The sequence below is a fragment of the Vicia villosa genome, linkage group LG4, assembly GCF_029867415.1.
Source record: "Vicia villosa cultivar HV-30 ecotype Madison, WI linkage group LG4, Vvil1.0, whole genome shotgun sequence".
Lineage (NCBI taxonomy): Eukaryota > Viridiplantae > Streptophyta > Magnoliopsida > Fabales > Fabaceae > Vicia > Vicia villosa.
In genome coordinates this window covers 19,130,420-19,202,508 of record NC_081183.1, presented here as the reverse complement: position 1 = coordinate 19,202,508, position 72,089 = coordinate 19,130,420, and the positions used below count along the sequence as shown (strand labels likewise).

Genomic DNA, 72,089 nt, shown 5'->3' with positions numbered 1-72,089 from the left:
GTTCCTTTGATTGGTACTAGAGGTTGCATCAATTACAATCCCGTGGTATCCTTGCGTCAGTTGAGGTATACTCTAAAGGACAAGCCGGCGAATCATTTGATATCAGAGACGGTCTATTTTGAGAAGGGGTCGGATCCAGAAAAGCCGAAGAGGATAATTGTGGCTTGGAAGAAGATCCGTAAGCATTATGGAGCTCATTTAGGGAAGAAAGAATCACTTGCTCTGACACCGTATGTTAAATGGATTGAAAAGCGGGTCGGAAGTTTTTTGCTGCCATATGACAGAGTTGCACCGCTTCAAAAACAACCTCCTTTGATTTTATCTGAATTTGTGCCAACAGAACTTTACAAGAATGCTTTGGCTACCAATTACAGGTTGCACGAAAGGGAGCAAGAGACTAACTTGAAGTTCTTTGAAGAGAGAGAGGCAAAGATGAGGTTAATGCACCAGCTCAAGCAAGTCGAAGGTGCAAGTTCAAGTCAGGCAAGTGTCCAGAGGTGTCCCTATGAGTTGTTAAAGGAAGAGCGTCTACAATTACAGAGATCAGAGAGTAGTCTCAAGAGGCAGAAGAGGGATTTCGATAAACAGCTAGCGGAAGAGAAAGCTAAGACCGCTCGACTTGAAGAAAAACTAAGAAGATTCCGAACCCAACGGAGAGGAGATGGAGGAACTCATTCTATTATCAGATGATCCTAGTGTTGCTGTGAATTGGATTTGTTTGACTCATAGTCAATTTGCTGTTTATTCTTGATATTTGTCGCCCATGTCCAGGATTGTTGGATGGGGTCGCATTTTGATGTTCTGGATTTCTTTTGTATGCCTAATGAGCATTTTGTGACACGGTTATGTGTTTTGTTGTACGAACTCTGATTCTCAGTTATGTTTGAATGAAATATGCTTAGTTTGATGAATTATTCTTGTGTGTGGATTGCTGTTCAAATACATTCTGTATTAGGGTTGCTATGTCCTATCTGAAAGTGGGATGAACTCTTGGATACCTGAAAATTGACAAACATTTCATGCATATCATTCATATATCATACATGTCATATATTTGCAGGTTTTGCAGGGATATCTTATGTCTTGCTGTTTTGTTACTAGAAGGAGTTCTAAGACGGCTAATCACCCGTATCCGACTAGGAGCAATCAGAGAAGACAGATGGAACAAATTCAGGAACAAATGGCTGAGATGAGAGCTCAATTGACAGAGCAGATGAATGCGCAGATGGCGCAGTTTATGGAAGCATTGACTAATGTGACCAAGGGGCAGGATGACTTGCGAGTTCTCGTCAAGAATTCCAGAAGGGTTGAGAATGGAGGACATTTGAGGCTGTTTGACGATGTGTCTGGCAGGATTGATGATCACCATGATCCAAATGAGTTTGACCATGTGGGAGGGCACTATAATCATTTCAATCAGCATCACGGGTTTCCACCTCCACCTCCGTCTCGTCTGTTGGGAAGGAGAGATAATCAGAACCGTGATAATTTGGATTTCAATGTTGAAAACTTTGATCAGGTATCGAGGCATAGTGCTGATGGTGCACACGAGGAAGCCGAGAGGTATCGTCTGATTGAAGAACGTCTCAGAGCTGTTGAAGACAAAGGGGTGTTAGGCATGGATATCAATGACTTGGGGTTGGTTCCTGGTGTGAGGATTCCCCCGAAATTCAAAGTGCCATCTTTTGACAAATACAATGGGGCGACTTGCCCTATGACTCATGTCAAGGCATATTATCGTAAGATGTCGGTATACTCTGAGGATGAGGGCTTTCTGATGCACTTCTTCCAGGATAGTCTTGCTGGGCTTCCTTGGAGTGGTATGTTCAGCTCGAGCGCACTCATATTCATTCTTGGAGAGATCTTGTGGAGGCTTTCATTAAGCACTATCAGTACAATGTTGACATGGCGCCCAATAGGACTCAGTTGCAAAGTTTGGTTCAAGGGTCTAAAGAATCGTTCAAGAAGTACGATCAGAAATGGCGTGAGTTAGCTGCGAGGGTTCAACCGTCGATGACTGAGCGTGAGATGATTGACATGTTCACCAATACTTTGTCTGGACACTATTACTTGGCCTGTAGTGCTTCAACCAACTTTTCTGAAATGGTGAGATATGGCGAACGTGTTGAGATGGGTTTGTCGCGGGCGAAAAATCGTTTTGTTTCCTCTTTTTTGTGGATGAGACACCTGATGCCTTCTTTGGGCTCGAGTGCTCAAAAAAATGATTTTTCTTTTGTACCGACCAAACTTTTTATTATTTCCAAAGGAGGAAAAGGAAAAAAGCTGCAATAACCTAAAAGTGGGGGGAGAGATCTTTGGGTAAGAGGGTTGGTTATACGAAGGGAAGGTATTAGCACCCAACGTATCTATAGTACTCTATAGGTTTCTTTGTTATGTTTTATTCCATTCTTGTTGTGGTGAAGGTTTTTGTGAGAAAGAGGTGAGACCTAAGGTGTTTGTTTGATTATGCTCGCAAAGATCATCGCGATCCTCTGCATACATATCCCCTAGAGGGAATCAGAGCATCTGTAGCTCGGGGTCTACGGGTGCTAAGGTTTGAATGGTTTTTTTTGTTTTGTTTTGCTCGCCAAGGATCGACCTTGTGCCTACGTATTCTCAAAGGGATGTTGAGAAAGTCAGAGCAATCGTAGTTCCCACTTATGCTAGTGGAAGCAAAGGAAAATAGACAAATGTCGTCTAAATGCTAGATGTATCTAATCTATATCATCACATACATCTGTTTGATTTTGTTTAAAAATCTTTTCATTATAAGCCCGGGGCCATGCCACTTAGGGTGCTTAGAATGATAAAGATGTTTTTGTTTAACCAGCCTTGTGGCAAAAACTTTCAATGAAGTCAGCCTTGTGACAAAAAGTTTTAATTAATCAGCCAGCCTCGTGGCAAAAGTTTCAATGAAGTCAGCCTTGTGACAAAAACTTTGATTAATCATCCAGTACGGTGGTAAAACAGTTTGATTGATTAGCCAGCCTTGTGGCAAAAAGAAATTTGATTGATTAGCCAGCCTTGTGGCAAAAAAGTTTGATTGATTGATTGTTTGTGATGATATATAAGAGATACTCCTAGTATAGAGATGAAAAATGTCTAATCTCCTAGGGTATTTGATTTGGATATTGGGGATGCTTATAAGAAGCCAGTGGGTCCTTGTACGAAGCCCAAGAGGAGGCTATCCGAGGGTCCTTGCATTGTAAGCCCAAGAGGAGGCTATGGGAGGGACAATCCGGGGTCCTTGCATTGTAAGCCCAAGAGGAGGCTATGGGAGGGACAATCCGGGGTCCTTGCATTGTAAGCCCAAGAGGAGGCTATGGGAGGGTCACTCGTTTGTACAAAGCCCAAGGGGAGGCATGGTATAGTTGGTTTGAGCTCTTAGAGCGATTTCACCGAGAAACCATACTCTATGTCCTAACCTAAACTAGTGAGATTCTTTGCACGAAGCCCAATAGGAGGCTATGGGGAACCTAGTGTTGTACTAAGTTGAACAAGCATATAACATAATCACAAATGTGAACAAGTACAAACAAATATGCACAAGTACATGAACAATTATATGAACAATTATACATATATGACAGAGTGTGTGTATATAATGGAGTTTATGAAGGAAATATACCTGTAAGCATGATCCATTTGTATACACAGGGCTCGGGACTCACACTCGGGGAGAGGTCCATTTGAATTTATTCAAAGCTATGTAAACAGGTATTCACAAAAGGGCTTGGGACTTATACCTACATGGAGGCCCATGGTATATTTTTGGGAAGATTTAAAGAAACTTTCATTTTTGGTTTGTTATTAAAGTTAAAACAAATAGATTGAGCTATGTACAAAAGGCGTACAATGAAATACCTAATTTCATGTACTAGAGTGGGTATGTACAAAGGGGCTTGGGACTTATACCTACGTGGAGGCCCGTGTTTTATTTACAAAACATGGTTGATCGTTTTATTTACAGACGCGTTGTTTGAAAAAACGGTTTGAAGATTTGTTTTGAAAGAGTTTTCTGTACAAAGAAAAACTGTATAAAGAAAAGGAAAGGGACTTATACTCTCTAATATTCGAGAGGCCCATGTTTTATTTTCATAAAACATGGTGGATGGTTTAAAAAAGAGTTGAAAGATTTGTTTGTTAAAAAAACTGTTTGGAAGTTTATTTGGAAAAAAGTTTTCTGTTAAAACAAAAACTGTACAAAGAAAGACGAAAGGGACTTATACTCTCTAATATTCGAGAGGCCCCACATCGTTTTGAAAATCAATTGATCAATTAAAAAGATTTAATCAATAGTTTCCTTTGAAAATCAAAAAGAAATGGTTTACCGTTTTTGAAAAGGAATCGGGATCGCTCGTTTTTTAAAACGATTTGAATTTTGAAAGAAATCAATTTAATCGAGATAAACAAGAAGATTGTCTTCAATTAACACTTAGATGATTAGGGTTTGCTTCAAAAAATATTTACAAGTGATTAAATTTGAAAATCAAATGAAAAATAATATTTAAAAGTATTAAAATTACTTAAAAACAAGTCATTTTAAAACCAATTAAAAATGTATCAAATAAATATTTTTTTGTGATTTTTTTTAACATTGTCAAAATATGTGTATTAAATAAAGAGTGTAAAAAAAATGAAGTGAAAATAATGAATTTTGATTGGTTAAATGAATGGTTAAATTTTGTTAAAAAATGAAAGAAAATAGGTTGCAAAAAATTGGTTTTGTCTCCAATAGGGCTTGAACTCACGCCCTCTCTCTCACCAGCCAAAACACTTGCCAACTGAGCCACGCTTGTGGCTTGTAATACATACGCTTCCAGTTCAATATATTTTAAAACAACAATTTGAATTTTCTGAACCAAAAAAACGCGCCAAGAACACAACCCTAACTGATTTTCAAAATTCTTCAAAACTGTGTTGTTTTGATCGATCAAAGGGTCTATCTCACTCGGTTTTGGATGAGGAACATGATGATGACCTTTAATTTCATTTATTTTTGCTCTAAGATGATTAATTCTCTGATGAACACGAAGAACCCTAATTCTGAGATTGATCATGAAATCGTGTATGTGCAAGATAAATAGCAATTGATTGAGGGTTAATGATCCTCATGTGTGCAGAAATGGGATGGTATGTTCATATTTCATTCATGATGCATGATTCATAGAGTTTGAAGTTCAAGTAGCTTACCTTCAAAAACGGCAAAAGTGAGAATCGAATTCTGTAAATGAGAAGTTCCAGTTGTTGTTTCTTGGTCTGGACAGCATCAATGGACCTTATGGAACATGTTTGAATGCTTGGAACAATTTGAATTCATTTGAGCAAGTTCATGGAACCCGATCTGCAGAGCTATGGTGTGAGGATCAAATTTGATGATTTTGATGTTTCAGATCATGGATGATGATTGGGATAGTTCATATATGGTACATGGATGGTGTTTGGATGATTAACTTGGTCAGAAATGAGCTTAAATGAAAATTGGTATGATAAGTCTCATGTTATGCATATTTGGAAAGTGAGGTAGTGATTTTGAGTTTTAGGTGTTTTTGGGGTGTATGGATGGTTCAAACAAGTTTCAAATGATGTTTGTGGTTTGTGGGAAGCATCACTTTGGTCAGAAATTCAAGGGTTTGGAGGTTGAGCATTTTACCTCTTTGAAACTTAAGAAACTTGCATTCTAAGAAAGAAAGAGAAAGCCTATAATTTGTGAGACTTTGGTGTGAATTTGAATGAAGTAATGACCTCTATTTATAGGCCAAACATTCTGAACTCAGAGCTTTGCAACTTGATCAAAGTTTGATGATTTGGCTTAAGAGATAAAAAGGAATCTTTTACATTTAATGCAAAATGGTTAAAGTGACCAAACCATGGTTAAACTTCAAGCTTCTTATCCTCTTCCATTCTGATCTTCTAATCAGAAAATATCTTCAATTATTGTCTTGATGCATCATTACTTGCATTATTTGGCAATTTGGTTCATAACTTTGCAAAAATGGCTTGAAATTTCAAGTGAAATGGTCACTAATGTCAAAATTCAAAACCATAGCTACACTCCATATTTTTTCATGCTCTTGGACATTTTGGAAAGCTCATGTTACACACTTCAAAACCCTAGTTGAAAGTTTCTTCAAGATCCTTAAGGAAGTGGGTGAAAAAGATCCATGAACTTTGAGAAAAATGAAGTTTTAAGTGGATTTTTCAAAAAGTACCAACTTTGAAGCACCATATCTCTTAAATGGTTGATCTTATGGAAAAAATTTATATGTGTCAAAGTTGTTTATTGGATCAAAATCTACAACTTTCATGTTGGAAGTTTTTTTCAGTTTGTAGGTGAAATTTTGAGAAATTCCCTTTCAAAGTTTGGAAAAAACCATGAAAAACACTTAGAAATTTTTCTAAGTATGAAAAGTCAAACTTTGACTTTTTGATTCTTGATTGATTTTCTTGATTTTTCTTGATCAAATGACTTCATATATCATATATTGATGATTCAAAACTTCAAAAGTCATGGTTGACCAAAATTCCCCAAAAGTCAATGGTGATCTTGTTGAGTTGACTTTTTCAGACGAATCGCGTTTCTGGAGATTTCAAATGAAACAAGCTATCCTCACCATATGAATGGTATGAATGGATCATATTGAAGCATTAGAGGATATTGAGCCATGGTTTGAGTTGTGACACCATGTCCTGATTAAAAAGTCAGTTATTCAGTGAATTAGGTCAAAAACCCTAATTGTCGACCTGATGAAATTGATGACTGTGGATCTTGAATTGAGATGTAATCTCCATTGGATATTGTCATAGGGATTATTTGAGGATGATTGAAACCTTTGATTGACTTCCTGGGGTTTTTTAGGGTTTCCCAAATGTGATCCCTGATTTCAGTCCCTGATAGTTCAAAACCCTGATCTGAGGATTTGTCTGATCAATCTTTGTGTAGGAGATGTTATGAGCCAATGGATTAGGTCAAACTGATGCACTTGAGGTCTTGATATCATGTTCCAAGTCATTATGTCAAATCCTGAGCTAAAGTCAGGAGTGTGCTATCTTCAGTCAAAACCCTAATTCAGTCGATTCAGAGCCTTTGAGCTTGTTGAGATGGATCTCTGAGGACCAAATGTTGATTGTTGATGAAGATGATTCATTTGAAATGAAGGAAGAACAAAACCCTAATTGATTATTACTTGTACTGATGAGTGATTTCCTGATTAAATCCTGCTGAGTCACAAGTAGCAAACACAAGCTATGCAATTTGTTAGAGATGCAAATGATGCATATGCAAATGATATGAGGTGGTATCTTAGGTCAAAAATTGGGGTATGACAGGGTCTAAAGATGGGGAAAATCCAGCTGGGAGCTTCTTCTAATACTCCTAGTGGTAAGAAACAAGCTAGGGTTATTCCCGAAGGAAAGAAGGAAATGCGGATGTCATATATGGAAGAAGGGGTTCAGGGAGAAACACTTCACAGGTTAATGCTGTCATGATCCCAGTACCGCAACAACAACATCAGCAGGGACAACGTGCCAATAATGATTGCTATCCTCCCAGGACCAGGCCTCACAGAAAGATTGATCCGATTCCTATGACCTATGCTCAAGTGCTGCAACATTTGCTCAAGATTGAGAAGATTACTTTAAGAGATGCACCGAATGCTCCAGACACACAATCTCCGAATTACAATGCGAACACACGATGTGCTTTCCACTCAGGTGCCGCTGGCCATGATACAGAAAGGTGCATTGCATTGAAGAACAAAGTCCAGGACTTGTTGGATCAAAAGATAATTCAGTTCACTCCTACACCCAATATTGTCAATAATCCGATGCCTGCTCACGGAGGTTCGGGTGTGAATGCCATTGAGAGTGAAGAGGTAAATGTTGTATCTGACGTGGGCTATTTGACCTTCCATCTTGTGTCTGTGAAGCAACATCTGGTCAATAGTGGCATCTTCCCGGGCTGTGGTATTGATTGTGAGAATTGCATGAGTCAACCTGAAGGTTGTGCTGATTTGAAAAGTATGGTACAAAAGCTTATTGATGAAGGTCCTCTTCAGTTCTATCGAAGGTTGAGAGGTGCAAAGAGTAATGATGGTGAAGTGTCTGTGATCTCAATTCCTTATGAGCCGGTTATGTCCTCTTTGAGAGATGCTCAGGTTGTCGTTGAGACTGGAAGAGCGGAAGGTTGGGGGCAAGTAATTGATGTTCGTCCCAAATTTGACAAGAATGGCCTCGGTTTCAATCCGGGAAAACAGAATGCATCGCCCAAGCCTGATATCATTAGCCCGATCAAGTTTGTGAGTGGGGGTGTCATTCAAGACGGTCAGGTTAATGCCATTGTTGATGGTGAAGAGGTGGATAGTGACTGTGATTTTGATAGCTGGATTCGTCCAAGTATTCCTGGGGAGATGCCTCGCAACTGGACAATTGAAGATGTCATCCAAGTCACACAAGCTCAGGAGTAAATTCCTTGTTTTTACTTTTCTTATCATGCCATAATTCCTACGCTCTGCCCAAGGCGTAGTGAATCATTTGTAGGGCCATGCAGTTCGCATTTTCAAAGTTAATCATAAAATAAAAGGAAGTTTTTGCATTCAAATGTTTTACTCTTTGTCTTTCTTTTTAACTTTTTCCTTTAAATGGCAATGTTTTCGCACACACTTGCACATAGCTTAAAAATAATAAAACTAAAATAAAAACATCAATCATGCAGATGTTCCACTACCACGGATTCCATTGGTAACAGTTCCGCTATTGCTTATTATGATTTTGACAATCCGATCTACCAAGCCGAGGAGGAAGCTTATGAAGATTGTGATCTCCCCGATGAGTTGCTGCTCGAGAAAACTTGTTGTGCTTTGGTGTGGGCTGCTTGCCGGCTGAGGCAGTAGATGTTGGTTCACACCACCTTATTGATTTCCAAGATGGATCCTATCAAATATGTCTTTGAGAAGCCCGCTCTTTCCGGAAGAGTAGCTAGGTGGCAAATGATCTTGACTGAATATGACATCCAATATACTACCCAGAAAGCCATCAAAGGTAGTATGTTGGCAGATTATCTCGCACCTCAGCCTCTCGAAGATTATGAACCGATGAAGTTTGAATTCCCCGATGAGGATGTTCTGTACATCAGAGATTGTAACATTCCTGGACCAGAGGAAGGACCCAAACCAAGATCGCGATGGACGCTCGTGTTCGATGGTCCTTCTAATGCACTCGGGAATGGTGTTGGAGCTGTCATTACTTCTCCATCAGGTTTTCATATTCCGTTTACAGCCACAATCTGTTTTGATTGCACTAAAAACATGGCTGAGTATGAAGCTTGCATCTATGGTATCGAAGTTGCGATCGATTTGCGAATCAAGTACTTGAAAGTTTATGGGGATTCCAATCTTGTCATTAGCCAGATAAACGGAGATAGGGAAACTCGCCATCAGAATCTGATTCCATACAGGGAGCTGTTAGAACAAGATTTGTTCTGATCAATATTCTTAGTTTTGATGATAACAAGGATATGAATTTTGTGTGAGATAATGTGGTACTCTAATACATTGTAATTTCCCTTTCAGGAAATATATAAAGAGTATGCACAAATCAGCGCTCAGAAGCTTTGACTCAGAAGGTTCAGCATGCAACATCAGAACATGGTCTGGCAAGACATCAGAAGATGGTCAAGGCAGAATCAGAACATGGGTCTATGAAAGCATCAGAAGAACTTGAGTTCAGAAGCAGAAGCACTGAAGTTCTCATGGTATCACGCTCAGAAGCACTTCAAGGTCAGAAGACAAGAAGATGCTTTGCACCAAGCTGTTTGACTCTGATGATATTCAAACGTTGTATGCACAAACATCAGATCAGAAGCAAGTACAGGTGGCAGGCTACGCTGACTGACAAAAGGAACGTTAGAAGCTATTAAAGGCAACGTTAGTAGACACAACGTGAACAAGGCTCGAGGTAGTTGACAAAAGCGTGAAACATTAAATGCAATGCTGTACGGAATACGCAAAGCATTAAATGCTCCCAACGTTCATCTTCTCAAGTGCCTATAAGTATTAAGTTCTGATGAGAAACAAGGTTACCAATTCTGAACGAACTTATTCTGAAAAACTTGCTGAAACGCTGTTCAACTCAAAGCTCAGAAACTTCATCTTCATCAAAGCTCACTACATTGCTGTTGTAATATATTAGTGAGATTAAGCTTAAACTTTAAGAGAAATATCACTGTTGTAATTATAGCTTTTCAGAAGCAATTGTAATACTCTTATTTGTTTACATTAATTTGTAAGTAACTAGAGTGATAAAGTGTTGATCAGGATACTCTAGGAAGTCTTAGCTTGTGTCTAAGCAGTTGTAATTAGAGTGATCACGTGGTGGTCAGGATACTCTAAGAAAGTCTTAGCTTGTGTCTAAGCATTTGTTCCTAGAGTGATCAGGTTGTGATCAGGATACTCTAGAAGACTTAGTCGTGGGCTAAGTGGAAAACCATTGTAATCTGTTACGATTAGTGGATTAAATCCTCAGGTGAGGTAAATCACTCCGTGGGGATGGACTGGAGTAGTTTAGTTAACAACGAACCAGGATAAAAATAACTGTGCAATTTATTTTTATTGTCCAAGTTTTTAGACTACACTTATTCAAACCCCCCCTTTCTAAGTGTTTTTCTATCCTTCAATTGGCATCAGAGCGCCAGTTCTAAGGTGCAAGCACTTAACCGTGTTTAGAAAAGATTCAGGAAGAGAAAAGCGCTTCAGTAAAAGATGGCTGGTGAAATTACAACAAATCCACCTGCATCTACATCTGGCTCTGCTGAGCAATACAATGGTAACAATGGTTATACTAGACCACCAATATTTGATGGTGAAAACTTTGAATACTGGAAAGATAAACTGGAAAGTTACTTTCCTGGTCTAGATGGTGAACTATGGGATCTTCTGATGGATGGTTACAAACATCCAGTGAAAGCTAGTGGCGTAAAGCTTACGAGGCATGAAATGGATGATGATCAGAAGAAGCTTTTCAAGAATCATCATAAATGTAGGACTGTTTTGCTGAATGCTATCTCTCATGCTGAGTATGAGAAGATATCTAACAGGGAAACTGCCTATGATATATATGAGTCATTGAAAATGACCCATGAGGGAAATGCTCAAGTCATGGAGACTAAAGCTCTTGCTCTAATCCAGAAATATGAAGCCTTCAAGATGGAGGATGATGAAGATATTGAGAAGATATTCTCAAGATTTCAAACTCTAACTGCTGGACTGAGAGTTCTGGATAAAGGCTACACCAAGGCTGATCATGTAAAGAAGATTATCAGAAGCTTACCCAGAAGATGGGGTCCAATGGTGACTGTATTCAAGATTGCCAAGAATTTGAATGAAGTTTCTTTGGAAGAGCTTATCAGTGCCTTGAGAAGCCATGAAATAGAGCTGGACGTAAACGAGCCTCAAAAGAAAGATAAGTCTATTGCTTTAAAATCTAATGTTAAAAAATGCACTAACGCTTTTCAGGCTAGAGAAGAAGATCCTGAAGAATCAGAATCTGAAGAAGAAGAAGATGAACTGTCCATGATCTCCAGAAGGGTAAACCAATTCTGGAAGAGCAAGCAAAGGAAGTTCAGAGGCTTTAGAAGTTCAAAGAGATTTGAACGTGGAGAATCTTCTGGTGACAGAAGATCTGACAAGAAGAAGGCTGTCTGCTATGAATGCAATGAGCCTGGACATTACAAGAACGAGTGTCCAAAACTTCAGAAGGAGAATCCCAAGAAGAAGTTTCATAAGAAGAAAGGTCTTATGGCAACATGGGATGATTCTGAATCAGAATCAGAATCAGACTCTGAAGGAGAATAAGCCAACTTTGCGCTGATGGCTACATAAGATGATGGATCAGAATCTACATCAGAATCAGATTCTGAAGAGGTATTTTCTGAACTATCTAGAGAAGAGTTAGTTTCCAGTCTAACAGAACTTCTTGAACTCAAGGCTCATCTTAGTATCAAATACAAAAAGCTGAAGAAGCAGTTTGAATTTGAAACTAAGAAGCTGGAATTGGAAAATTCTGAACTGAAGGAAAAAGTTTTAAATCTATCCAAAAATAGTGGATCTCCTTCTGAAACAGAAAAATCCGTTCCTAGCATGAATCACGTGTTTGTACGGTTGGTACAAAGCGTGCAGTTGAAAAGACTCCGACCTAGGTAACTGTGTTAAATCATTTCATTTACCACGTTCTCTCTCTCCTAACGTCATTTCTCATTTAATACATAATGATTCTTTTTTAAACAGTTTATTTTATCTCTTTTCTTTTCAAATTGTTTAAACAACCCGCTTCATATTCATTTCTTTTCTCTCTCTCTCTTTTGCGCATCTCTTTCGTTGCATCTGTTTTCAAACCCTAATTTCTAATTTGATCTCAAAGCATAATCATCATGAACTCTTCTTCAAGTTCATCAAACCCTGCAGAAAGACTCACCTCTTCACAGATTCTGCTACGCAAATATCAGTATGCTCCATTGAAAACGTGCTTAATTCCCACAGAAGAACTGGAAGTTCTATGTGAATCTGCTGTTGACATCAACAATCTAAAAGCAAATGGCTTTATGTGTGATGTAAGAATCTTTGAGCAAGGTTGGTCTAAATACCTTAATAGATTGGTTGGACCAATTTATCCTGAACTTGTGAAGGATTTCTGGGTACATGCAACGGTTACTCCAACTGCCATTATTTCTTTCGTGCTAGGGCATGAGGTGGTTATCACTGAAAAGCTCATCAGGAAGCTGTACAATCTTAATGATGAAGAAGGTTGGTCTGGTCTTCAACACGCAACAGTTGACTGGACTCAAGTTGAAAAACAAATCTCTCTGGCTTTTGGAATTGATTCTCATAACACGGGCACCTTAAGGCCATTTTATAAAGCATGGGCTGAGATTATTCTGGGTTCCCTTCACCATAGAAAGAGGATGCTCTCCTCCTCCTACATCAGTCCGGCTCACAAGTATACTCTTTTCTGCATTGGCAAAAAGACAGAGATCAACATCTCTCATATTCTGTTTGAGAATCTAAAGACTTCTATCTTTGAGTCAAGAGAAGATGAAAGGGCGAAGTACCCTCATATTCCAAAACTCAATGCGTCTCATTTTCTTGGAGTAGTTCAAGGTCCCATCTTCAATGGTGTTGATTTGTTCAGACTGGAACTCATTAAGAATGTACCTTTTGCGTGCTTAAGTTTTCCTGACATTCTGTCAAGAAGAGTTGCTGTTGAAGGATTCGTCTCCTTGTTTCATAAAGAACTTCATCAGGCTGCCAAGCTTTACCTGGAAGATTGTGTTAGGAAGCAATCAGATGTTGATCCTGCTTGGATCCGTGGCAGAGTACTTCCGTCCAAAGCTGATATTCTGAAGAAGGATAAGAAGGAACAACAGGCAAGGCTAAAAAGAAAGGCCCAAGAAGATGAGGCTGAGAAAGCCAAGAAGTTGAGGGTCACCTATGATCCTGACAAAGTGGCATCTTCTGAACGCAGGGAGAAAAGGATCAGAGACTCCTGTCATACCCCAATTTTTGACCTAAGATACCACCTCATATCATCTGCATATGCATCATTTGCATCTCTAACAAACTGCATAGCTTGTGTTTGCTACTTGTGACTCAGCAGGATTTAATCAAGAGATCACTCATCAATGCAAGAAACAGTCAATTAGGGTTTTGTTCTCCCTTCATCTCAAATGAATCATCTTCATCTACAATCAATATTTGGTCCTCAGAGATTCATTTCAACAAGCTCAAAGGATCTGAATCGACTGAATTAGGGTTTTGACTGAAGACAACATACTCTTGACTTTTGCTCAGGATTTGATCTAATGACTTGGGACATGATATCAAGACCTCAAGTGCATCATTTTGACTTAATCCATTGGCTCATAACATCTTCTGCACAAAGATTGATCAGACAAATCCTCAGATCAGGGTTTTGAACTATCAGGGACTGAAATCAGGGATCACATTTGGGAAACCCTAAAAACCCCCAGGAAGTCAATCAAAGGTTTCAATCATCCTCAAATAATCCCTATGACAATATACAATGGAAATTGTATCTCAATTCAAGATCCACAGGCATCAATTTCATCAGGTCGACAATTAGGGTTTTTGACCTAATTCACTGAACAACTGACTTTTTAATCAGGACATGGTGCCACAACTCAAACCATGGCTCAATATCCTCTAATGCTTCAATATGATCCATTCATACCACTCATTTGGTAAGGATAGCCTGTTTCATTTGAAATCTCCAGAAACGCGATTCGTCTGAAAAAGTCAACTGTACAAGATCACCTTTGACTTTTGGGGAATTTTGGTCAACCATGACTTTTGAAGTTTTAAATCATCAATATATGATATATGAAGTCATTTGATCAAGAAAAATCAAGAAAATCAATCAAGAATCAAAAAGTCAAAAGTTTGACTTTTCATACTTAGAAAAATTTCTAAGTGTTTTTCATGGTTTTTTCCAAACTTTGAAAGGGAATTTCTCAAAATTTCACCTACAAACTGAAAAAAACTTCCAACATGAAAGTTGTAGATTTTGATCCAATAAACAAGTTTGACACATCTAAATTTTTTCCAAAAGATCAACCATTTAAGAGATATGGAGCTTCAAAGTTGGTACTTTTTGAAAACTTCACTTAAAATCTCACTTTCTTCAAAGTTCATGGAACTTTTTCACCCATTTCCTTAAGAGACTTGAGGAAGCTTTCAACTAGGCTTTTGAAGTATGTAACATGAGCTTTCCAAAATGTCAAAGAGCATGAAAAAATATGGAGTGTAGCTATGGTTTTGAATTATGCATTTAGTGATCATTTTCACTTGAATTTTCACCATTTTTCACTAAGTTTCAAGACTACATGACCTATAATCCAAGCAATGATGCAAAGAGGCAATAATTGAAGATATTTTCTCTGATTTGAGATCAGAATGGAAGAGGATAAGAAGCTTGAGTTTTAACCATGGTTTGGTCACTTTAACCATTTTGCATTAAATGTAAAAGATTCCTTTTTATCTCTTAAGCCAAATCATCAAACTTTGATCAAGTTGCAAAGCTCTGAGTTCAGACTCTTTGGCCTATAAATAGAGGTCCAAACTCCATTCAAAATCACACCAAAGTCACACAAATTATAGGCTTTCTCTTTCTTTCTTAGAATGCAAGTTTCTTAAGTTTCAAAGAGATAAAATGCTCAACCTCTAAACCTTTGAATTTCTGACCAAAGTGATGCTTCCCACAAACCACAAACATCATATGGGATGTGTTTGATCCACTCACACACTCCAAAAACATCTCAAACTCAAAATCACTACCTCACTTCTCAAATATGCATAATCTAAGCCTTATCATGCCAAAATCCATTCAAGATCATTTCTGTCCAAAATAACACTTCTAACACCTCACATATATCACATATGAACTATCCAAACACTCACATATGATCTGTAACCTCATAATCTTCAAATTCGATTCACACTCCAAGGTTATGCAGATCGGGTACCACAGCTTAGCACAGATGAATTCATATGGTTCCAAGCATCCAGACACCTTCCATAATCATCATTGAAGCTATTCAGATTGGTACAAAGCATCTGTAACATCTCCAGATCAAAATCCAATTCTCAGTTTGGCCGTTTTTGAGGTAAGTGCACTTGAACTTCAAACTCATACTTGCACGCATCATAAATGAAATATGAGCATACCATCTTGTTTCTGCACCTATGAGGATCATTAACCCTCAATCAATTGCATCATAACATGATCATACACGATTTCACATTGAATTTCAGTTCTAGGGTTCTTCGTGTTCATCAGAAAATTGATAGTCTTAGAGTGAAAATAAATGAAATTAAATGCTATCATCATGTTCCTCGTCCAAAACCGAGCAAGATAGACCCTTCACTTGATCAATTTGGTTCAGTTTCAAGAATTTTCAAAATCAAATGGGGATGGTGTTCTTGGCGCCATTTTCTGTTCATAAATTTCAAATATCAGTTTTCAAATATAATTAAACGAAGTTGTTATAATAACAAGCTGCGCGCGCAGCTGGGTTGGCAAGTGTTTTGGCTGGTAAACACAAGGGCGTGGGTTCAACACCTCTAGGGACCAAAACCATTTTTTTTACAACTATTTTTCTTTCATTTTTTAACAAACTTCATCTAATTAATTAACCATTCAATTTAACTTATTTTTTCTTCATTTTTTACACACTTATTATTTTATATATGTATTTTATGAATATCAAAAAAAATCACAAAAATATATTTGTTTAATACATTTTTAATTAAGTTTAAAATAACATATTTTTAAGTGTTTTTTAATACTTTTAAATATTGTTTTTCACTTGATCTTTAAACTTAAATCACTTGTAAATATTTTTTGAACAAACCCTAATCATCTAAGTGTTAATTGAGGATGATCTTTTGATTAAATTGACTTCTTTCAAAATTCAAATCGTTTTAAAACGAGCGATCGCGATTCTTTTCAAAAACAATAAACCATTTCTTTTTGAAACTTTTGATTAAATCTTTTAATTGATCAATTGGTTTTCAAAATGATGTGGGGCCTCTCGAATATTAGAGAGTATAAGACCCACTCTTCTTCTTTTTACAGTTTTTCTTTGTACAGAAAACTTTTTCAAAAACAATACTTTTCAAACTGTTTTTAAAACAATAAATCTCACATCTTTTTTCAAAACCATCCACCCTGTTTTATGAAAATAAAACAGGGGCCTCTCGATTATTAGAGAGTATAAGACCCACTCCTTTTTCTTTTTACACAGTCTTTTTATTCAAAATAAATAAACTTTCTTTCAGAACAAACTTTCAAACAGTTTTTCAAACCTCGCGTCTGTAAATAAAACAATCAACCATGTTTTGTAAATATACCATGGGCCTCCACGTAGGTATAAGTCCCAAGCCCTTTTGTACATACCCACTCAAGTACATGAAATTAGGTATTTCATTGTACGCCTTTTGAACATATCTCGATCAGTTTGTTTTTAACTTTAATAACAAACCAAAAATGAAGGTTTCTTTAAATCTTCCCAAAAATACCATGGGCCTCCACATAGGTATAAGTCCCGAGCCCCTTTGTAAATACCTGTTTACATAGCTTTGAATAAACTCAAGTGGACCTCTCCTTGAGTATAAGTCCCGAGCCCCCGTGTATACAAATGGATCATGCTTACAGGTATATTTCCTTCATAAACTCCATTATATACACACACTTTGTCATATATATAATTGTTCATGTTTGTTCATATTTGTTCATACTTGTTCATGTTTGTTCATATGTGTGATATGTGTGCTTGTTCAACTTAGTACAACACTAGGTTCCCCATAGCCTCCTATTGGGCTTCGTGCAAAGAATCTCCCTAGTTTAGGTTAGGACATAGAGTATGGTTTCCCGGTGAAATCGCTCTAAGAGCTCAGACCAACTATACCATGCCTCCCCTTGGGCTTTGTACAAACGAGTGACCCTCCCATAGCCTCCTCTTGGGCTTACAATGCAAGGACCCTCGATAGTCCCTCCCATAGCCTCCTCTTGGGCTTACAATGCAAGGACCCTCGGATAGCCTCCTCTTGGGCTTCGTACAAGGACCCACGGGCTTCTTATAAGCATCCCCAATATCCAAAACCAACTACCCTAGGAGATTAGACATTTTTCATCTCTATGCTAGGAGTATCTCTTCTATATCATCACAAACAATCAATCAATCAAAATCAAACTTTTTTGCCACAAGGCTGGCTAATCAATCAAACTGTTTTACCACCGTACTGGATGATTAATCAAAGTTTTTGTCACAAGGCTGACTTCATTGAAACTTTTGCCACAAGGCTGGCTGATTAATCAAAGTTTTTGTCACAAGGCTGACTTCATTGAAACTTTTGCCACAAGGCTGGTTAAACAAACAAAAACATCTTTATCATTCTAAGCACCCTAAGTGGCATGGCCCCGGGCTTATAGTGAAAAGATTTTCAAACAAAATTAAATAGATGTATGTGATGATATAGATTAGATACATCTAGCATTTAGACGACATTTGTCTATTTTCCTTTGCTTCCACTAGCATAAGTGGGAACTACGATTGCTCTGACTTTCTCAACATCCCTTTGAGAATACGTAGGCACAAGGTCGATCCTTGGCGAGCAAAAAAAAACAAAAAAAAACCATTCAAACCTTAGCACCCGTAGACCCCGAGCTACAGATGCTCTGATTCCCTCTAAGGGATATGTATGCAGAGGATCGCGATGATCTTTGCGAGCATAATCAAACAAACACCTTAGGTCCCACCTATTTCACAAGAACCTCTCAATAACATGGAATGAAAAACAAAGCAAAGAAACCTATAGAGTACTATAGATACGTTGGGTGCTAATACCTTCCCTTCGTATAACCAACCCTCTTACCCAAAGATCTCTCCCCCCACTTTTTAGGTTATTGCAGCTTTTTCCCTTTTCCTCCTTTGGAAATAATAAAAAGTTTGGTCGGTACAAAAGAAAAATCATTTTTTTTGAGCACTCGAGCCCAAAGAAGGCATCAGGTGTCTCATCCACAAAAAGAGGAACAAAACGGTTTTTCGCCCGCGACAGAAAAATGGCGACTTCACTGGGGACCATCTTTTTATTGTTTCCAAAGGAAGGGTTAATTCTATTTGCTTTATTTTTCATTTTTTATTATATGTGTGGTTTTGGTTCTGTTACTTGTGTGGTTCTGTTACAAGTGATACATTATGGACAAATCCTAACCCGGATTAAGTACACATAAGAAATTAGGTGGAGGGTATAGTCATGTGCAGGCGCACGTGAGAATCCTTCCGCTCAGTGGAGGTTCCTTGTTTGTAATATATGTTTAGCGAGTTAATTGCGAAGACATTGTTGCTTTCATTGAACTGTAGAAGCTGAGAGACCGTAGAACCCCAACCCATCCTGGCCTTATTAGGTTGTGGTGCAGAAACTATTCAGGTGAAGACTTGGATTAGTTGTCATGCGGAGAACCACACTCAGACGAGTTTTTCTTGAGAATATTGCTGGCTCATGAGTTTAATTGTGGAAAGCCGGTAATATCCGAAAGAAAAATGTAGACTCTGACGTATCAGTAGAACATGTTTTGCAGGTGATTAACTAGAACTATCCCATGTTTGGTTCTCTGACCTCATGCTTGTGACGCTGGACCTTTGAACCTGTGTGTACCATGTCTGTATTACCATGTATGTGTTACCATGTTTGAACTACCATGTTTGCTTTACCATGTTTGAATATGTGGCATCCATGCATCCATGCATTCATACATTCATTAAAAAAACCCATCTTTTTCCATAAAAACATGATTTTTTCCAAACAATTAGAGAATTTTCTTTGCAAACATTATAGGATTAGGTTATGGAGTGGGTAAAAAGGCATACCAAGAGGTACGGTTTCAAAGAGCCTAATGTGGAAAGACTGAAAGAGTTAGCGTCTTTTGTACAAGATCCCTCTGATTTTAGGAAAAGCCATGGAAAGCTTTTGCCTATTTTGAACACTCATGTTGATGAAGGACTTCTCAAAACTCTGGTTCAGTTTTATGATCCCGTCTACCGGTGTTTTACCTTTCCAGACTATCAGTTGGTACCAACCTTGGAAGAATATGCCAATCTTTTGGGTATTCCTGTGTCTGACAAAATACCCTTCAATGGTTTGGAAGCCATTCCTAAGTCACCAGTCATTGCAACAGGAACCCACTTGAAGAAATCTGAAATAGAGAGTAATTGGACTACCAAAGGAAACCTTCCAGGTTTGCCTTCACAATTTCTAATAAAGAGAGCCTTTGATTTCATCGAGACTGGTAGCATGATAGCTTTTGAAGCTGTACTAGCCTTGCTCATCTATGGGTTGGTTCTGTTTCCCAATATCGACGACTTTGTTGATATCAATGCCATAAAGGTCTTTTTGAATGGAAATCCCGTTCCGACTCTGCTTGGTGACATGTATTTCTCTGTCCATCATAGGAATCACCAAGGTGGTGGAATTATTGTATGTTGTGCACCTCTGTTGTTTAAATGGATTGTTTCACACTTACCTAAGTCTCCCGTTTTCACGGAAAACCAAGAAGGTTTACGTTGGTCTCAAAGACTTATGTCTCTTACTAATAATGACATTCAGTGGTATACCTTGGCTCGCTGCGGTACAGAAACCATTGAAAGTTGTGGAGAATTCGCCAACGTACCCCTCATTGGTACACAAGGAGGAATTAACTACAATCCGGTCCTAGCCCGACGACAACTCGGGTATGCAAATTCAACTAAACCCATTGGCCCTACAGTGGAAAGCTACTTCTATCAGGAAGGAAATGATCCTCAAGGGTTAAAGACAAAAATGGTGAAAGCCTGGTACGACATCCGATGGAAAGAAAAAGGTGAGATAAAGAACTGTATTGCTACGAACGCCTATACCTGTTGGGTGAAGAAAAGAGCAAGGGAGTTTCAAATGCCTTATGATTATGAAAAACCCATGTTCCCTGTGGTACCTCAACGACCCAACATTCCTGCTATGGAGGAATACCAAAACACTTTGACCAAGATGAGGATAGAAAAAGACGCTTGGGAAGAAAAGTTTCGAAGAACTGATGTGGAAAACAGAAAGTTGAAGAAACAAGTGAAAGAACACGAAGAAACTCTTTACCGTCAAGATGGATGGCTCATGAACAAAGATGAGAAGATCCGTCGGAAAGATGCCGCAATCAGAAGATACATCAAAGAAAGCAAGAAAAAGCTTGAAGGCTCAACAAGCAACGCTCCGATGCCTGACAATTGGAAGAATGTGGTTGACAAACTGAGAGCTGAAAAGGCCAAGTTGAAAGCTCACTATGGGAAAGAAATCATGAAGCTCAAGCTGCACAATGCATTTGGTTCTTCGTCCGATGAGGATGTTTAGGATTTGTTTAGATTTTCATTTATCATTTGCTTTTGTAAGGAGCTACGCTCCAATGTTGTAACATTTCCCATTATTTCAATAAAAGAATTGTTTGTGTTCAAATGTTTGCAAGGAAATAATCTTTAAAATGTTTGGAAAAATCATAAACTTCTTTTTGCATACATCATTCTGCATATCGAGTCTATTGTATAGAGTCTTATCTTTTGGATCTTTCTCCAATAGATCGTCAAGCTGTCGCGTCTCAAAGTTTCTCGACCGCGTTCGCAATCAGATCACAGATACAATACTCGTTCAAACAGAAGAAGAGTAATGGAACACTCTGAACAAGAGAATGTTGAGCTCCGTGGTACAGTTACCACCCTTCAGGAAAAATTGGAAAGTCTCACTACTCTGGTTGACTCCTTAATGGCCGCACAGAATCAGCCACCGCCACCTAACAGTCAAGCAACAGTAACATCTGAAGTCACTACTCCAGTTTCTACAGTTGCATTCAACATTCCATCTTTCTCCATGCCAGAAGGTTGGGGCCCGCCTTTCAGTTTTGGTACAGGTTTCCGCCATAATTTCTCTGGGGTTCAAACAGCTACAACTGAAGCACCTGCTGCACAAGGTTCGGCATTTATTCCACATTCAGGGGTAACTTTTTCCCAAATCACTATGGCACTTTCTCAACCCACTATGACAGTTCCGACCCCTACGGTTCACACTGTTCCTTATGATGGCAATGAGATTTATTATGATCAAGGTGATAGCACAAATCAGCGTAATCTTGTGGGAGATCTCCAAGAGCAGTTTAACAAGATGCAGTTGGAAGTCAAAGCTATTCGTGGCAAAGATTTGTTTGGAAAGAATGCCCAGGAGCTATGTTTGGTTCCCAGTGTACAAATACTAGCTAAGTTCAAGGTCCCAGACTTTGAGAAGTACAAAGGTAGTTCTTGTCCACAAAGTCATCTTGTGATGTATGCCAGGAAGATGTCTACCTATGCAGATAATCATCAGTTGCTCATCCATTACTTTCAAGACAGTTTGACTGGTGCCGCACTGAAGTGGTACACAGGTTTGGATAGCACCAATATTCGGACTTTCAATGACCTAGGTGAAGCTTTTGTCCGACAATACAAGTATAACTCGGATATGGCTCCAGACAGAGATCAGCTTCGATCCATGGCTCAGAAAGACCATGAAGCTTTCAAAGAGTATGCCCAACGATGGAGAGAAACTGCTGCTCAGATTAATCCACCGTTAAAAGAGAAAGAAATGACCAAGATCTTCTTGAATACTCTCAGTCCGTTTTATTATGAACGCATGATTGCTAGTGCTCCAAGTGATTTCACTGAAATGGTAAACATGGGGATGCGTCTAGAAGAAGGAGTCCGAACCGGACGTCTAACTAAAGAAGGTGGATCTTCAAGCGGAACCAAAAAGTTCGGAAGTGGTTTCCCAAAGAAGAAAGAACAAAGTGTTGACATGGTATCCCAAGGAAAGCCAAGAGGAAATGTCAGTCGTCAACAACAGGTTTCTGCTATTGCGCCAGTCGTTAATACAACACCGAATCCGGGATTTACCCCGCAGTTTCAACAACAACAGCCTCGACAACAGGCTCAACAACTTAACAACAATCAGAATCGTGTGCAAAGAGCTCCACAGTTTGATCCGATTCCAATGACTTACACAGAATTGTACCCTGCCTTGATTGAAAAAGGTCTCGTTCAAACTAGAGCACCACCACCAGTACCTGAGAGACTCCCATGGTGGTACAAAGCTGAGGTCTCATGCCCTTATCATCAAGGAGCACCTGGCCATGATCTAGAGCATTGCATAGCTTTGAAATATGAAGTTCAGAGGTTGGTTAGATCTAATCTTCTCTCCTTCAGAAATTTGAACCCTAATGTGCAAGCAAATCCGCTGCCCAATCATGGAGGGCATGTTGTAAACATGGTATATGGATGTCCTGGCCAATACCGAGTCTATAATATCAACTTCTCAAGAGCAGATTTGGTACAAATGCACGCCACTCTTTGTCGGGGGCAGAATTTTCGCCAACATCAATACGGTTCCTGTAGAATATGTTGTGTGGATCCTCACGGGTGTTCGATTATGAAAAGAGATCTCCAAGTTTTGCTAGATAATGGTACTATTGAGATCTACAGAAATAGGGATGAAAATGAAGTTAACATGATAGGATGTTATCCGCATGAGCTTTTAGTCTCAGATATCAACTCGGAAATGCCTACAGTTAACGTCATCGTTCCTCATTTCAACATGCCTGAGCGCATGGAAGTTACTTACAACAAGCCGAAGGTTCCTATTGCTCCTTTGATCATTTGTCTACCTGGACCTGTTCCTTATGACTCTGACAAGGCAGTTCCATACAACTACAATGCTACAATGATAAAGAATGGACAAGAAGTTCCTTTGCCTACTCTCTCATCTGTTGAAAACATCGCTGATGTGAGTCGAGTAACAAGAAGTGGATGTGTGTATACTCCGCTACCTCCGAAGCAGCCTGTTGCTCCTGTTACCGGGCAAAATCCTGTCAATACACCAGTAGAGAATCTTGTGGAAACTCCTGTCAGTAATACAAACACTGATGTTGGTCAATCCAGTGGAACCAATGTCAATCCCGATTTTGATGAAATTTTGAAGCTTATCAAAAGAAGTGAATACAAGATTGTGGATCAGCTTATGCAGACTCCTTCAAAAATCTCAATACTTTCATTGCTGTTGAATTCAGAAGCCCACAGGGAAGCCCTGATGAAAGTCTTAGATCAAGCTTTTGTAGATCATGATGTGACTGTTGACCACTTTGATGGGATAATAGCCAACATAACAGCCTGTAACAATTTAAGCTTCTGTGATGAAGAACTCCCCGAGGAGGGTAGAAATCACAATCTTGCTTTGCACATTTCTATGAACTGTCAGTCAGACTCTTTGTCCAATGTGTTAGTAGACACCGGATCTTCCTTGAATGTTATGCCAAAGACGACTCTTGCTCGTTTGTCTTACCAAGGAATGCCTATGAAGTTCAGTGGTGTAGTAGTCAAAGCATTTGATGGATCGCGAAAATCGGTTATTGGCGAAGTCAATCTTCCCATGGCAATTGGTCCACATACATTTCAAATCACTTTCCAGGTCATGGACATTCAAGCTGCTTATAGCTGTCTATTAGGACGACCATGGATCCACGAAGCAGGGGCAGTAACTTCTACGCTCCACCAAAAGTTAAAGTTTGTAACAAATGGAAAATTGGTAACGATAAGTGGAGAACAAGCCTTGATGGTGAGCCATTTATCCAATTTCTCTTTTATCAGTGCCGATGATGTGGAAGGAACTCAGTTCCAAGGTCTCTCTTTAGAAGACGAATCTTCCAAGAAGAAAGCATCGATCTCTTCTTACAAAGAGGCGGTAAAAGTGTTGAAAGATGGAACTACCACTGGCTGGGGGCAAGTTGTGATCCCTACTAAGAATGAAACCAGAGCAGGTCTCGGATGTTCACCAACATTCTCAAACTGCACCAAGAAGGATGAAACCCTTCGTCCGATCAAAGAAACGTTCCATAGTGGAGGGTTCCTTAACCCAATTCCTCAAGAGGTTAATGTCCTTATTGAAGAATGCATCGAAGAAGGTCTCTCCGATACTGAAGAAGAATGGAAATGTTATCTCAATGACTCGGGATACATATCTCAGGAAGAACCATATCCTCCGTCAGAGAAATCCAAAGGCAATGAAACTGAGCCTGTTCCTGCAGAAATATGGGACACCTTGGGACAACCAAGTGGAAAATTTGATTATATGGTGAAATACACTGCACCTGAAAGTTACAAGATTGCGATTGAGGATATCCAACCAACCGGATGGGGAGATTCCTTTGAATATAATAGTAAACCAGAAGAGGTTTATCAGCCCTGTCAATTTTCTCAGCAGCCTGAAGTTACTGAAGATTTCGGCTTCAACGCATCTGCCAAGGTTTATAATCCTGAAGATGGTTATTATCACATAAATGCCATTTTTGAAATTGAAGGGGAAGATGGTCCCGCAACTGACTCGGAAAGTGTCGCTGACAATGAGTCTCTTCATCCTGAAGATTGGGAAATACATCCTGAAAATTCTGAAGATTGTGACTCGTCTTATGCTCTTCAAGAAGTAGAAGAAGACCGTTTCAACTCTACAAAGAACAAGGTTGACAAACCAGGACCTTCAAATCCTGCTCGACCAGCAGACGATGTCAATGCTGAAGATAATTCTGGGGAGAATTTTCCTGAATACATAATACACAGAGGAGTTCGTTGCTACTGGAAAGCTGTCAACGTTCCGAATGTTGTTCGCCGCTCAAAGTAATCACCTCGCTGTTATTTTGACCTCCTGCCTTGCCCAAAGCAGAGAGATGTTTTATAGGGCTTTGTTTTTAAATGTTCCGCCCAAATAACTTTGTGTATAGGGCTTTGTTTTAAAAGTTTCCCTCTTTGTCCTGCCCAAGACAAATGAGTTTGTGTTTAGGGCTTTGTTTCAAAAATGAATCATAAATAAAGTGTCATTTTGAATTCCCTACATTATATGTTTTTATTTTTGCTTTTTTCTGGAAATGGTAATCCTAAAAAACCGAAATGAAAAAACTTTTCAAAAAAAATCTGCATACACTCTTGCATTCATAAATTTTCTGAAATAAATATAAATCACATGTGCAGATTTACTATTAAACCCATTGAATGCAATAACCCTATGCCCTCTCCCAACTTTGAGTTTCCTGTGTTCGAAGCCGAAGAAGAGGAAGAAGAGGAGATCCCGGACGAGATCTCTCGATTACTTAAGCACGAGGAAAGAGCCATTCTGCCTCACAAAGAGCCTTTAGAAAAGATTAACTTGGGTTCTGAAGAAGACAAAAAAGAAGTGACCATTGGATCGCTGCTTGATGCTGATGTCAAGAGTAAGTTGACAGACCTTCTCAAATAATATGTTGACGTGTTTGCCTGGTCCTACCAAGACATGTTTGGGCTGGATACCAATATTGTTCAGCATTACTTGCCATTGAAGCCAGAATGTCCGCCGGTTAAGCAGAAATAGCGAAGGACTCACCCTGATATGGCTAACAAGATCAAAGTGGAAGTTCAAAAGCAGCTCGACGCAGGTTTTCTTGTCACCTCTGAGTATCCTCAATGGTTGGCCAACATAGTGCCAGTTCCGAAGAAAGATGGCAAAGTCAGAATGTGTGTTGACTACCGTGACTTGAACAAGGCCAGTCCAAAAGATGACTTTCCATTACCTCATATCGACATGCTGGTTGATAACACCGCTAAGTTCAACGTCTTTTCCTTCATGGATGGGTTCTCCGGTTATAATCAGATCAAGATGGCTCCTGAAGACATGGAGAAGACATCTTTCATCACCCCATGGGGTACCTTTTGCTACAAAGTGATGCCGTTTGGATTAAAGAATGCAGGCGCAACTTACCAAAGGGCAATGACTACTCTCTTTCATGACATGATGCATAAAGAAATTGAAGTTTATGTGGACGACATGATAGCCAAGTCCAGCACAGAAGAAGAACATATTGAATACCTTCTTAAGTTGTTTCAACGATTAAGGAAATATCAGCTTCGTTTGAATCCTAACAAATGTACTTTTGGGGTTAGATCTGGAAAACTCTTGGGTTTCATTGTCAGCCAAAGAGGTATTGAAGTAGATCCCGACAAAGTCAGAGCTATTCAAGAGATGCCTGTACCAAAAACTGAAAAGCAAGTAAGAGGATTTCTCGGACGATTGAACTATATCTCCAGATTTATCTCTCAAATGACTGCTACATGTGGGCCAATTTTCAAGCTTCTCCGCAAAGATCAAGGGGTTGTATGGACTGAAGATTGCCAGAAAGCGTTTGACAGTATAAAAGAGTACCTGTTAGAACCACCAATATTGATTCCTCCAGTTGAAGGAAGACCATTAATCATGTACCTTACTGTGTTAGAAGAATCCATGGGCTGTATGCTTGGACAGCAAGATGAAACCGGTAAGAAGGAGCATGCCATCTATTACCTGAGTAAGAAATTCACAGACTGTGAGTCTCGTTACTCCATGCTCGAAAAAACATGTTGTGCTTTGGTTTGGGCTTCAAAACGTCTCCGCCAATACATGATCAATAATACTACTTGGTTAATCTCCAAAATGGATCCGATCAAGTATGTCTTTGAAAAGCCTGCCTTAACAGGAAGGATTGCCCGATGGCAAATGCTGTTATCTGAGTATGACATTGAGTACCGTGCTCAAAAAGCGGTCAAAGGAAGCATTCTCGCCGATCACTTGGCGCATCAACCAATTAATGAATATCAATCTCTCAAGCTTGACTTTCCTGACGAAGATATATTGTACTTGAAGATGAAAGATTGTGATGAACCGTTACCAGAAGAAGGTCCTGAGCCCGGATCAAGATGGGGCCTAATTTTTGATGGAGCAGTAAACGCTTTTGGCAATGGAATTGGGGCAATCATCATCACTCCCAAGGGTACTCATATCCCGTTCTCCGCCAGATTGCTATTTGATTGCACCAACAACATCGCAGAATATGAAGCTTGTATCATGGGTCTCGAAGAAGCCATTGACTTAAGGATCAAGATCCTGGACATATATGGAGATTCAGCCCTCGTGATCAACCAAATCAAAGACAAGTGGGAAACTTTCCACCCTGGCTTGATTCCTTACAGAGATTATGCAAGACGTCTGTTGACTTTCTTCAACAAGGTTGAATTGCATCATATACCTCGAGATCAGAATCGAATGGCAGATGCCTTGGCTACTCTATCTTCCATGTTCAAAGTCAATCACTGGAATGATGTGCCTAAAGTCAGAATCACGCGCCTTGAAAGGCCCGCCTATGTGTTTGCAACTGAAGCGGTCATCGATGATAAACCGTGGTTTCACGACATCAAACGCTTCCTTCAAACTCAAGAGTACCCGCTTGGGGCATCAAACAAAGATAAGAAAACTCTAAGGAGACTTTCTGGCAGTTTCTTCCTGAACGGAGATGTGCTATACAAAAGAAACTTCGACATGGTTTTGCTCAGATGCGTGGACAGACACGAAGCAGACATGTTAATGCATGAAGTGCATGAAGGGTCCTTTGGAACTCATTCAAATGGGCATGCAATGTCCAAGAAGATCTTAAGAGCAGGATACTATTGGTTGACAATGGAATCTGATTGTTACAAACACGTGAAGAGATGTCACAAGTACCAGATCTATGCAGATAAGATCCATGTACCACCGACTCTACTCAACGTTCTCTCATCTCCATGGCCTTTCTCCATGTGGGGTATCGACATGATCGGAATGATCGAACCGAAAGCTTCAAACGGTCATCGTTTCATCTTGGTAGCAATTGATTACTTCACCAAATGGGTCGAAGCAGCATCTTACACCAATGTTACAAGACAAGTGGTTGTGAGGTTTATCAAGAATAACATCATTTGCCGATATGGTGTTCCTAGCAAGATCATTACTGACAATGGTTCAAACTTGAATAACAAAATGATGAAAGAATTGTGTGAGGAATTCAAGATTGAGCATCATAACTCTTCTCCTTACAGACCAAAAATGAATGGCGCCGTTGAAGCTGCTAACAAGAACATTAAGAAGATCATCCAGAAAATGGTCGTCACTTACAAAGACTGGCACGAAATGCTGCCATTTGCTTTACATGGGTACCGTACTTCAGTGCGTACTTCAACAGGGGCAACTCCCTTTTCTCTAGTATACGGCATGGAAGCTGTACTCCCCGTAGAAGTGGAAATACCATCAATGAGAGTCCTCATGGAGACTAAGTTATCAGAGGCTGAATGGTGTCAAAGCAGATACGATCAGTTGAACTTAATCGAAGAAAAACGTATGACTGCTCTATGCCATGGACAGTTATACCAAGCAAGGATGAAACAAGCTTTCAACAAAAAGGTTCGACCTCGTGAATTTCGAGAAGGCGACCTCGTGCTTAAAAAGATCTTGTCTTTTCAACCAGATTCTAGGGGCAAATGGTCTCCTAATTACGAAGGCCCGTATGTTGTCAAAAGAACATTTTCTGGCGGCGCCATGACTCTTGTAACCATGGATGGTGATGAACCCCCACATCCTGTGAATGCTGATGCAGTCAAGAAATACTTTGTCTAAAAAAGAACAAAAGAACAGCTCGGTAAGTCGAAAACCCGCAAAGGGCGACTTAGGCAAAAATGAGCGTCTCGGTGGACTGAAAACCCGAAAGGGCGGTCCAGGCAAAAATTAGAGACAATAAACAGAAAAAATTCATCCTGGTAGATTGAAAACCTGAAAGGGCAATCTAGGCAAAAATTAGGGATTTATGACAAAGTAACTGCATCAGTCCGTACTTCGTCACCTGAGGAGTCTTTCTCATCAAAGGATCTTCAAACAAATCATTGCCAATCTGAAGCAACAAGCACAGTTGGAACTCAAAGTTGTTGGGGGGAATAGTGGTTATTGCTTTCAATGTAGCCTTTTCCGCATAATTACCATTTCCAACTTTTGTAAATACTCCATGGAATCACGCCTTTAGCTGATTTCCATCCTATTAAATAAATTTGAACCTTGTGCCCATTTGTTTGCAATCTTTAATTTCTTTCAGCTTGCAAAATGACGCTTTAATTGTGTTATTCACTTTTGAAACAAAAAAAAAAAAGAAAAAGAAAAAATAAGTTTTAAATGAATTTACTTCACTTTTCTTTTTCAAAATAAAAGCGAAACTTTCCTTTGAGTTGTGAACAACAGAAGGAACATCAACAACTATCAAAGATTATGACAAGAAGCTCTTCTATCCCCAGTGAAGAAGCTCTTCTATTCCCAGTGAAGAAGTTCTTTTATCCCCAATGAAGAAGATCTCCAATCTCCAGTGAGGAGGTTCTTCCATCTCAATAAGAAAAGATGTTTATCTTCCCCAGAGAAGTTTAAAACATGCAACACCATTTATCACCTGTGTTATCTACAACGTGTTGAAAAACATTTGCCAAGTATCTGGTTGTATTGCGACGTCGGTCCCTCTCCAGTATATACTCCTCTGTCTGTCAGTATTGTTAACATGCATGCGACATTCATGACATTCATCATTCATACATATTTGCATCATTTATGCATTCTTGCATTTTTCAATAATTACTTGTTTAGGATATATTTATCCTCAAAAAGAAAAAAGAAAGGAAAAAAGAAAAGAAAAAGAAGCAAGTATGGGCATGTCATCTCTCCAGTAGGTTGTCACCCATAAGCAGAAAGAACATCTTCTTTCTCCAGTTCCCCACTGAGATCATTCCTCGTGGAAGAAGGTTGTTTTAGTTTTCTCCTCTCAAAACAAAGGAGAAAATCCCCATTTGAGTTCATTCCTCATGGGTACAAAGTCTTGTTTGACTGTTTCTTTCCAATTCATTCTTGGTTAGAACCTTGTCTTTACCAGAGATTCAAATTCCGATTCCTCAAATAGAGTCGTGAAAAAAAACAGACCATAAACAATAGCCTCATCATCTGAGCAGCTTATGTTTCTTTCAAAAAATTTTCCTCTCAAGGAAATCAATCATGAAGACCATTTGACAATCAGGGCCTTATTACTGTTCACAAGGCTGAATAACCAGTAATTTCCCTAGCAAAGTCTCCAGAAATCATTTTATCACTTGGCTGATAATTGATCATGTCTTCAAAACCACTATCACGAGGCTGGTAGTCGGTAACTTTTGTTCTGGTTATATTATTAAACATGTCTATCCCAATGCTGATAGTCGATAATATTAACCGAACCTTTGAAACTCTTTTTTACCTTGTCAAGTCTATCACCATGCTGATAGTCGGTAATACAGTTTCATACCTTTCACCTTCGCATTATTAAACAAGTCTATCCCCATGCTGATAGTCGATAATGTCGATAGGTAAGCTTTTCTTACAAAGCTATCATTCCCCGGTGGAGCATACACTTGCTTTCCCGAACAAAACGGATTCTCTTCCTAAAACGGATTGGGACATCCTTCCCCAATCTCTTTTCCCCAGCGGAGTCAGTTCTTGATATCCCTCGGTAAAGATATCCTTGCATCATTCGCAATTTTGGTATCTTAGGTCCAAAATTCGCGTCCTCTGATATTTAAGTCTCTTCTACCCTATCAAAACGAAGATTTTCAATCTTCATATCTCAGGTTGAAGAAACTTAAATAGGGGCATCTGTCATACCCCAATTTTTGACCTAAGATACCACCTCATATCATCTGCATATGCATCATTTGCATCTCTAACAAACTGCATAGCTTGTGTTTGCTACTTGTGACTCAGCAGGATTTAATCAAGAGATCACTCATCAGTGCAAGAAACAGTCAATTAGGGTTTTGTTCTCCCTTCATCTCAAATGAATCATCTTCATCTACAATCAATATTTGGTCCTCAGAGATTCATTTCAACAAGCTCAAAGGATCTGAATCGACTGAATTAGGGTTTTGACTGAAGACAACATACTCTTGACTTTTGCTCAGGATTTGATCTAATGACTTGGGACATGATATCAAGACCTCAAGTGCATCATTTTGACTTAATCCATTGGCTCATAACATCTTCTGCACAAAGATTGATCAGACAAATCCTCAGATCAGGGTTTTGAACTATCAGGGACTGAAATCAGGGATCACATTTGGGAAACCCTAAAAACCCCCAGGAAGTCAATCAAAGGTTTCAATCATCCTCAAATAATCCCTATGACAATATACAATGGAAATTGTATCTCAATTCAAGATCCACAGGCATCAATTTCATCAGGTCGACAATTAGGGTTTTTGACCTAATTCACTGAACAACTGACTTTTTAATCAGGACATGGTGCCACAACTCAAACCATGGCTCAATATCCTCTAATGCTTCAATATGATCCATTCATACCACTCATTTGGTAAGGATAGCCTGTTTCATTTGAAATCTCCAGAAACGCGATTCGTTTGAAAAAGTCAATTGTACAAGATCACCTTTGACTTTTGGGGAATTTTGGTCAACCATGACTTTTGAAGTTTTAAATCATCAATATATGATATATGAAGTCATTTGATCAAGAAAAATCAAGAAAATCAATCAAGAATCAAAAAGTCAAAAGTTTGACTTTTCATACTTAGAAAAATTTCTAAGTGTTTTTCATGGTTTTTTCCAAACTTTGAAAGGGAATTTCTCAAAATTTCACCTACAAACTGAAAAAAACTTCCAACATGAAAGTTGTAGATTTTGATCCAATAAACAACTTTGACACATATAAATGTTTTCCAAAAGATCAACCATTTAAGAGATATGGAGCTTCAAAGTTGGTACTTTTTGAAAACTTCACTTAAAATCTCACTTTCTTCAAAGTTCATGGAACTTTTTCACCCATTTCCTTAAGAGACTTGAGGAAGCTTTTAACTAGGCTTTTGAAGTATGTAACATGAGCTTTCCAAAATGTCAAAGAGCATGAAAAAATATGGAGTGTAGCTATGATTTTGAATTATGCATTTAGTGATCATTTTCACTTGAATTTTCACCATTTTTCACTAAGTTTCAAGACTACATGACCTATAATCCAAGCAATGATGCAAAGAGGCAATAATTGAAGATATTTTCTCTGATTTGAGATCAGAATGGAAGAGGATAAGAAGCTTGAGTTTTAACCATGGTTTGGTCACTTTAACCATTTTGCATTAAATGTAAAAGATTCCTTTTTATCTCTTAAGCCAAATCATCAAACTTTGATCAAGTTGCAAAGCTCTGAGTTCAGACTCTTTGGCCTATAAATAGAGGTCCAAACTCCATTCAAAATCACACCAAAGTCACACAAATTATAGGCTTTCTCTTTCTTTCTTAGAATGCAAGTTTCTTAAGTTTCAAAGAGATAAAATGCTCAACCTCTAAACCTTTGAATTTCTGACCAAAGTGATGCTTCCCACAAACCACAAACATCATATGGGATGTGTTTGATCCACTCACACACTCCAAAAACATCTCAAACTCAAAATCACTACCTCACTTCTCAAATATGCATAATCTAAGCCTTATCATGCCAAAATCCATTCAAGATCATTTCTGTCCAAAATAACACTTCTAACACCTCACATATATCACATATGAACTATCCAAACACTCACATATGATCTGTAACCTCATAATCTTCAAATTCGATTCACACTCCAAGGTTATGCAGATCGGGTACCACAGCTTAGCACAGATGAATTCATATGGTTCCAAGCATCCAGACACCTTCCATAATCATCATTGAAGCTATTCAGATTGGTACAAAGCATCTGTAACATCTCCAGATCAAAATCCAATTCTCAGTTTGGCCGTTTTTGAGGTAAGTGCACTTGAACTTCAAACTCATACTTGCACGCATCATAAATGAAATATGAGCATACCATCTTGTTTCTGCACCTATGAGGATCATTAACCCTCAATCAATTGCATCATAACATGATCATACACGATTTCACATTGAATTTCAGTTCTAGGGTTCTTCGTGTTCATCAGAAAATTGATAGTCTTAGAGTGAAAATAAATGAAATTAAATGCTATCATCATGTTCCTCGTCCAAAACCGAGCAAGATAGACCCTTCACTTGATCAATTTGGTTCAGTTTCAAGAATTTTCAAAATCAAATGGGGATGGTGTTCTTGGCGCCATTTTCTGTTCATAAATTTCAAATATCAGTTTTCAAATATAATTAAACGAAGTTGTTATAATAACAAGCTGCGCGCGCAGCTGGGTTGGCAAGTGTTTTGGCTGGTAAACACAAGGGCGTGGGTTCAACACCTCTAGGGACCAAAACCATTTTTTTTACAACTATTTTTCTTTCATTTTTTAACAAACTTCATCTAATTAATTAACCATTCAATTTAACTTATTTTTTCTTCATTTTTTACACACTTATTATTTTATATATGTATTTTATGAATATCAAAAAAAATCACAAAAATATATTTGTTTAATACATTTTTAATTAAGTTTAAAATAACATATTTTTAAGTGTTTTTTAATACTTTTAAATATTGTTTTTCACTTGATCTTTAAACTTAAATCACTTGTAAATATTTTTTGAACAAACCCTAATCATCTAAGTGTTAATTGAGGATGATCTTTTGATTAAATTGACTTCTTTCAAAATTCAAATCGTTTTAAAACGAGCGATCGCGATTCTTTTCAAAAACAATAAACCATTTCTTTTTGAAACTTTTGATTAAATCTTTTAATTGATCAATTGGTTTTCAAAATGATGTGGGGCCTCTCGAATATTAGAGAGTATAAGACCCACTCTTCTTCTTTTTACAGTTTTTCTTTGTACAGAAAACTTTTTCAAAAACAATACTTTTCAAACTGTTTTTAAAACAATAAATCTCACATCTTTTTTCAAAACCATCCACCCTGTTTTATGAAAATAAAACAGGGGCCTCTCGATTATTAGAGAGTATAAGACCCACTCCTTTTTCTTTTTACACAGTCTTTTTATTCAAAATAAATAAACTTTCTTTCAGAACAAACTTTCAAACAGTTTTTCAAACCTCGCGTCTGTAAATAAAACAATCAACCATGTTTTGTAAATATACCATGGGCCTCAACGTAGGTATAAGTCCCAAGCCCTTTTGTACATACCCACTCAAGTACATGAAATTAGGTATTTCATTGTACGCCTTTTGTACATATCTCGATCAGTTTGTTTTTAACTTTAATAACAAACCAAAAATGAAGGTTTCTTTAAATCTTCCCAAAAATACCATGGGCCTCCACATAGGTATAAGTCCCGAGCCCCTTTGTAAATACCTGTTTACATAGCTTTGAATAAACTCAAGTGGACCTCTCCTTGAGTATAAGTCCCGAGCCCCCGTGTATACAAATGGATCATGCTTACAGGTATATTTCCTTCATAAACTCCATTATATACACACACTTTGTCATATATATAATTGTTCATGTTTGTTCATATTTGTTCATACTTGTTCATGTTTGTTCATATGTGTGATATGTGTGCTTGTTCAACTTAGTACAACACTAGGTTCCCCATGGCCTCCTATTGGGCTTCGTGCAAAGAATCTCCCTAGTTTAGGTTAGGACATAGAGTATGGTTTCCCGGTGAAATCGCTCTAAGAGCTCAGACCAACTATACCATGCCTCCCCTTGGGCTTTGTACAAACGAGTGACCCTCCCATAGCCTCCTCTTGGGCTTACAATGCAAGGACCCTCGATAGTCCCTCCCATAGCCTCCTCTTGGGCTTACAATGCAAGGACCCTCGGATAGCCTCCTCTTGGGCTTCGTACAAGGACCCACGGGCTTCTTATAAGCATCCCCAATATCCAAAACCAACTACCCTAGGAGATTAGACATTTTTCATCTCTATGCTAGGAGTATCTCTTCTATATCATCACAAACAATCAATCAATCAAAATCAAACTTTTTTTCCACAAGGCTGGCTAATCAATCAAACTGTTTTACCACCGTACTGGATGATTAATCAAAGTTTTTGTCACAAGGCTGACTTCATTGAAACTTTTGCCACAAGGCTGGCTGATTAATCAAAGTTTTTGTCACAAGGCTGACTTCATTGAAACTTTTGCCACAAGGCTGGTTAAACAAACAAAAACATCTTTATCATTCTAAGCACCCTAAGTGGCATGGCCCCGGGCTTATAATGAAAAGATTTTCAAACAAAATTAAATAGATGTATGTGATGATATAGATTAGATACATCTAGCATTTAGACGACATTTGTCTATTTTCCTTTGCTTCCACTAGCATAAGTGGGAACTACGATTGCTCTGACTTTCTCAACATCCCTTTGAGAATACGTAGGCACAAGGTCGATCCTTGGCGAGCAAAATAAAACAAAAAAAAACCATTCAAACCTTAGCACCCGTAGACCCCGAGCTACAGATGCTCTGATTCCCTCTAAGGGATATGTATGCAGAGGATCGCGATGATCTTTGCGAGCATAATCAAACAAACACCTTAGGTCCCACCTATTTCACAAGAACCTCTCAATAACATGGAATGAAAAACAAAGCAAAGAAACCTATAGAGTACTATAGATACGTTGGGTGCTAATACCTTCCCTTCGTATAACCAACCCTCTTACCCAAAGATCTCTCCCCCCACTTTTTAGGTTATTGCAGCTTTTTCCCTTTTCCTCCTTTGGAAATAATAAAAAGTTTGGTCGGTACAAAAGAAAAATCATTTTTTTTGAGCACTCGAGCCCAAAGAAGGCATCAGGTGTCTCATCCACAAAAAGAGGAACAAAACGGTTTTTCGCCCGCGACAACTCCTTTCACAAAACTAGATCTTCACGTACTTCTTCTGAATACGCCTCCAGGCAGGTTTTTACTCCACCTCCTTCTATCCCTAAACCTTCTCTCATTTCACCTCCTTCTAACCCAAAAGTAAACTTCACTATACCAAATCCCTCTCCATCATCTTCTTCCACTCCCTTTCTAGACCCCACACCTCTGAGTATTCTTCCCCCAACTCCTTCTGATAAATCCTTCTCACCCATCCCTTTCATAAATACTCCATCTTCTTCTGAACCTATACCTTCTGTTACTCCATCCACATCAATCATTCCTTCAGATGTCCCTTCTTCCTCATCCATCACACCTCCACCTTCTTTGTCCCATCCCTTACCTACCAGAAAATCCAAACCTTATTGTCTTCTCTACCCTGACTACAAATTCACCTTCAATCTGCCTGAACCTGAACCCTATACCTACCTGGAATTATTCAGACATGAGGTGATTAGCAGTCTAGACCTTCTGAAGGATGCATTCCTAAATGGTCTGGATGATGTATCTACAAGAAGTCTCTGGAGAAGCTTTCGTAAGGATTCTCAAGTAGAAGCAATGGGAGTACAGAAGAGACTAGTGGCTGCTGCCCCTGGTTACCCTGGTTATCTGCTGGAGAATGATAATGGTATGTACTACCATCCTCTCAGAAACTGTGTTGCTGCTGAGGAGAAGCCCTTTGTGGATGAATTGGAAGTAGCTAGATTGGCTGCTGCATTGGAACCTAATCCTTGCAGGGAAATTGTGGTCTGGAGACCTCAATATCCAATTCTGCTCGGGGATTTCAAGACCCTCTTTGACTTCCTGATGGAAAACCCTTCTAAGAAAGACCCAAGCTTGGTCATTCCAGAAGTTGTTGACCCACCAGAAGTTGAAGGTCCTTCTTCCCCCAGGAATCTAGCTGCCATTCTTCAGGCACTTGAGAATGGAGATTCTGAGATTCCAGCTGCAGAATATGAAGATGCTTAAATGCAAGAAGCAGATGCCGAAGATCATGTTGCTGAATCAGTTCCTGTTAAGGAAATCCCTGCAAATGATCTCTCAATGGAAGCTACAGATCCCAATGCCATCCCAGTGGATAGAAGCTGTGAAGCTTCTTCTGTTGAACCTTCCCGTCTTGCAAAGACTCTGGAAGTTCTTCAGAAGAACCAGGATGAGCAATGCTTAGTCAATGCTGAGTTTAGAGCTTTCATAGAGAAGCAGAATGAGCACAACAATGGGGTTCAAGAGATGCTGGCCAAGATCTTATCAAAGCTAGGGTCATCTTAGATTGAGTCTTAGTTGTTTTGTTTTTTGCTTTTGCTGCATCTGCTTTGTGCATCTTCTCTTCCTTCTCTTCATGTACTTCTGTACTTGTCTGTTTGAACTTCAATGAAAATCATCCTTTTCTTTTGTGTGTTTGTTTTTGTTTTTATCTGAATCTTTTATGTTTTTTGATGATATGACAAAAAGGGGGAGAAATATGTGATAACTGATTTAATTTAATCAGTTGCTTTACTAACAGAACTTGCAAAGTTCTATGCTTTTAAGTTGTGTTGTTGCAGGAACTGAAGATCAACATAAGAAGCAACAAGATGAGGAAAAGCAATTCTATGGAGAATCAAGCTCTTGGATTCTTGAAGCAAGCTGAGTGCTATGAAGCTTCAGAAGCAATAAGGAAGAATGTTCAGATATTCTGATGATAGAATATGCTCTGAAACATTATGTCTATGTGTTCTGACACATACCATATGGCTCTGATACATATTATGTGTTATGAAACATACTCTATGTTCTGACTCTTTCATGTTGACTTTTGTTGTTTAGTTTTGTTCTGTAACATTTCAGGATGTAGAGATGCTCTGATGATGCTCTGGTACATTCAACAATGTTCTGATACATTCTAGCATGAAGTGATGAAAGAAGAAATTCAAGCTCTGAAGCTGTCCTAATGGAAGCAGAAGTCAGAAGCTGTGAATGTTCTGAAGATCAAAGAAATTCAAGTTCTGAAGCTGTCCTAATGGAAGCAGAAATCAAAAGTTGTGAATGTTCTGAAGATCAAAGAAATTCAAGTTCTGAAGCTGTCCGATGGAAGCAGAAATCAGAAGCTATGAATGTTCTGAGGATCTAAAGAAATTAAAAGTTCTGACGCTGTCCTATGGAAGCAGAAATCAGAAGTCATGAATGTTCTGAAGATCAAGCACATGTGAACGTCTCTACTGAAATACTCAGGGAAGTCTTTTATTTATAAAATTCTTCTAGTATTAATTTCAGGGGGAGATAATTCATCTCAGGGGGAGATTGTTAAATCTCAGGGGGAGACACATTCACATGCTTATGCTATAGCTGTGTAATTGTCTTTAGCCGTCTGCTCTTTCTGATCGCAAATTCATATCATTTATATATGTTTTTGTCATTATCAAAAAGGGGGAGATTGTTAGAACAAGATTTGTTCTGATCAATATTCTTAGTTTTGATGATAACAAGGATATGAATTTTGTGTGAGATAATGTGGTACTCTAATACATTGCAATTTCCCTTTCAGGAAATATATAAAGAGTATGCACAAATCAGCGCTCAGAAGCTTTGACTCAGAAGGTTTAGCATGCAACATCAGAACATGGTCTGGCAAGACATCAGAAGATGGTCAAGGCAGAATCAGAACATGGGTCTATGAAAGCATCAGAAGAACTTGAGTTCAGAAGCAGAAGCACTGAAGTTCTCATGGTATCACGCTCATAAGCACTTCAAGGTCAGAAGACAAGAAGATGCTTTGCACCAAGCTATTTGACTCTGATGATATTCAAACGTTGTATGCACAAACATCAGATCAGAAGCAAGTACAGGTGGCAGGCTACGCTGACTGACAAAAGGAACGTTAGAAGCTATTAAAGGCAACGTTAGTAGACACAGCGTGAACAAGGCTCGAGGTAGTTGACAAAAGCGTGAAACATTAAATGCAATGCTGTACGGAATACGCAAAGCATTAAATGCTCCCAACGGTCATCTTCTCAAGTGCCTATAAGTATGAAGTTCTGATGAGAAGCAAGGTTACCAATTCTGAACGAACTTATTCTGAAAAACTTGCTGAAACGCTGTTCAACTCAAAGCTCAGAAACTTCATCTTCATCAAAGCTCACTACACTGCTGTTGTAATATATTAGTGAGATTAAGCTTAAACTTTAAGAGAAATATCACTGTTGTAATTATAGCTTTTCAGAAGCAATTGTAATACTCTTATTTGTTTACATTAATTTGTAAGTAACTAGAGTGATCAAGTGTTGATCAGGATACTCTAGGAAGTATTAGCTTGTGTCTAAGCAGTTGTAATTAGAGTGATCACATGGTGGTCAGGATACTCTAAGAAAGTCTTAGCTTGTGTCTAAGCATTTGTTCCTAGAGTGATCAGGTTGTGATCAGGATACTCTAGAAGACTTAGTCGTGGGCTAAGTGGAAAACCATTGTAATCTGTTACGATTAGTGGATTAAATCCTCAGGTGAGGTAAATCACTCCGTGGGGGTGGACTGGAGTAGTTTAGTTAACAACGAACCAGGATAAAAATAACTGTGCAATTTATTTTTATTGTCCAAGTTTTTAGACTACACTTATTCAAACCCCCCCTTTCTAAGTGTTTTTCTATCCTTCAGGAGCATGTGATGAGACTCATTCCATACTTTGATGAGATCACATTCGAGCATATTTCTAGAGAAGAGAACAATCTTGCTGATGCTCTCGCTACTTTGGCATCCATGTTTAAAGTAAAATGGGCCAATGACGCGCCTAACATTACCATCAATAGGTTGGATGAGCCAGCATTCTGCTTTGAGGCTGATGTTGAATTGGATGGTAATCTCTGGTATCACGATATCAAAAAGTTCCTCGAAACACAAGAGTATCCTTCCGAAGCGTCGGTGACTGATAAGAAGTTTCTGAGAAGGTTTGCAGCTGAGTTTTACCTTAACGGTGGGGTATTGTACAAGAGGCATCATGACGGTGTGTTGCTCCGATGTGTTGTGAAAGAAGAAGCTTCGAAAATAATAGAGGAAATGCATGAAGGCGAGTTTGGTACCCATTCTAGTGGACATACAATGGCTAAGAAGATCTTGAGGGCTGGTTACTATTGGTCCACTATGGAAACTGATTGTCATAACCATGTCAGAATTTGTCACAAGTTCCAGATCTATGCTGATAAAGTGCACGTGCCTCCCGTGCCTTTGAATGTATTGACTTCTCCGTGGCCTTTCGCAATGTGGGGCATTGATATGATTGGAGAGACTAAGCCTACCGCTTCCAATGGACATCGCTTCATTTTGGTTGCCATCGATTACTTCACCAAGTGGGTTGAAGCCGCATCTTATGCGAATGTCACCAAGCAAGTGATTACTCGCTTTATCAAGCACAACATAATCTGTCGTTATGGGATTCCTGAAAAGATCATTACTGATAATTGATCGAATCTCAATAACAAGTTGATGAAGGAGCTTTGTGAGTCCTTCAAGATCAAGCATCACAATTCTTCTTCGTATCGTCCAAAGATGAATGGCGCTGTTGAAGCGGCCAACAAGAACATTAAGAAGATTGTGCAGAAGATGGTAGTGACTTACCGAGATTGGCACGAGATGCTCCCTTTTGCTTTGCATGGTTATTGCACTTCTGTGCGTACATCGACTGGGGCAACTCCTTTCTCACTTGTTTATGGTATGGAAGCGGTATTACCAGGTTAAGTTGAGATTCCTTCCCTAAGGGTTATGAAAGACGTCGAGCTTGACGAGTCAGAATGGGTACAGAATCGATTGGATCAGTTGAACCTCATTGATGAGAAGCGTTTGGCAGCTATTGGTCATGGTCAAGTGTACCAAAAGAAGATGAGAAAAGCTTTTGACAAGCGGGTGCGACCCCAAAGCTACAAACCAGGTGACCTGGTACTCCAAAGAATCATTCTTCCTCAGGGCGATCCACGAGGCAAGTGGACTCCAACATATGAAGGCCCCTTTGTTGTGCAGAAAGTGTTCTCTGGCGGTGCCATGATGCTTGCAACGATGGATGGTGAGAACTTTCCGCACCCTGTGAACGCAGATGTAGTTAAAAAATACTTCGCATAGACCTGAAAAAAAAGAGAAAAAAAAGAAGAAAAAAAAAGAGAAGAAAAAAAAGAAAGAAAAGAAAATGAATCAGGCAAAAGAATGAAAAAGAAACAAATATACCAGCTAAGTTGAAAACCCGAAAGGGCGACTTAGGAAAAAAAGGGACAAAAGCGGACGACTACATCGTGCATACCACCTTGGCAATCACTCTTCATACATGCTTGGGGCTCCCGACCGAGGGATAAGCAAGACTCCGTGTTCTTGAGTTTGCGCCTGGCAGCTCAAATCCCTAAAGCATTTACAAATTCCAATCATTTTGTTTCGGGCTCCCGACCGAGGGATAAGCAAGACCCCGTGTTCTTGAGTTTGCACCTGGCAAAATTCATATCTCCTAATCCGCTCGTCGGATTCACTTGAAAATTTAACTGAAGCTTTGTACCATCATTACCAAGATTTCATATGTTCGGACCGAAGGCCAATTATGCACGGAAAATTCCCAGAATTTTTAAGGATCGTCGTGTTGTTTCGGTAAAAAGTGTGTTTTCGAGTATGTCGCACTCAGTTTGAAAATTCATAACTTCTTCGATTTTTATCGTATGAAGTCCATTACGGCGGCATTTTCTCAGAAATTTCGTTAGCTTCGATTCTTCGTCACACATGCTTGTTCAAATGTTGAGCCGAAGTTGGAGTTTTATCGATTTCTTTGAGCGGTACTCACAAAATTCTGCACAGTCGCGCCAGATGAATCGACGTTTCTCGTCATTCAAACGCACGTTTTTTTTCTTCATCGCTTATCGGATCGAGACGATTCTCGAGGCGAAGAGTCACGAATTTGGTCAGCTTTGGAGTGGCATTAGTTTCGTTCCGAAATTCAGAGCCGAACCGAGTTTCCTTAAAAACGAACCAAAATAAGACGCACCGAGGGCAATTTGGACATTTCGCGTTGACAATATATAAACATTTTGCTCTTCACAAATGAAGGGAGGACTCTCACAATTTCGATTCACCAATTTTTCACAAACACTTTCTCTCAACTCTCTCTCAATTCCCTTGGATCAAAACCACAAATCACATAAAACTTTCATCAAGATTCATCAATTTCCACCAAGATCAAGAACATGGATTGAAGAATCAAGATCGAAGTTTGAATTTCTCTTCCTCTCTCCATATAGAGTTGCACGCCTCTCTCTCTCTCTCTCTCACTTCGGATTTCGCGTTCGAGTTCGTGTCGCGTTCATGTCATGTTCGCGTTCGTATCGTGTTCGTGTTCGCGCTTCGGTTAGATCTTCATTCGATAAGCTTTCGGATCTTGAATTAAGTGCTTAATTGTTGATTATTATGTGAATTCGAATCCCGATCTACCTCTTGTTCTTGATTAATGGATGATTGATGATGATTGATCGGTGAATTTGCTCATCTTTTGCTCGAATTAGTCGTGTTCATGCGAATTGTGGTTGAATTAAGTGTTGATTGCATGTAATTGTTATCCGTTGATGATGAATTGTGGTATTTGTGTATGGATCCATGATTCGGTGTTGATTTTATGTGCATAATTGTTAATATTCATGTATGTTACTTGTGTCGCACTCAAAGTGTTTGTACAAATGCATGTGGTGCACTTTTGCTTGATAATTGTTTGGCTCGACGCGTCGCACTATGCATAATTAGGATAATTTTACTTGTGGACTCGTGCTAAATTCATACGTTGATGTTTGCTTGTGAAAATTGCCTATGGAACGATTTTGGATCGAGTGCGAATGGCTCCGGGGCCTTAAAAATGCATAAAAACTTGTTTTACTACGCCAGGAACCGGGTTGTCCCAGGCGGGAACCGGTTTCCCACTCAATCCAAAATTTTTGTCTCTGAGTTTTAGTACCAGGAACCGGGTTGTCCCTAGGTGGGTACCGGTTCCTGCGTTGTTTTTGCTCACTGGTTTGTGTGCCAGGAACCGGGTTGTCCCTAGGTGGGAACCGGTTCCCAGTTTTCTGCTTCTGTGATTTAGTACCAGGAACCGGGTTGTCCCTAGGTGGGAACCGGTTCCCAGTTTTCTGCCTCTGGTTTTTAGTACCAGGAACCGGGTTGTCCTATGCAGGAACCGGTTCCTGTGTGTAATTTTTGTGTTTCTCTTTTCTAACTTCAAACTTGCATAACTTTTTACTCGTAACTCCGAGTTGCACGTTCTTTATATCGTCGGAAAGCTTATGAGATGTACTATCTTACTAGATGCTTGATTTTCATTAATTTGTAGATCATTCATGTTTGATTTCTCTTTGATTTTTCATTGTCCATTTCATGTTTACCTTACTTGTCAGTTTCCTTTCGTTTTATACTAATAACACAATTCCGATTGCGATGTTTGTTATCTCTAACTTGTGTGCTAGTGTGCAAGGCTCTTGGATAGTCACCGATCGGCACTTATTACTTGTGTGTTCCGTTTCACTTGCGGGATACAATCCTATTCACTCGTATCGTGTTCTCATCTCAGAGACACGATCCCTTTTACTTTATATCTGCTTGTTTGGTTTGCTTGTTCCTCTTGCAGGTGTATTGTGGTTGTGCTCGACGCGCGTGTCGACCTTTGTGTGCTTTTGTGGCTAATCGGTGTGCTGACTATTTGCTTTTTGCTTGCTAGCTCGCTCACAGGATTCTACTTTCTTCGTCTTGCTTCACTTTAGTTTACGAATCATCATCCGTTTGGTATTGATTCTGTTTCATTTTATTTATCTCGCACTTTATCGCTTTCTCGCATCATCCTATAACATGAGAAGTAGGACCTAGACATTCATCTGGCCAAGCCCTCGAAAGAGGCTCTGTTTTTGTTGGTGTGTTTACATTTGTGCTTTGCGGCAGGGAGTCACGGTGTAATAAGTCCTATATGGCACTCCGTTAAGTCCTCATGGAAGGCATGCGGAAAGGGTTAGCAATCAACCCCCGCCTAGTCTCATCGAGTCTGTTCAGTATGCGCACGCTACGCGTTGCTCGCTTCTGAACCTGCACAAGATCTTGTTATCGAGTATGTCAGGAAAAGGGTTCATGTAGCCGGACCCCCGCCTTTCTTATAGCTCGCGTCGCTCGACGTTGATGCTCGGTGTACGCACGCACCGTTTTCCTTTATGATCCGTGACGGCTTGGTTGCTGAGAGGACTCCGCCCTCTTGTCTACGGCCCGATCATTTTCGCGAGGTCTAATGCTTGGTTGACTTGGGTTGAGTTGCTCCCCTTGACTATGGCGGGACCGCTTTTCTACCACTCGGTCAGTACCGTTGGTTTGTTTGCTTTACGAGCGGATGTTCGTTTGTGTGATATTATTGTTTGTTTCCCTTTTCCCTCGTAGGTTGACAGCTTAGCTTAGACTTGTACCCTTTGTATGATAACATTAGGTAGCAAGCTTTCCCCTTTAGCCTAGGTTTTCCTCATGCATACTTTAAAACACAAACCACACTCTTTGATTTTCTTTTCTTAAGAGCTTGTTATTTCCGCTCCATTCCCAAGCATAAGTCTCCAAAGGTCGAGCAGCGGAGTGTGAATGTAACTCGTTCACCTAAAAAACACAAGACAAACGGAAACTAGTTAGCCGAGCTACGGTACCTCTGATTCCGCAAAACGGATACGTAGGCAGCGGGGTAGGGCCCGTGCGAGTTTAATCCTTTCTTTTTCCTACATTCTGCATTCATTTTAGTCCAGATTAGCGTAGATTTGTTACACACCCATAGTTTTAGACACAGGCGTGGATACTATCGAGTACAATGGGCGCGAGGGGTGCTAGTACCTTCCCCTCGCGTAACCGACTCCCTTACCCTTTTTCTCTGGTCGTGAGACCGTTGTTTTGTTTTGTGGTTTGCTGGCATTCCCTTCATTTTCAGGATAAATATGTTAGTGGCGACTCTGTTAATTTTCGCGGGTAGCGACAGATAATCAACAAAGATAATGGATATTTAAGTCTAAACCCTTGGATTCAAATCATATATGAATGATGAATAATTAATGTGATGATTAAACATTGGTTTAGATGAATAAAATAATAACAAGTATCAAATCACATGGATATAAAATCAACAAGTATATGTACAAGACAAGGTTTAACATTAAAGTACAAAGCATGGATTAGAAAATCAACAATTATGTACAAAAACAAAGATTAATAATTAAGTACAGGACATGGATTGAAATCAACAAGTATGTACAGAGATAAACATGGATAAACAAAGATCAACATGTTGCAAATTTTTTGGTTAGGGTTTTAAACCTAAGGTTTTTTCAAATTAGGGTTTTAGAAATTAGGGTTTTGAAACATACACCTAAACCTAATTAATTTTAATTGTTAAATACCAATTTCTTTAAGAGAAATGGTCTGAGGGTACATAGATAAGTGAAAGACACTCTATCATAACCTTAAACAAGTATTCACAAAGTTGTACTAAGTCACTTTAGAAAAACATTCAAAAGGAAACATATTTTTGTTAATTTTTTTATATATTAAAAGACTTGTTTTTGATTAATTTTTAAATAATGATAAAATAAATATTTTTATGATTTTTTAACATAACATAAAAATAGACAATATAAATTAATCATACAAAAAATAAGGGATCAAAAATATTAATTTACCTATTTTTTTAATGATTTTTCAAAGTTTAATAAAAGTGAAATAAACTATTGATAAAAAAAATTAAGAATGTCTTTGTAGAGGTTTGAACCCAGGACCTTCAGATCACAAACCCAAAATATTACCTCTGGGCCAGCATGCTACAAGTGAAAGAGAAGTGAGCCCAATTCAACATAAGGCACAATCAAAGAGTAAAAATCAGAAGAAAAAAATAAAATAGCAAAAGGTCCGGGACGAGGAGGATTCGAACCCCAAACCCTATGGACACGCTTCATTCAAACACTCTTGCCAACTCTGCTACACGATTTAGTCGTTAATGGAATGACTCCAACATATTATATTTTTAAAATACGCGCCAAAATGAATTTTGGACTTCATCTTCTCCACTCAGATCGCGTGAACACAGTAACAACAGCATCAATGGAATCAACAGGAATTTCTCAAAACTCCATCAATTTGGGAAATGTAAAATACTGGAATACTCAGAATTCAACCACAATCACAAACACATAATTAACACAAACTAAAACATGTTCAAACACGAGAATTTATGGATTTTTCGCATGAACCCTAAAATTCATTTTTAAAATTAAATTATGTAAACAACTAATCAAGCCCTAAAACTTTAGGGCTATTGTTCCCTACATGTTTCGAAGTGGATTGGTAACAATAACTAATTAAAATGATGAAAAAATGTGTAAGCTCAAAGTTCAGTTTCTTACCTCTGAAAATGGATTTGTGTAACTCAATTTAGAGGACCTGGGAGTGTATCAAGGATCTGGACACCTTCTATGATCCTCTAGGAAGCTTTTGCAATGTTCAAAAGTTCTTGAAAATGCCTGCAACTAAGAACACGATTTCACCTTGAACCTGAAAAAGTTATGGTGAGTAATCTATAAAAATGGTGTTACAGATCAAATGCAGGTGTTTGGATAGCTTCTATATGATGTTTAAAATTTATCTAAACCATAAAGCCTCAAAACGCACAAGTGGAATTGATTTTTACAAGTTTGAGTTCAAAGGTTCTTTAATGGAAATTTTGAAAGATGATTTCTGGTTAAAGGCTATTGGCAAGTGTTTAGAGGTATGGTACAACTTCTATATGATTATTAGAAGTTGTTTGAGTGGTTAATTTGGCTTAGAAGTGTTTGGTTTGAAAAATGGCAAGTTAAGACCTTAAAAAGACCTTTAATGGAGGTTGAAAAGTGATTTTTGGTTTTGGAAGCTTTGAAAGGCTAAGGAAGGTATAGAAACCTTCTAAATGATGTTTAGAAGTTGTCTAAACCATTGGTTGACACCTAGAACTCTTAGGACAAGAATTCACTATAAAAGTGAAAAGATCAAGAAATGGAGAATTTCAAGTGAAGGTGGACTTGGAGAATTCTGGTGTGTCTGATCCAAGAAGAAAGGTCCTCTATTTATAGGGAAAATTAGGATTTTTGGATGGAAAAATTTCATAGTTTTAAGTTCACGTGTGACTTGTGTACCATCTTGCTTGTTTGTGAAGAAAAGAGAAAATTGTGTTCCCTAAGTCTTTGAAAATTATCTTCTTAATTCCATATCTCTCAAAATAATAATTTTTTGCAAAAAGTTCCTATGTGATAAATTTCTTGTCTTGCCAAGATATACAACTTTCATGTTGGGAGATTTTTTAGTGTGTAGGCAAAATTTGGAGATCCATGAATTATGTCAAAATACACTTAAAAACCCTAATTTGACTTTTTCTTGAATTTTTGATTCTTGATGAATTATTTGAATTTTCTTTGATCAAATGTCCTCAATATCCATAAGATGATGATTTGGATGCTTAAAAGTCCATGGTTGACTATTTTTCTCAAAAGTCAAAGGTTGACTTGCATAGTTGACTTTTTCCAATTGAATTGCAGTTTTGTGATTTTCAAATGAATCAAGCTTTCCTCTTGAAATGAATGATATGGATGGACTATAATGTTTATTTGTATGCCCTTGAATCATATTTTGAGTCTTGGAACTATCTCCTGATTAAAAGTCAACCCTCCATAGAAATTAGGTTAAAAACCCTAATTGGAGCTTCTAATGAACTTGAAGGTGATTGATCTTGTATTGAAACTTATTTGGGATTTGATTTTGATTGGAGAATCCTTTGAATTATAGAATAATGTTTAATTTCTTTGTGGGTCTCAAAACTCTAATTTGTTCAACTTCTCCTTGATCAGTCCTCTGTATCTAGGACACAAGCAACAAACAACAATACTTTTGTATTTTAGGTTGATAAAAGATAAATGCATGATGATTATAATGACAATGATGATCCTAATATTAAAGTTATGGTGGTATATCTGTGGTCAAAAATTGGGGTACAACATCAGTTCAGAACAATTCTTCCTACTCTGGGGACTACCAAGTCAGGGATGAAATCAATATACTATAGAATCAACACGAATCTAAACAGTCACCGTTTACACTTCTCACTTATACCCTTCCTATGATTAATACCTAAGACTCACCTAGGTATGAGGCCCTCCTCAAATCCCCTCAATCACAATCCCTTGTGACAAAATAAAAGAACAAAGAAAATCGGAAGACACTCTTCCAAGAAAGCCACTCCTCGATGCTTAAAAGATTACGAGGATGAAATAATCTCCTTGCTTAAAATATTTAGACATCAAACAACATTCAACACCTACAGATTTGTGAATATACACATATGGAACACACAGAAAAAAGGAATCTTAAATCCCTAAAATATATAATATTGGTGTTCCACCTAAAACTAGGTTACAACCCTTCTATTTAAAGATATTTCTTTGTTTAGGCTGGGCTTGAAATCGCAACGATGAGCTTCCAAAAATCTGCTACTTGATCTCCAAGAAAATAGGTCTTCAGTCCAATCTTTCCTATATTGTCTCCAATAATAGAAAGCGTGGAAATCTTCCGATTGAATCAATCTTGGTAAAAATATCAGCTAATTGATTTTCCAGAATATTCTGAGATGAAACATGAGATTCTTGTAGAAAATAAAACTGCCTGATTCACTTGCCAGATCATCTTTTGCAGTCAAGATGTCATGCCAGAATGTCATGACATCTTGCTCGACATGTTGAAATCTTAATGATAAGTCCTTTTGCATCTCTTCCAACATGATCTTTCTCAGTATGTTTTAGAAAAATGCATGCCAACCATCAAAGAACCTTCGCTTTGCTTGATCTTGCTGAGACTCATATGGTGCAACAATTACAGGTTTTCCCTTGTCATCTAATTTCTTTTTACTAGCTAAAGGTCAAGTCCTATGATAAACGAGAAACAATACTGAAATAAGGCTAGCATCTGCATTACGGTCAGGTATAGAACCCATAAAAACATGTGTTTCCCTAGAAATCATTAACGAAATAAGTATATGGGAAGCATATATCTTTGTTTCTTCCTCAAGTATAGGAGGTTCTTGTATAAATTCATGGTTCCCCAACAATTCTGGCTACGAGATTCTGATGATGGGTTGAGAAGCTTCTAGCTCTTGTTACTTCTGCGTTATAGTTTCTTTGGGTGGCATTGTTATGACTTTTTGAAGGTTTGAAGCTTGTGATTATGCTGAAGAAGAAGGAAGCAAAGGTTTGTTGTAAGAAAGCGTAGAAGTTGAAAAAGCATTCAAAATGTGAAAACTGTATTATTTATAGAGAAGGGAAACAACCGTTTGCACTTCAGTGGAGTTAAAGTGTTTAAAGTGAGTGGGGCACGTTGAAGTCTATAAGAGGTTGCGCAGGAAGTTGCATAAATAACTTTACACCTAGATAATTGGAGTAATCATCAGGTATGGTCAGACACGTCTTTATGAGATGTTTGGAAGACATTTATTGGAATTTCACAAAAAATGTCCATTTCTCCAAGAGTTTCGAAATAAACATTTCTTGGGGGGAATTTGTTAGCTGATAATTTTGACGACTGAGAAAGTATTAAGTTGAAATAAAGATGTTGGAATAAAGGATTTATTTCGAAGATAAGTTCAAGACTAACTTATGAAGATATACTTAGAATATATTTGGAGCTTTCGAGAAGGATTGTTTCGATGGTCACGTTGGTTGGTTCGGTGTCTCGAAAGGAAGAAGACTTAAATTTATATGATCGAACTTATCCAAAAAGGATGAGTGGAAGCCTTAGAAATGAGAAGAATGCAAGCAGCGAACGTGGCATTCTGTTAAGAAAAGGTCGTTATTTTCGACCTAGTATAAATTAATATCTTAACATTAGGATTTAGTGTGTTCAACTCTGTACAAATTACACTCAATAATACTCAAAGTACCAACATATATCGATAAATAAGTTTCAGAGAATGTGTGTATGATTCACCACAATTTACTTGAATTACTAGTTTTTATCTTTACCAAAGTCTTTTAGAATTCTTTTACCTTCGACTCCAAGTCTTTACTTTACCAAGGGTTAATACTACTTTTCACCACTGTAATATAGGCGAAATTCGCTTTACCCCCCTGGTAATTTTTTTTTCCTTTCCCCTCTGTAATATTTTTTTTGTTTGGATTACCCCCCAAAGCGTGTAATTTAAACACCAAATCTGGGGGGGGGGGATCAAACTAAAAAAATTACAGCGGGGAAAACTTTTCACCACATAGTATTTTTATATTTCAAGGGGGTGTTCGAAAAAAAAATTACAGGGGGAAAAAGCGAATTTCGCCTATATTACAGGGGGGTTTTGTATATTTAACCCAAGAAACAATTATTATTATCTTTTTTTATATGTGTAAAAAGTCAAAAATTGACAATTATAAACGAGCAAAGAGAGTAACAATGATAAAAACTTCACCATATATACTGAAGTGTCGGTGTTCTTGGAACCTTGTTTAGCGGTGGATTCTATTGGAATTAGTAGCGTTTTCTTAGATAATCTTTAGTTATTTTTCTTTTGGGCCTAGGCCCTCTTTTGTTCCAAAAAAAAAGAGTAACAATAATTATAGATATCATTGGTACGTGTAAAAAGTCAAAAAATGATAATTATCTATGAAGCACCGGATACGCACTCGTACCGTGGTACTTCATTTTTTTTCATGATTCAGTTTTGAGTGAAATTTGTGACTTTTTTTAAATATTAATATAATATATTTATGTATTGTAATTTCTTGTTATTGTATCTTAATTTTTTGACTAACTTTTATAGTGATATTTTGTTGTGATTCTAACAATCTTGTTTTTTACTCGTACATTTTTTAGAAAAATCTTATGTTTTAATAACGTACCCGTACCTTATTTTTTAAAAATGTTGTATCCCGTATCAGTACCGGTACTCGCAAAAATTACCGTACCCTTACCTATGTATCATAGAAAATTATAAAAAAACAAGGGGAGTAATGAATAAAATGTCAACGTAGAATTTTAAATAATTAAAAAAATAAAATATTCACGCTAGCATATCTAGGATTAAAGAAAATAAAATAAAAAACAAAAAAACACTAAGTTAGTACGCCACTAAGCACGACACGTAGGCAATGAAGTGTGTCATTTCACTTAAAGGTCTAAAACAACATAATCTCTAAATGACTAAGCTAAATTCACAATTTTTTTACAAAGGATTAATTAGAAGTCGCCTACATGACAAAGACAAAAATTTATTATCCCTATATTTTATTTGCCATAAACAAAGTAAAAAAGTTGAAAGGTGCATTTGTAAAATAATAACATTTTTTACACCGAAAAATAATAAAGAATTCATTTTAAATCAATTTTATTTGTTAAATTAATACTAAATTTAAAAAGGAAGGAGTATATTACATCATTTTAGCTCTTTCAAACAAAGACAAATTCATATGTAGATTAGTACAAAAAGCGACAGGTAGATTATGTCATTTATTGTCATATACATTGAATTATAAAAAGAAAAAAACATTGTTGATAAGGCATTCGGTGCAAAAACAAAAAATAATATTGGGAAATGAGAATGGATGAGGATTCCATATGTTTGGCCATAGTACTTTGTGGAGAAAGAATATTTAGTTTTTTTATTGCTAAGAGAAGATGAGGTAGTATGGAAATATAGAAAAGTACGAAAAATGATAGCTATTTTGAAAGATTTAAAATGTATCGTATTAATTCCTACAAAAAATAGTCTCTATTTAATTCTTTTCAAAATTCAATTGAGTTGTATTAGTCCTCCTATCAATATTTTTTTTAAATCGATTTGTTTCTACTTTTGAACCGTGACTGAACTGCTGATGTGTATTGTTTTTTACTTACGAGGACTTATTAGTTGAACCAAGGACCCCCAGGTAAATGAGCAATATGCTCAACCACTATATTAATGTATTAACCTGTATTTGTCTTACAAATAAGACTTATATCAATATGTTTTTTCGTTATTTTTTAATTATTAACAATACTTTATACATTTTGATCTCTAATGAAAAAATTTCCTTAAGATAGTCCCATTTGTTCAAAATTTAATCGGGTTAACATTTTGATCTTTTACAAAATTTAATTCAGTCATGTTAGTCGAATGCACTCAATCATACATTATAGTTCCATTACATTGGAACCAAGCAGCAAAACATTATCATAAGATACGTTATAGATATACCTTCAAAAATATTTTTCTCCTTAATTAAATATTTTTAACTTTTTTTAAATTTTTTAGATTTGAAGAGGTAACAATGACGTGACAATGCTACTTCACGTTACATCATACATTTTTGCCATATCGCATTAACAAAATAATTAATTTTAAAATATAATTTAATATAATTAAAAAAAATTATATTATTTATCAAATAATTAATACGTGTCACATGTCAATATATAATTGAACAGTTCATATAGAGCAAATAAATTTTTTTTATATCCAAAGTAAATTTATGCCAAAACATAATTAAATTAATTTTTGCATAATAGCATTACAATACTTCTCTAAATTATTTACTGCTCTTTCTTATATATATTCTTCTATCTTTTTCTTAAACTAAACAATGCATCTAAATCATTTTATTCATATCTTCTTAAACATTGTGTCATCTCTTTCTCTCTTTTCAGTCTTTCCTCTCAACCAACCTAACCGTTATCACCGAAAGAGTTTTCACAACTTTTTCTTGGCTGTTAATAGTAATGTAATATTCCATAAATAATTGTAACTTCTTAGGTTTCAATTGGTTCAACATTTTTATTTAAATTTTGATATTCGGCCTTGCGACTGAATAATCCTAAGAGACCAATCCTACCGTCCATTTGCGGGGACCCCGTTTAAAGCTGGAGCAAAACTCTCTTTGGACTAGCCCTACACATGGATTATTTTCTTAATAACCATCAAGTGCTTCAACTTGAGGGTTATTCAGAAGAAAAAAAGTTTATAAAAGCATATCACTCACTTTATATTCCTTAACAATTTATTTGCTTCATATTTTTCCTTCTTTCATAACAATTTCCTCTTAATCCAAGCATAACAAATTTCACACTTTCATAGCTCAAATTTCAAACTCTTCAAATTCATTGTACAACTTTATTGTAAAAGATGGAAATGGAATCAAATGCTTAGTAGACTCAGGTTTATCAGAGGTTCCAAAAATATACATACACCCATAATCAAAAGAATCAACAAACTAGACTCAAAACCATGTGAAGTTCAACCTATTGATTTGTGAAAACTCAATGGACTAGAACATGAAAAAGTGGTGGATGAAATTCTTAGAACAACTGAGACACTTGGATTCTTTCAAGTAGGGAATCATTGTGTTCCTTTAGAGTTGTTGGAATCACATAAATATTAACACACTCTTTCTTCAACTTGCCACCATAAGAGAAAGTTGTTTACCGCAATAGTGGGAGTCCATGTTTAAAGATGAGATATGAAACTAGCTTAGTTCCTGAGGTAGAAAAAGTGTTGGAATGAAAAGTTTATATCAATATGGTTTACAATAGTGATGAAGATGCTCTTTAATGTTGGCCTAATATATGCAAGTAAGTCCATATTAAATTATTGGAACATATTAGAAATGATTGGTTTTATTGAATTATTATTTCGCTCTATTTGCAGGGAAGTTTCACTTGAAGCTATCATCAAAGATAGTTAGAGAAATCTTAAAATATTAATTGGTAAACTTGGAGTGAAACTAAATGAGTCAAAATTGGAGAGTCTTGTTGGTATGAAGATGGTTAACATGAACTACTATCCCGCATGTCCAAATCCAGAAATGACAGTCGGTGTAGCGCGTCACTCAGACTCAGGAACTATCACAGTCCTTCTTCAAGATGGATTTGGTTGATTGCAAGTTAAAGCAGAAGATGAGTGTAATGATGGAAAAGAAGTTGGCTTGAAATTACACCAATCCATGAAGCTTTAGTCATCAATGTTGGTGATGCTTTAGATGTTTGATATATCTTTAAATTTAAAATTATACTAATGTACTTTGCATCATTACTAATAATTCTTTTGTATTTTACTTAATGGTACTTAGGAATGGAAAATCTAAGAGGTTTGAACACGGAGTAATGACAACTTCCACACAATTAAGAGTATCAGATCCAATGTTCAGTCTTCCTATGTCTACTGAGAGGATTGGCCCATTTCCAGAATTGGTGAAGAAAGATGGATTTTCTCGTTATAGAGATGTCATTTGGCAGAATTATATGGATAAAAACTTTAGGACTTCTCATGATGGTAAAAAGACTCTTTGATTTTGCAAAATTCAACTCTGCTTAATAATTCTACAAAAGAGAGTGTGAAGTATGAACCAGTAATTTATGTTTCCTTTCTCATTTCATTGTAAAATAAAATGAGAAAGGAAACATAAACTCTTGGATCATACTTCATACCCTATATAGAATTATTAAGTAGAGTTGGTTTTTGCAAAATCAAGTGTCTTCTTTCCATCATGAGCAGTCCTATAGAAATTGTCCATGTAATCCTGCCACAAGACTTCTCTATAACCAGCAAATCTATCTTTCTTCACCAATTCTGGAAATGGGCCAATGCTCTTAATAGGTTTAGGAAGAGTGAACAATGGAGCTGACACTCCTGATTGTGTGGATGTTGTCATTATTGTGTGCTCAAAAATCTTATACTTTCCATTTCTAAGTATCTTCAAGTAAAATAGAAAAGGATTATTAGGAATGATGCAAAGTAACATTAGAACAATTTTCATACATCTTCTTAAAATTTTATATATGTTATAATTTTAAATTTTATAGCACATGACAAATATGAAAAAAAGGTGTATTTGTGTTGGTCTGTGCCCTTTTCAGATACTAACACAAAATTAAATTTAATATATTATAATATTAAAATTACTATCAGTATCATCGTATTAATATTGTGTTTAAAATTTACGTGCTTCACAGATATTAGGTTTAAAGATAAAAAACCTCTAAGGCATCTCCAACGTTGATGACTAAATCGCCATGAATGGATAGAATTTCAAGCCACTTTTCTTTTCCATCATTATTCTTATCTTCTGCTTTGGCATACAATCCACCAATTTCGTCTTAAAGAAGCATTGTGACAGTTCCTGCATCTGAGTGACGCCCTACTCCAACTGTGAGTTATGGATTTGGACATGTTGGATAGTAGTTCATGTTAACCATCTTCATACCAATAAGACTCTCCATTTTTTACTCATCCAATTTCACTCGTTTAACAATTAATATTTTCAAGATGTCTCTTCCTATCTTGGATGATAACTTCAAATATTCAAGTGCAACTTTCCTGCAAATAGAGAGAAATAAATAATTGAACAAAATCAATCATTTCTAATATGTGTGTTGTTTTGTGGTAATTCTTATTTTATTTTATAGTAACTATAGAAGGTAAAGAAAAACACAAGAAAGGGGTTTGAATGGGGTTTTCAAAACTTTGCCATTTTTAGTAAAATATTCGTTTAAGATACACATTAGCGTATGCAATAAAGAGAAAAGGTGATTTAGTACTGTCCACCTGCCAAGGTGATTTCTCCTTAGAAAATGACTTAATCCACTAATCAAAGATATGATTACAGTTGCATGGGCCAACTGTTGGTGACTAACAACAAAACAAATGTTTAAGTACATACAACACAAAAATGTTAAGTAAGATCTAAGCAATAGCTCCTTGCTCTTACAAGATTCTACAAAGATGTTATTGCTATTTGTTGATGTGATGATGGATTAGATGTTGTAAAATAATTGTATACTACTTGTTAATAAATGACGTGGATGTGTTGTGAAGTGGTGAATCGTGTATGACTTTATTCTCATATACTAGTAATCATACACTTTCTTATATTGTTATGGTATCTCACCCCTTCCTTCTTGTTCTCTTCTGTGGGTTTTGTTTAACTCTTTCTCTCATTTCCTTTGGAAACAATAAAGTATGATGGTGACTCTGTTAAGTTATCTGAGCTAAGTCAATCAATGGCTTTAGTCTCACAAATTTCAACGCTACCGAAAAGTGGAGACTATGATAGGGATCTCATTATTCCTACGAAGGGTTGACCCTATTTTTAATGTTGTTATTATTATTTCCATTATAACCTGCCTACGTGAATACTTGTTATTTTTGGTGGGTTGTATTGGGAAACGGCGTGATTCCCCCTTGTGGTGAGATAAATCCTAACCTGGATTTGAGTGCACTTATTATAAGAGATGGTAAAGTCATTTTGATCTCGAGGGAGTGATCCCAAAGAATTTAATTTGAGATCCATCACCCAGTTGAGGCCTCTTTGAAAGTAATCTTTGTTGGCCAAGTAATTGGAAAGACATCGTTACGTTTAAACTAGTTGTAGAAGTTGGGGACCTAGAAACATTTTAACCATTCTTGGCCATTAGAACGTAGTGTGGAAACTGTATATGTATTAAATTTGAGAATGGTTGTTACACGATACTACACTTGAATGAGGTATTCCAAGAATATTATCCAAACAAGCAAGTGAATTGCGACATTTAATATCTAAGTTAAACTGGTCGAATCTGGGAACTTTTTAGAACCTTGTTCTACAGGTACAAAAATAAACCATAGTACACACCTTTGTGATGGTTAGACCTTTGGCTCCATGCTCATGAAGTTAACCCTTTAAAGTCGTTGTTTTTACTATGATTGCATTGCATCCCTTCATGTATCCATGCATTTTAAAACCAAAATTTATTTCAAGAAATTAAAAGAAACCATTCTTGTAAACAATATAGGAATGGAACCTGAAAGAAGAAAACCCAAGAGGTACACTTTCAAGAGTTTAAAGGTAGAAGAGTTGAGAAATCTAGGATCCTTAATTACCAATCAAGAGAGGTTTTGTGACAAGTATGTAAGGCTGTTATACCTCGTCAAGACAAAGATGAAGGAAGGGATTCTCTCCATATTGGTCCAATTATATAATCCCTTGTATCATTCTTTTACCTTCCCTAATTATCAATTTTTACCATCCTTGGAAGAAAATGCAAGTATCATAGGATTGCTCATTACTGGAAGGATTCCCTTTATTCGTTTGGAAGAAGATCCCAAGTCTCATGACATTGCAAAGTTCACCCACTTAGGGAAGGATGAGATTGAGAATAATATGGTTACCAAAGGAGGATTACCTGGATTACCTTCTTAGTTTTTGATATAGAAAGCTCTCAAATTTTCAAAGGAAAGAAAGGTAGATGACTTTGAAGCTGTTTTGTCCTTACTTGACTATGGATTGTTCTTGCTCCCAAATATTGACAACTTTGCTGATATGAATGCAATCAAAGTCTTTATGAAAGGAAACTTTGTTCCAACATTGCTTGGGGAAACTTTGTACTCCATTCATTTGAGAAACTCCTATGGAAAGGGAATGATCACCTGTTGTACACCTTTTCTATAAAAGTGGTACATCTCTAATTTTCCAATACCAATGATTTTTGGGACCTTCAAGTAGGACAAAGATGGCCTCAAAAGATTATGACTCTCACCAACACGGATATAGTTTGGACCAACAACTATTTTTGTAGGATGAATACTCTATATAGTTATGGTGATTTTCCCAATGTACCTCTTCTTGATACAAAGGGAGGAATAGGTTATAGCCCTGTTTTAGCTCATCGTCAATTTGGTTTTCCTATGGACAAGAGACCAAGGAACATCTTATTGGATGGATTCTTCTTTGAAGAAGTGAAAGAAAATAAAGAGTTTAGAGAAAGGATTGCTAATGCTTGGCATCCAAGTCATAGAAAAGAAATAAAATATTGGAAAACCAAAGGGGATCTCTCATATGAAACTTTTGAAGAATTGATTAGTTCAAGAGCTGTTAAACTTAGGATGCCTTATCTTCTTGAGACATCTAAACCTCCTATTGAAAATCCTTTTGTACTCGTTGTTTCTCCTCCAACAATGGAAGATCTCCAAGTACCTCCCTTGTTCATCCTTGTTGATTTCTAGGTCACTATCAATGGTGTGAACAACCACAACCTTATTGGAGTTTTTGAGGGGATCAGCCATTATGGTTTGAAGAGGAATAGATATTCCAGGAACTTGATGATTCTCCTTCAGAATGCGAGTAACAATCCTGGTAATTACGCTATCGACATGTTTGGATCCTTCTTTAGTAAGTTCCTCCATAGTAGCAGATGCAGCGGATTTGGTACCCTTGTTGTGAATACCTTCCTTGTGCCGTTTTGCATGAGTCATTTTAAGCTTTGTGGCCTTTACATCGTCACTGCTAATCGTCCTTAAGGGGACAACCTTAAGAATCCTATTAGGGTTAGAAGAATCTTCCGGTGTTGCCGAGTCTGAAACGGGAGAGTCATCACTTGATTGCTGAGACATTCTGAAACTTTGAAAGTCAGAACCTGTTTCACGCCTGTGAGAGCAATTTGAGTAGTTCAACCTCAGAGAGTAGCTAGCAGAACTAATAGGAAAGTTTTCCGTTTTTAGAATACTAGGAGATCGGGGGAGCTTTATATACACACTGAGTGAGGGAAATTTCAAACCATGGATTTTTACAAAGCCCAAAAAAGTATTCCCCCACGTGGTTTAATTGCTATAATATGTTTTGGTAGCAGATACCCAATATACCCTTTTATTCCACAATGCCTTTAGATGTTGTTACAACATTCTCTGTGACATTGCTTTCAGATAGTCTTTTAGGATCGTTGCTCATATTTGACTCCTCCAATTTTCTTTCTCGATCTGTAATGTCCATCACAAGGCTTACTCTTTCTTCTAGCATAAATCTATTGATACCTTTGTACTCCCTTACTTTTGCACACAGTTTCTCATTCATTAAACAGGTCTTAGTAAAACCAGTAGACATATCACTTATGGTGAGATCTCCAACATAAGATTCTTCATCAGATTCATCATATTCGTAACGATAATCTTTTAATTCTTCTTTGATCATGGAGTAGTCAGAGGGGTGGACAGGTGTTTTAGGCTTCCATGGATAGCAATTATCCTTAGACCTAAATCCCTTCATGACTTCCTCATTTTCTTCATTAGTGATGATGCACTCTTTTTTGGTGAACTTGACATTAAATTCTTCATCACACAGTTGACTGATGCTTATAAGGTTTGTAGGCAGTCCTTGTACAAGTAGAACATTGTTTAGATTAGGGATACCTACCCCTTCTGTCTTCCCAGCACCTTTGAATTCTCTTATTTCTCCATCACCCAGAGTTACATAGTTGTGAAGAATAGAAAAACACTTAGAAAGGGGGGGGGGGTTGAATAAGTGTGACTTTAAAAACTCTTAAGATAAAAACAAATAACACAATTATTTTTATCCTGGTTCGTTGTTAACGAAACTACTCAAGTCCACCCCCTTAGAGTGATTTACTTCAACTGAGTATTTAATCCACTAATCAATCATGATTACAATGGTTTTCCACTTAGATCAGTCTAAGAAATTCACCACTTAGAAACTTCTAAGTCTTCTAGAGTCTACTGATCACAACTTGATCACTCTAGGAACCTTTTACAAATCAATGTAAAATAAATGTTTACAAGAGTATTCAAATGCTTCTTAAAAAGCTATAATCACAACTGTGATATTTCTCTGAAGTTCTAAGCTTAAATCTCACTAAGATATTACAAATGAAGTGAGGTTGAAGATGAAGTTTGAGAGCTTTTCTAATTGATAGCATTTCTGTATTTTGCGGAAGAGTTGTGTGTACAGCTTCTCATCAGAACTTCTATTTATAGGCGTTATGAGAAGATGACCACTGGGAGCATTTAATGCGTTGCGTGATCCGTACATCTTTGCATTTAATGTTTCAATCTTTTGTCAACTACCTCGAGCCTTGCTTTTCCTGCTTTAACTGACTTTGCCTTTAATAGCTTCTAACGTTCCTTTTGTCAGTCAGCGTAGCCTGTCATCTTGTACATGCTTCTAATCCAATCTTTGTAGATACAACGTTTGAATATCAGGGTCATTCAGCTTGGTGCAGAGCATCTTCTTGTCTTCTGACTTTGAATTGCTTCTAGCGTGATACCATAAGAACTTCAGCGCTTCTGCTTCTGAACTCAAGTTCTTCTAATGCTTCATAGACCATGTTTTGATTCTGCTTGACCATCTTCAGATGTCTTGCGAGAGCATGTTCTGATGTTGCATACATGAACCTTCTGAGTCATTGCTTCTTGCGCTGAATTGTGCATACTCTTTATATATTTCCGGAAATGGAAAATGCATAGGATTAGAGTACCACATTTTCTTATACAAAATTCATATATAATTTTATCATCAAAACTAAGAATATTGATCACAACCATTCTTTTTCTTACAATCTACCCCTTTTTGACGATGACAAAAACATATATAATTGATATGAGTTTGCAATCAGAAAATCAGATGACTAAAGAAAATTACACGGTTATAGCATAAGCATATAATCATTGTGTGTGAATATGTCTCCCCCTGAGATTAACAATCTCCCCTTGAAATAAATACTAGAAGAATTTATAAACAAAAGACTTCCCTGAGTATTTTCCATTTCAGTCGAGACGATCACATTTTCCTAAAACTTCAGAACATTCAGAGCATCTGCTTCTTCCTTCCATAGGACAACTTCAGAGCTTTGAATTTCTTCATGAATCATATCATGCTTGATTGTATCAGAACATTCTTGAATGTATTAGTCTCATGTTTTGGAGTGCTCTCCAAACAAGTAAAGGGTAAATGATCAGAGATGGGTATACCAAGTAAATCCGAGAATTCCTCCAAGGTAGGTACCAACTGATAATCTGGAAAAGTAAAGCAATGATGCTCGGGATCAAAGAATTGGCATAAGACTCTCATCATATCTTCTTCAAATTGAGAGGTGACCATTCGGAGTAGATAACCATGTCTTTCATCAAACTTGGAATCTCCAGGAACTTTTAAGACAAGCTCCTTGAGCTCTGAGGGTATCCCCACAAAGTTGAGTCGTACATAATCCCTAGTAACAAAAGCCATGTCCTACAAAACAATACAAATATAAATTTCTTGGTCCTTGAAATTGTTAGTGGATATGATATGCCATGATGTCATGATGCAAAGTAGATAACAAACACAAACAAGTCATACAATTGCCTTAAGGGTAGGCTTTCATGAGGTTCATAGGTATATACCCTTTCTCCTTTTGTTTAGTTGGCTCAATCGGCCAGCCAAAAGCATCCCTTGAGTTCAATCTCAAGGAGTGTAGCATCGACTATCAACCGGCTTCAGTCAGGAATCCGAAGCCAGCCATCTCGCTACTTCTTATAAGCCAAAGTCAAGTTCAACTATGGTTCTAAAGGCGAATTAATGCTCATGACACCACGCGGTAGCCAAATTTCTCCTCGATCAGATTCAAGGGCCATCAGGAAAAACCAAAGTGTCGCACTAACCGTGGCCACCAGTTCAACCATAACGATACATGTCGTACAACTTCCCTAGTCTCATGCCACATACTTAAGGCACACTAGATCCGGGTGTAGGACCTTTCACACAGCAAAATTCCCAAAACAGCCTTAGAAATTAAAACAAGCAAAACAAACAATAGAAAACATTTAAGTGAATCCCAAACTTTTAAGGTAACCCCTCTTTTTAATCGAAAATCCCCAAAAGAGTCGCCAGTTCTGTAATACGGTGAACTAACTTTATTTGAAATGTGCGGATAGCAAGAGTCGCCACCAACTTTTATTTTTTCCAAATTAATTAGAAAGGCTAAAAGAACAGGAAAAAACCTTTTTAAAGAAAACTGAGTTCGGGGGGTAATTATGCAAAGGGAAGGTGTAAGGCACCCTTTGCATCCATTGTTTTCCATGGGCTCTTAATTGCTTTGCTATTTTGATGAAATGTAGAAGAAGAAGAAAACAAGGACTTTAGCTCGTAAATAAGCGTAGCCTTGATAATGTTTCAAGAAAATGGAGTTAAAAATAGAATTTAGCCAGAGCAAGGCAAATAGGGGCAATTACCTTAATTTTTGTAGAAGTGTTCTTTTAGCCTTTCAGGGTGAAATGGTCTATCCATGCCATAAGAGGGCAGGAAGCCTTTCATTTGGAAGTTGAAGGGTCATCGAGAGTATGTTCGCCATAAGACTGTCCCATGCCATAGAGAGGCATGTAGTCTAAAGGAAGGATCAAAATAGACTTTCGTAGGCAACCAGAGGATACCTCAGCCTTTCGTAGACAACTTCCGAGGGTCGAGATCATATTAGTATATCGAAGGCAGCATCATTAGGGACTTATGAACTTAATCGAGGCAACATGGCTGAGGTATCCTCGTATTCGAGGGACATGGTTATTCTGCAAAAACAAACAAGGCAACAAGGTAACAGACAACATGCAACAAGAGGGGTTACCAAAAAGTGTGCGTGGGTGAAACAATCACGTGATTAATTCGAATATTTATCTTGTAAAAAATTAAATGATTCTAAGTTCAATTTCAAGGTTATCACTCCCTAGGGTTACTAACCACACAGTAATATAAACAATATAATTAAAGCAATATGGGGAAGGGGAAAGAGAAACCAGCGGAGGAAGGGGGAATGAAGCCAGCGGGTTTGACATAAGTAATAATTAAACAAAAAAACAAAAGAGGTTTAGTTTAGGTTTACCGACTATTGAGCTTTGATGGTTGTCAAACCCTGAAAATTGGAAAAGGGAGAAATAAACAGAAAATAGGGGTGAGTGCATTATCGATTCATTAACCATTTAGGGTTAACCCTAATTAAATAAATAAATAAATAAAGAAAAGAAGGTAAATAAAAAATTTAGCTTCGGTTTGATCTGATATGGTTTGTAGTTGAAGGTAGCCTCGAGGTTAACCTTGAAAATGGCAAAGGAGGCAAACGCGTGAGTGTATAATAGTTCATCGACTTTTGAGGTTTTAGCCCTAATTATAATTCTATAATGCAAATAAAGAATAAATAATAAAATAGAGTCGGAACTTAGCTTCGTAACAGGCGTGACGCGTAATCCGAAGGCATCTGAAAATAGACCCTGAAAAGGACACAAGAAAATATTTTTTAGTGTAGAGGAAGTTCTCGTAAATCCTGATTAGAGCACGAATTAAAAATAATTAACAGAAAATATAATCGATTTAATTAATTATTGGTTTTTCAACCTAATTAATTAAATCGATAAAAAAGGGATTCGATTAAATATATGACATTCTCGTAGTTTTTATTAATTATAAGAAATTAATCAAATTAAATCAAATTAAATAACATATTTGAAATTAAATAAAGATTTTATTAAAAAGAATTTAGAAAAATAAATTTATTGGAAAAAATATTATAGAAAAGGAAAAAGGAAAAAAAGAGAAAAAAAACAATATATATATAAAATAAGGGATCATGTAATTAAAAATAAAAAATTATAAAAATCTTAACTTTTGATCCAGTGTTGCGCGTGCGTGGGGACTATGGTACACCTGCATGACCTGGCACGTTGGATGAGCTGGGAGAGGGATCTGATGGCTGTAGGATGATGGCACATGGTAGGATGACGTGTCTTAATGCGCCAGATCCAAAGTTGTGGAAAGAGGACGCGCGCGCCAAAATCGTTTCAAACTAGCCAATCGTAAGATGACACGAGATCATCTTCTCAACCAAAATCCTGCAACTAGGTTTTTACAGCGTTCTTTTCATGGAGCGCTATAAAATCATGGATCTCTCACAGCTTCAAAATAGAGAATAGACCCAAACCAACCTAGAAATTTTTCGCGACGATGTAAAACGAATCGTCCAGACCTTGCGAAGATGACCATGACCTTAATTGGATCAAAAGGAAAGCTTATCAAAAAGCCCTAATTTGAAGCAAAACCCTAACAATGGCATATCGTTCCAAACATCATAATAACACGCATAAATCTCCAGAATCGATCATCACACAACATAAAACACAAATATATTAATTAAATCTGCTAATGATGCATGAACAATGCTAATCGAACGATTTTTAAATGGTGCAAACCGTGAGTAATCAGAGTAGATTCTGGATGCTTGGCCTGTGTATGAGGATTGGAACATCTTCAATGATCCCCTGGGAGTCGTTTGAAACACTTGTAATGCCTTGAATTGTACTCAAACTCCAAAAATGACTATGAGATTTTTTTGGAATTTCTTGGACTCGGTTTGGTTCTCTTGAAGCTGCAAAAACGTGAACCATTGCCTTTGGATTGTTTGTGTACTTATAGGGGATGCTCTAGGTCAATAAAATTTGATCAAATCTTTCTTGAATCAAGGATTAAATTGTTTGGAAATTTGATTGAAATTTTCTCCATATTCATTCTTATTTTGGTTCAAGTTCAATCTTTATTGGATCAATCTCTTTTGCACGAATTTGTAATGAATATATGGTTTAATTGATGATTGGAATTGGTTAGAAATAGAATCAAATCAAATTTCTTGCAATTATATGATTTATTTTGATTTTAATCACTTTTAATTGATTTTTAGGCCTTGAGTAACTTGTGGATCAAGATTGAATCAAAATAACTTAGGCCCATTTGCAAAAATGTTCCAATTCTTTCACATTTTTACCTCAAAAATAGTCCAATTTTGAGAAGCCCTATCTCTCTCAATTTTTGAGGTATGGAAGTGTTCTAGGACTTTTTAGAAACCTTAGAGAGTCCTCTAACCAGTGTCTTTGGTCTCATATTAACATAATTTTCCATGCTCCTTGTGTGTCCTTTTGAAAAAAATGACTTTTGGTTGACATTTGAAAAAGGACCTATAATGTTTTGGTCCATATCTCCCAAATGAAGCATTTTTAGACTTGGCATGTGAGAGACAAGTTTGTAGAGAATTCAATTTATTTCAAAATGAGCTTTGGATGGGAAATTTATGATGTTCCATGTGGGAGTTATGCCTGGTCAAAGTTCAGTTGACTTTCTGCTATACAAACATATATGAGTTATGGATGGGAAATTTTTTATTTGTTGATTTTTGATCTTTCCTTGATAAACCATGATCAATACTTGATCAAATGGTGAATGATACTTCAATATGAGGATCTTGACAAAAAATCAGGAGTTTTGACTATACTTTGACCACAATTGACTTTTAGGTCAACCTAGTCGACTGTTGACTTTCTAAACAATTGAGTGACCAATCCTTTGAGCTGAGACCTAAGACTTGTCATAGGGTTAATGTGAGATATCCTAAGCCATGTGGGATGCCTTGGAGCCATTGATTCACTGATTTTCCCTCAGAACAACAAAACCCTAATTTCTGAGCCTTGTTAAGGAGAGGGTGTGGGCAAATTTGAATAGACCATGTTTTGATTTGAATTTGAATAAGAGAGATAGTGTGGGAAAATTTTGGGTTATGACACAATGTATATGAATTTTGTATAAGCCAATGTGGTACTCTAATCCTATGCATTTTCCATTTCAGGAAATATATAAAGAGTATGCACAAAATCAACACAAGAAGCACTGACTCTGAAGGTTCAGTATGCAACATCAGAACATGCTCTCGCAAGACATCAGAAGATGATCAAGCAGAATTAGAACATGGCCTATGGAAGCATCGGAAGAACTTGAGATCAGAAGTAGAAGCACTGAAGTTCTTATGGTATCACGCTAGAAGCACTTCAAGGTCAGAAGACAAGAGGATGCTCTACACCAAGCTCTTTGACTCTGATTAATTCAAACATTGTATCTACAAAGATCAGATCAGATGCAAGTACAAGATGGCAGGCTACGCTGACTAACAAAAGGAACGTTAAAAGCTATTAAAGGCAAAGTCAGTAAAAGCAGAAAAAGCAAGGCTCGAGGTAGTTGACAAAAGAGTGAAACATTAAATGCAATATTGTACGGATTACGCAACGCATTAAATGCTACCAACGGTCATCTTCTCAAACGCCTATAAATAGAAGTTCTTATGAGAATTTGAATACAACACTCTACGCAAAAATACAGAAATGTTGTCAAATTCAAAAGCTCTCAAACTTCATCTTCAACCTCACTTCATTATTGTTGTAATATTTTAAAGAGATTAAGCTTAAACTTAAGAGAAATATCACAGTTGTGATTATAGATTTTTAAGAAGCATTGTATAACTCTTATAAGAATTTGTTTACATTCATTTGTAAAGAACTAGAGGAGATCAAGTTATGATCAGATTCTCTAGAAGTCTTAGAAGATCTCTAAGCATTGTGTTCCTAGAGTGATCGAGTTGTGATCAGAATACTCTAGAATACTTAGAAGGTATCTAAGTGGAAAACCATTGTAATCAATGTTGATTAGTGGATTAAATTCTCAGGTGAGGTAAATCGCTCTACGGGGGTGGACTGGAGTAGTTTCGTTAACAACGAACCATGATAAAAATCACTGTGCAATTGTTTTTATCTTAAGAGTTTTTAAAGTACACTTATTCAAACCCCCCCCCCCCCCCTTTCTAAGTGTTTTTCTATCGTTCAATTAGCATCAAAGCGCCGGTTCTAAGGTGCAAGCACTTAATCGTGTTTAGAAAAGATTCAGGAAGAAAAAACGCTAAGATGGCTGATGCTACTCCTACACCCACATCAACATCTGGCTCTGTTGAGCAACATAATGGAAATGGAAACAATAGCTACACTAGACCACCAGTATTCGATGGTGAAAACTTTGAATATTGGAAAGATAGACTCGAAAGTTACTTTCTTGGTTTAGATGGTGACTTATGGGATCTTTTGGTGGATGGTTACAAACATCCAGTGAAAACTAGTGGTGTAAAGCTCACAAGTGTAAGACTATACTGTTGAATGCTATTTCTCATGCTGAATATGAGAAAATATCAAACAGAGAATCTGCCTATGATATATATGAATCATTGAAAATGACTCGTGAAGGAAATGCCCAAGTCAAGGAGACCGAAGCTCTTGCCTTGATCCAGAAATACGAAGTCTTCAAGATGGAGAATGATGAAAACATTGAAACAATGTTCTCAAGATTTCAAACTCTAACTGCTGGATTAAGAGTTCTTGACAAGGGATACACCAAGGCTGATCATGTCAAGAAGATCATCAGAAGCTTGCCAAGAAGATGGGGTCCAATGGTGACTGCTTTCAAAATTGCCAAGAATCTGAATGAAGTCTCTCTTGAAGAACTGATCAGTGCTCTGAGGAGTCATGAAATTGAGCTAGATTCTAATGAACCTCAAAAGAAAGGTAAGTCTATTGCGTTAAAATCTAATTATAAAAAATGTACTAACGCATTTCAGGCACAAGAAGAAGATTCTGAAGAATCGGAATCAGAAAAAGAAGAAGATGAAATGTCCATGATCTCCAGAAGGGTAAACCAACTGTGGAAGAGCAAACAAAGGAAGTTCAAGAACTTCAAAAGTTTAAAGAAGCCTGAAAGAGGAGAATCTTCTGGAAGCAGAAGATATAACAAGAAGAAGATCACTTGCTTTGAGTGCAATGAGCCTGGACACTTCAAGAGTGAATGTTCAAAGCTTCATAAGGAGAAGCCTAAGAAGAAGGGTCTTATGGCAACTTGGCATGATTCAGATTCATCATAATCAGAATCAGACTCTGAAGGCGAGCAAGCAAACATTGTGTTGATGGCCACAGTCGATGATGGATCAGAATCTACATCAGAATCAGATTCTGAAGAGGTACTTTCTTAACTCTCTAGAGAAGAGCTGGCTTCCAGTTTAGCAGAAATTCTTGAAATCAATGCTAAACTTAGTATCAAGGCTAGAAGCTGAGAAAGCTATTTGTATCTGAAACTAAGAAGCTTGAATTAGAAAATTCTAAACTCAGAGAAAAATTTTCAAAATTATCCAGAGATGCTGAGTCATCTTATGATTCAGAAAGTTTTACTCCAAGCCTGAACAATAATCTTAAAGAATATGACTTGAGTTTCAGGAAATTCTTATCTAGAAGTATAGGTAGAAGTTATCTGGCTTCTATGATATATGTTATTTTTGGAAACAAAAGAGTGGACATTGGCTCTGAGGGTGAAACCCCATACAAACTTGAACTGTGGATGATATGAAAATCACATACAAGCCATTGTATGATCAGTTCAAGTTTGGCTACTCTCATGATATTAGGCTCACATCACATGCCAAAAGCTTTCACATAGAACACACTAAGAAGTATGTGACACAACCTAAAACATATCATGCAGCTCAACCTAAGAATTATCATGCTGTACCTCCTGTTATTTATCATGCTAAACCCAAGTTCCATCAGAACTTGAGGAAATCTAACAAGAAAGAACCCAAGATATTGTGGGTACCTAAGGACAAGATAATTTCTATTGCAGATATCCTTGGCAGCAAAGAAGAAAAAGAAAAACATGTCATGGTACCTGGACTCTGGGTGCTCGTGGCACATGACGAGAAAAGGTCTATGTTCCAAGACCTGGTGCTTAAGTCCGCTGGAGAAGTAAAGTTCGGAGGAGATCAGAAGGGCAAGATAATTGGCTCTAGAACCATAAGTATTGGTAACTCTCCTTCCATAATTAATGTACTTCTTATACAAGGATTAGCTCATAACTTATTGTCCATAAGTCAATTAAGTGACAATGGTTATGACATAATCTTCAATAAAAATTCTTGCAAGGTTGTAAGTAAGAAGGATGGCTCAATCCTATTTACAGGCAAGAGAAAGAACAACATTTATAAGATTGATCTTTCTGATCTTGAGAAGCAGAAGGTGACTTTCCTTATGTCTATTAGTGAAGAGCAATGGGTCTGGCACAAAAGATTAGGCCATGCTAGTTTGAGAAAGATTTCTCTGATTAACAAACTAAATCTGGTTAGAGGGCACCCAAATCAGAAATTCAAACAGACGCTCTTTGCGAAGCATGTCTGAAGGGAAAGTTCTCCAAACCTGAATTCAAGTCTAAGAATGTTGTTTCTTCCTCTAGGCCGCTAGAACTCCTGCACATTGATCTGTTTTTGTCAGTCAAAATAGCATCTGTCAAAGGGAAGAAATATGAATTAGTCATCGTAGATGATTATAGTCGCTAGACATGGGTAAAGTTCTTAAAACACAAGGATGAGTCTCATTCAGTGTTCTTTGACTTCTGCAGTCAGATTCAATATGAGAAAGAGTGTAAAATCATAAAGGTCAGATGTGATTACAGTGGCGAACTTTAGAACAGATTCTTTGAGATTTATTTCAAAGAAAATGGTATTGACCATGATTTCTCTTGCCCTAGAACTCCACAGCAAAATGGAGTTGTAGAGCGAAAGAATAGGACTCTACAAGAAATGGCCAGAACCATGATCAACGAAACCAATATGGCTAAGCATTTCTGGGCAGAAGTAATAAATACTGCATGTTATATTCAGAATAGAATCTCTATAAGACCTATTCTCAATAAGACTCCTTATGAACTGTGGAAGAACAGAAAGCCCAAAATTTTATATTTTCATCCATTTGGATGTATTTGTTATATTCTGAACACTAAGGATCATCTGAGTAAGTTTGATTCTAAGGAACAGAAGTGTTTCCTTCTTGGATATTTTGAACGCTCAAAAGACTATAGAGTATACAATACTGAAACATTGATTGTTGAAGCATCAATCAATATGAGATTTGATGATAAGCTTGGTCTTGAAAAGCCAAAGGAGTTTGAGAATTTTGCAGATATTGAAGTCTGTGACTCAGAAGCTGGAGAAACAAGAAACAAAGGATCATAAGATCAAGTTGTTGCGTCTTTAGAGAATCTCAGAATTTCTGAAGAGCCAACTATCAGAAGATCTTCAAGACTCACTTATGCTCACTGAGAAGATGTCATTCTTGGAAAGAAAGAAGATCCTATCAGAACCAGATCATTCCTTAAGAACAATACAGAAGGACAATTAGGTCTTGTTTCTTTGATCGAGCCAACTTCTATTGATCAAGCTCTAGGAGATGCAGACTGGATAATTGCCATGCAAGAAGAACTAAATCAGTTTACAAGGAATGATGTATCGAATTTGGTTCCCAGACCAAAAGGATTTAACATCATTGGTACCAAGTGGGTCTTTAGAAACAAGATGAGCGAAAAAGGAGAAGTTGTAAGAAACAACGCCAGACTGGTTGCTCAGGGATATAGTCAGCAAGAAGGGATTGACTATACAGAAACCTTTGCACTAGTGGCCAGGTTAGAATCTATTCGCTTATTGATTTCTTTTGCCACTCAACATAACATCACTCTATATCAGATGGATGTTAAGAGTGCCTTCTTAAATAGTTATATAGATGAGGAAGTGTATGTCCACCAACCTCCTGGTTTTGAAGACTCTATGTCTCCAGAACATGTTTTCAAACTAAAGAAATCATTGTGTGGATTGAAGCAATCTCCTAGAGCTTGGTATGAAAGATTAAGTTCTTTCCTTCTGAACAATGGTTTCATTAGAGGACAACTGGATACTACTCTCTTCTGTAAAACTTTTAAGAAAGATATCTTAATTTGTAAAATTTACGTTGATGATATTATCTTTGGAACCTCTAATGCTACACTTGGGAAGGAGTTTGCTAAGTCTATGCAGGCTGAGTTCGAGATGAGCATGATGGGAGAACTCAAGTATTTTCTTGGGATTCAAATCAATCAAACTTTTGATGGAACATATGTTCATCAAACGAAGTATGTGAAAGAACTTCAGAAGAAGTTTAATCTTTCTGAAAGCAAAGAAGCCAAAACTCCTATGCATCTAACGTGTGTCCTATGTAAGGATGAGGTAAGTAAGAAGGTTTACCAGAAGCTCTACAGAGGTATGATTGGATATCTTCTATATCTTACTGCTTCTAGACCAGACATTCTATGCAATGTTTGTTTGTGTGCAAGATTCCAATCAGATCCTAGAGAATCTCACTAAACAGCTGTTAAGAAAATTCTAAGGTATCTGAAAGGTACTACTAATGTTGGTTTAGTCTACAGAAGATCTGAAGAATACAACTTAGTAGGTTATTGTGATGCTGATTACGCTGGAGATAGAGTTGAAAGGAAAAGTACTTCTGGAATTGTCAATTTCTTGGAAGTCACCTGATCTCCTGGTACAGCAAGAAGCAAGCTACCATTGCCCTCTCAACAACAGAAGCAGAATATGTTGCTGCTGCTGGTTGTAGCACACAAATGCTCTGGATGAAGAGTCAGTTAGAAGATTATCATATATATGAGAGTAACATTCCTATCTTTTATGATAATACTTCTGCTACATGTTTATCTAAGAATCCAATCTTACATTCCAAAGCTAAACATATTGAGATTAAACATCATTTCATTAGGGACTATGTTCAGAAAGGTGTTATTTCTTTAAACTTTGTGGATACAGACCATCAATGGGCTGATATCTTTACAAAACCCCTTGCTGAAGATAGGTTTAAGTTCATTATGAAGAATATCAGTATGGATTTATGCCCAAAATGAGAAGATGAGAATTTCTGACATATGGATGAGTTCTGAAATGTGTTTGGTTTATCTTCTTATAAGAAGTTATGATATTAATCAATTAGAAGTATTGATTCTGTTATTACTAATGTTTCATTATCTAAGTTGATTCAGAAGCTCTTTTAAAGCAGAGCAGCTGTCACCAGTTTTCCAGAAGATGAACACGTGTTCACACTAATTGGACAAGCATGCGTGCAGTTGATGAGACACCGCCCTAGGTAAATGTGCAAATCATTTCAAATATTACGTTATCTCTCCTAATGTCATTTCTCATTAAATGCATTTGATTTCATGTTTTCTGTAATCATATTCATTCAAACACGTATTGCATTTCATTTCGAATTCGTCTCTATATATACTCATCTCCACATTCATTTTATCTCTTTACATTCTCTCTCTTCATTCATCTCTCTCTCTCTCTCTCTCTCTCTCTCTCTCTCTCTCTCTC

At 37.4% G+C, this 72,089-nt stretch overlaps 1 protein-coding gene and 1 pseudogene across 1 annotated transcript in view; both read left to right on the top strand.

The window, feature by feature from the left end:
* LOC131596851 (uncharacterized) overlaps positions 1-690 on the top strand; it is a 1,536-nt gene extending 846 nt beyond the window's left edge. The window contains exon 1 of the mRNA XM_058869586.1: positions 1-690. This exon is cut by the window's left edge and continues 846 nt beyond it. Coding sequence (XP_058725569.1) covers positions 1-690 — 690 coding nt within the window.
* Positions 691-39,968: 39,278 nt separating this feature from the next.
* Positions 39,969-55,102, top strand: LOC131596850 (scopoletin 8-hydroxylase-like; annotated as a pseudogene).
* The last annotated feature ends 16,987 nt before the right edge of the window (positions 55,103-72,089 follow it).